The 72,089-nt window shown below is 40.1% G+C and overlaps 1 long non-coding RNA gene across 1 annotated transcript; it reads left to right on the forward strand.

Annotated features, from left to right (window-relative positions):
- The first annotated feature begins 47,064 nt into the window (after positions 1 to 47,064).
- LOC138900746 (uncharacterized) lies at positions 47,065 to 58,638 on the forward strand. The gene is made up of 2 exons (XR_011411988.1): positions 47,065 to 47,157; positions 58,483 to 58,638. It is a non-coding gene; the product is annotated as an uncharacterized lncRNA (long non-coding RNA).
- Positions 58,639 to 72,089: the final 13,451 nt, after the last annotated feature.

Here is a 72,089-nt window from a genome sequence, read left to right on the forward strand (position 1 = left end):
CACAAAAGAACCAGATTTTCTAAGTTTCAAAACACCCGTAGCCTATCCGAAACTCGCCCGAGCCCTCGAGGCTTCAATCCAATTATGCACACAAGTCCAAAAACATCATACAAACTCGCTCGCGCGTTCAAAACACCAAAATAACGCCTAGAACTACGAATCAGACACCGAATCAAAGGAAATTTTCAAGAAGGCTTTAAAACTTTTATTTTCACAACCGAACGTCTGAATCACGTCAAATCAACTCTGTTTCTCACCAAATTCGACAGACAAGTCATAAATATTATTATGGACCTGTACCGAGCTCCGGAACCAAAATACAGATTCGATATCAACAAAACCAAACCTTAGTTAATTCATAAAAACTATTAAACTGCCATATTTTCAATTTTCAACAAAACTTCATAACTCGCGCTAGGGACCTCCGAATTCGATTCCGGGCATACGCACAGGTCCCATATTTCGATACGGACATACTGGGACCGTCAAAATACGGATTCGGGTCCGTTTACTCAAAATGTTGACTGAAGTCAACTCAAATTAATATTTAAGGAAAAAATTCTTATTTTTATTAATTTTTAACATATTAGACTTCCGGAAGAACACCCGGATTGTTCATGCAAATCGAGAAAAGCTACAATGAGGTTTTTGAGACCTCGAAACACAGAATTTGGTTCTAAAATATAAGATAACCTATCGGGTTATCACATATAACAACCTCCCAAGACTGCTAATACTGAGTCACGAACTCTAACTGAATACATGGAATGATCTTGAGGACCGAGTATACAATACTGTTCGAATAAGAAATTAACAGTACAATAAAAATGAAAAGACTCCAAGAGAATGCGACGACCAAGCAGCTCTACCTTAAGTCCTTGCAATCACACTCTAACTTTGTCCGAGTCTGATATCTCCAATACCTGGCTCTGCACAAAAATGTGCAGAAGTATAGTATGAGTACACCACGGTCGGTACCCAGTAAGTATCAAGACTAACCTCAGTGGAGTAGTGACAAGGTACTGTCAAGACACTCACTAGTCTAATAACTTGTGCAATATAGTATACAAAGATAATAGAAAACAAATAGCAATGATAGCATCAATAATCAACTAGTGATGTAAAAATCAAGACAACAAGAACTCCATAATTATTCCTCAATAAATAACGAAGACAAATACAACAAATAATCGAGTCCTTACAAATATACATATTTAGAGTATAATCCTTTCCAATGAATACATTTCAAATATACTTTCTACAAATAAATATCTTTCAAATATAATTCTTTCAAATAAATATCTTTTGAATTTAATTATTTCAAATAATATTTTCAATATAATTCTTTCAAATAAAATTTACCCCGTGACACCTCATTTCATAATCACAAAATACGGGTCTCAGCCCACATTCATATCTTATGTAATACGGGTCTCATCCCACTTTCATATTTTTACGGCACCTCGTGCCCATATTTCTTTCACAACCGCACGGACAACTCATGTTTGAATAATAAAATTATCATATTTTTTCCGGAACCTCGTGCCCATATTTCATATCACATCTGCACGGACAATTCACGTGCCAATAATATAAACCGTCCCGCAATAACCGCAAGCTCACAATTTCAACATGAATCAGACTATTATCAAGTTTACCGAAATAACAAGACAAGTTGCATAAGAGATAAAACAAATACAAGGAAAATCACAACATCACATAAAAATCACCAACACAATAATGTCACGTCATCACGTATCATCCCTAACAATAGCCACCCTTATCTCTCCTATAGCCACCCGTATCACTCCATAATAATAGCCTCCCGTATCACTCCGCCCTGACAATAACAATAGTCACCCTTATCGCTCCTATTGTCACCCTTATCGCTCATATAGCCACCCTTATTACACCACCCAGACAATATCCCAGCACACATAACAATAGTGAAATGCCACCCTTTTTCTTTTTGTTTTTACATTAACCTTAGATTATGTGGAACCCACTTACCTTCATCTTCATACTTCTCCTTCTTCAATCTTTATATTTTTCACCTTTGATGGAAAACAAGAATAATTGCTTTCAATTAATATACATTGTGTTGCTTATACAATCAACTCTAAGCATTTAAACTGCTATGGCAGCCCAAATAGCAAGCTAGCATAGGAAAATTGACATCTCAAATTTTGTGTTATAGTCTCCTTCAACTTAAAAAATTGCAGCTACCATTTCCATCACTGCTATTGCCACCACCATAAGGACTTCATCCACCTCCACCACCGAAAAAAAAAAAGCATACCAAGCAAATTCCTTCAATCCGTCACCCTAATTTCTTCTCCGCTCTCTTCATTGTTACCATAAAGGAGAATTTTACATCTTTCAAAAGTCTCAAGATATTTCAATGAAATAGAAGTTAAAAATAAAGTGAAAATGCTCCAGTTATTAATGAAATCAAATTATTACCATCTCCAGTTTACCTTTTTATGGTAAGAATTCAATTTTATTTGTAAACAATCTCATCACTTCTCCCTAAAATCGCATCAGCCGCCACCTCCCCTCTGGCCCGTAACCCCCTTCAGCCACCATTTCATCACATCCTAAACCCACCATTATAATCGTGTCACGACCCAAAATTCCACCATAGACGTCGTGATAGCACTTAGTCTCTAAGACTAGGTAAACCGATTACAATTTCATTTCGACCAATTATCTTTTGAAACATATAATTTAATACAAGTGTCGAAACCAAAAGCGAAAACAAATATAATGTCAGAATTCCCACCGTCGGAATTGTGATGGCGCCTAACATTTCACCTTCTAGGCAAGCCGACGTTAGAGAATTATTAAGCCAATCGTTATTTGATTCAGTAAATAACAGCAAATAAGCTAAAATAAAATACAGCGAGTGCAGAATAATATAAAAACTTCATTAATTACTACCACCCAGATCTGGAATCACAATTCACGAACTTCTAGGATTTACTACAAGTAAAAATCTGAAAGAAATACAACTGTTTGAACGAAAGAAACAGTAAAGAAAAAAAACAGAAAAGATAAACGGGGACTTCAAGGTCTGCGAACGCCAACAGATCTACCTTGAGTCTCCGCTGAACCAATCCGAGTTGCTACGCCTCTCGATAAGCTGGACCAATACCAAAATCTGCATAGGAAGAGCAGAGTGCAGTATCAGTATAACCGACCCCGTGTACTGGTAAGTGTCGAGCCTAACCTCGACGAAATAGTGACGAGGCTGTGACAAGACACCTACATAACAAACATGTGCAATTTAACAGTATATGTACTATTGGGAGGGGGAACATGCTGAGGGGAATACGAGATACAGAACTACAATAGAATGGTAACTTGAACAGCCAATATACTATGTACCAATAAGAACAAGTAAATAAAGTAAAGAAAAAAATGCAGGGCATCACCCTTCGTTCTTTACTCTCAACCTCACCATAAAATCAATAGAAACGGCACGGCATCACCCTTCGTGCATTAACTCTCATAACATTGCACGACATCACCCTTTGTGCATTAAAACTCAAAATATGGCACAACATCACCCTTCGTGCATTAACACTCACAATATGGCACGACATCACCCTTCATGTATTAACACTCTCCCTTACCATAATGCAATGAACAAATAACAACAGGGAGATAGAATAACAAGTACAAGCCTTACTTCAACATTTGGTTCCACAATATCAACCTCAACATTGGAATCAATACTGAATTATCACCAAAAGATCCGTAAATATGATAAGAACGATCAATTTAACAATACTAGTCTAAACACGGATAATATGAACAAAGGAAGCTATAATGGCAAGAAACCAAGCCCCACCGCATGCTTTAACCCTACTACAATGCATAAGGACTCGTCACCTCACATATACGTTGTTCCCCAACATTTAAACATGTAGCAAATAGACAAAAATTCCTATTCCCTCAAGTCAAGGTTAACCACGACACTTACCTTGCTCTGAAGACCAAACTCAAAGCTCAACCACGGCTTTTCCTTTCAAACAATCCTCCGAAGCAATAGAATCTAGCAATTTAGCAACCAAACGATTAAAATTAAGCCTTAGGAACTACCCACGATTGCAAAGAATTCAATTTAGGCCATTATTGAAAAAGTCAACAAAAGTCAACACCCGGACTCGCTTTGTCAAAACCCGAAGTTCAGATCAAAATACATTTACCCATTCACCCCCGAGCCCGATTATGTAACTAGTTTAGGAATACGACCCCAAATTGAGGTCTAAATCCCCAATTTGCAAAAAACCCCCAATTCTTCCTAAATCCCTAGTTTTCTACAATGAAAGAACAAAGATTAGGACTAGGAATTTAAAGGGTGATGTTAGAAATGGAAGGAAATGAGTTAAACAGTACAAACCTATGAATTGGTGTTGAGTTTTCCCTTTAAAATCGCACCTAGGCCGAGCTCTAATGGAGAGTTTATGAAACATGGGTAAAATCATGTTTTTGAAATGTTTTAAGGTCTGGGCGTCAGGCATTCTTCATGTTCGCGATGTGCAGCAGCCCAGTGGCTTTCGCGTTCGCGAGTCCACCTTCGCGTTCGCAAGGGCTTCTCCCCCTGGCCTTCGCGTTCGCGAGCCAATGCTCACATTCGCGTAGAAGAATGACTGACCCCTCCCCCAGGTCCTTGAAGCTTCGCGTTCGCGAAGGGTAAGGCCTTCATTGCTTCGTATTCGCGACCCAACTACCACGTTCGCGACCCAGCTACCGCGTTCGCGATTAAGAAAGTCACCCTACCCTAGTTTACTCTTAGAAGAAGACACCAGATAACAACTGAGGCACAAAAGAACCAGATTTTCTAAGTTTCAAAACACCAGTAGCCTATCCGAAACTCGCCCGAGCCCTCGGGGCTTCAAACAAATTATGCACTTAAAGTCCAAAAACATCATACAAACTCGCTCGCGTAATCAAAACACCAAAATAATGCCTAGAAATACGAATCGGATACCGAATCAAAGGAAATTTTCAAGAAGACTTTAAAACTTTTATTTTCACAACCGAACGTCTGAATCACGTCTAATCAACTCCGTTTCTCACCAAATTCGGCAGACAAGTCATAAATATTATTGTGGACCTGTACCGGGCTCCGAAACCAAAATATGGACTCGTATCAACAAAACCAAACCTCAGTTATTTCATAAAAACTATTAAACTTCCATATTTTTAATTTTCAACAAAACTTCATAACTTGAGCTAGGAACCTCCGAATTCGATTCCGGGCATACGCCCAGGTCCCATATTTTGATACGGACACACCGGGACAGTCAAAATACGGATTTGGGTCCATTTACTCAAAACGTTGACTGAAGTCAACCCAAATTAATATTTAAGGCAAAAATTCTTATTTTTTTCAGTTTCTAACATATAAGCCTTCCGGAAGAACACCCGGATTGTTCACGCATGTCGAGGAAGGCGACAATGAGGACTTTAAGACCTCGAAACATAGAATTCGATTCTAAAATACAAGATGACCTATCGGGTCATCACATATAACAACCTCCCAAGACTGCTAATATTGAGTCACGAACTTTAACTGAATACATGGAATGATCTTGAGGTCCGAATATACAATACTGTTGGAATAAGAAATTAACAGTACAATAAAAATGGAAAGACTCCAAGGGAATGCGACGACCAAGCATCTCTACCTTAAGTCCTTGCAATCACACTCTAACTTTGTCCGAGTCCGATAAGTCCAATACCTGGCTCTGCACAAAAATGTGCAGAAGTGTAGTATGAGTACACCACGGTCAGTACCCAGTAAGTATCAAGACTAACCTCAGTGGAGTAGTGACAAGGCACAGTCAAGACACTCACTAGTCTAATAACCTATTTAATATAGTATACAAAGATAATAGAAAACAAATAGCAATGATCGCATCAATAATCAACTAGTGATGTAAAAATCAAGACAGCAAGAACTCCATAATTATTGCTCAATAAATAACGAACACAAATACAACAAATAATCAAGTCCTTCAAAATATACATATTTAGAGTATAATCCTTTCCAATGAATATATTTCGAATATACTTTCTTCAAATAAATATCTTTCAAATATAATTCTTTCAAATAAATATCTTTCGAATTTAATTATTTCAAATAATATTTTGAATAAAATTCTTCCAAATAAATATTTTGAATATAATTCTTTCAAATAAAATTCACCCTGTGACACCTCATTTCATAATCACAAAATACGGGGTCTCAGCCCACTTTCATATCTTACGTATCACGGGTCTCAGCTCACTTTCATATTTCCACGGTACCTCGTTCCCATATTTCTTTTACAACCGTACGGACAACTCACGTTTGAATAATAAAATTATCATATTTTCCCCGGCACCTTGTGCCCACATTTCATATCATATCTGTACGGACAATTCACGTGCCAATAATATAAATCATCCCGCAATAACCGCAGGCTCACAATTTCAACATGAATCAAACTATTATCAAGTTTACCGAAATAACAAGATAAGTTGCACAAGAGATAACATAAACACAAGGAAAATCACAAAATCACATAAAAATCACCAACACAATAATCTCACGTCATCACGTATCAATCCCTAACAATAGCCATCATTATCTCTCCTATAGCCACCCGTATCACTCCATAATAATAGCCTCATGTATCACTCTGCCGTGACAATATCAATAGACACCATTATCGCTCCTATATCCACTCTTATCGCTCATATAGCCACCCTTATCACTCCACCCAGACAATATCCCAGCACACATACCATTACTGAAATGCCACCCTTATGCCCACATAATATCAACAGTGGAATGCCACCCTTATATCCTCATAATAATAACTCAAATCACACAACAATTTACACGAAATATTATCACGAAAATATAACAAAATCAATTCATATCACAAATTGCCCAATGGCCACTACCAATTCCAAAGATATAACAAAATTAATTAATTTCACAATAAATAGCCCAAGGTTCCACCCAATGTATATAAAACCTCAAAACAATAATAGAGATGGAAAAATAACTCAACATAGGACGACACCTTCTTTAATCCAAATTTTTGATAAATATACTAACGCATCTTTTTAAACTTATTTAATTAATTATTTGAAGATGGAAAATCCATAATGAAAATGCCAAAAAATATCAAATCAACAAACACACAGAATTCACAGAAAAATCCAAGTGACAGTAACACCAAATTATCATATAAAATATAAATTCGACAAATAAGGAATGGGGCATGACAATTCGAGGATCTACTAAGCTCCAATAATTTTCCAATTTAATACATAAGGGCGTCTACAAATTTTAACTGATATAATTTGCATATATAAACCAAGTACGTACTCGTCACCTTACGTACACGGCTTTAAATCACACAATTTACACATAAGACTCAATGCCTAAGGGGTAATTTCCCCCACTCAAGGTTAGGCAAGATACTTACCTTTTGAAATTATGCCGATATTCCAAAATAGCCTTCTTGCTTGAATTGACCTCCGGACAGCTCAAATCTATCCAAATTAATTTATAACTTCATTAAAATTCACCGAAAATAATTTCGGATAATAAAATGTCAACTTAAAATTTTATTCTAAAAAGTCAATGCGGGGTTGTCTCTCAGAACCCGATAGATATTTTACGAAATTCGAACACCCATTCCGATATGAGTTCAACCACTAATTTTATCAAATTCCGATAACGAATCGACCTCCAAATCCTCAATTTAAGGTATAGAAAATTTGTACCATTTTCAACCCAATTCACTAATTTCATGATAAAAACAACAATAGATTCATGTTATTTAACCAAAATCGAGTTAGGAATTCTTACCCCAATGTTTTCCTTGAAAAACTCTCGAACAATCGCCTCACCCGAGCTTCCTTCATCCAAAAATGGAAGAATGAGACGAAGTCTCATTTTTGGACTTTATTCTCTTGCCCAGGGGTTTGTTCTTCACGTTCGCGACCCTCCCCTCGCATTTGCGATGAACAAATTTCTCAACAACCATTTCCAAACTCTTCCTCGATAGCCTCTAGTAGAATTGTCATAACGTTTTGTACAAAACTCCAAATAACAAATGGTTAACTTTTCTGAAAACTAGACATCAAGGGCTACAACTTTTATGTTTTGAAAATTTGCCAATTCTTTATCGATTGCAAGATATAAGCTTCCAAAGTCATCCCTATGCAATAGAAATTTCTTCTTCGCGATTTCGAAACTCTTCCCAGACAACCTGTAGTGTATCCACCATAACCTTTTGTACACAACTCCAAATTCCTATATAAATTGCTACAACTTTCATTTTTGGGTCATCTCCAAATTCAGTATAAATTGCAAGATATAAGCTTCCGAAGTCGGGTGACGAACAACAGGTTTTCTTTCTTCGCGAACGTGAAGAACAAAATCCTAGAAGTCAAATCCTTCTCTGCGAACGCGAGAGACACCTCGCAAACGCAAAGAACAACACCAGACATCAGAAAATCAGCATCAAAAGTAGCCCAAAATTATCCGACACACACTCGAAACACACCCGAGGCCCCCGGGACCCCAAACAAATAAACCAACAAGTCCTAAAATGCGATACGAATTTAGCCAAAGCCTCAAATCACATCAAACAACATCAAAACTACGAATCACACCTCAAATCAAACTATGAGTTTATGAAATTTCTAAATTCTATAACTCATGCCGAAATATATCAAATCAATCAGGAATGATCCCAAATTTTGCACACAAGTCATAAATGACGTAATGGAGATATTCCAATTTCCAGAATCGAAATTCGACCTCGTTATGAAAAATTCAACCTTCGGTCGAACTTTCCAAAAATCTTTTATTTTCCAATTTTTGCTAGAATGCGTCGAATTGTCCTACGGACTTACAAATCCAAATCCGGACGTATGCCTAAGTCAGAAATTACCATGTGAAGCTATTGAAATCATCAAAATTCCATTCCGGAGTCGTTTTCTCAAAAGTTAATTCTTCGGTTAACTCTGTTTATTTTAGCTTCTAAAATAAGAATTGTTCTTTCAATTTAATTCTGAATCTTCAGAAAAACCAAACTCGACCACACACGCAAGTTCTAACACATATTACGAAGTTGCTCAGGACTTTTAAGTCACTGAACGGAATGTTAATTCTTAAAACAACAAGTAGGGTCGTTACATTCTCCTCCTCTAAAATATAAGTTTGTCCTCGAACATACCAAGAATCTTTCTGAGGACTTTAATTTACTGAATGTATTTACTACACACATACTCGTGGGTGATTCTATGTCACTACAAATTTAACACGGATCCGAAAATGTGTAACGACCCGACTGGTCGTTTTGAGCACTTGCACTTTTCTCGGTAGTTTGAGGGCACGAGTATCCCCGCATGATATATTATGTGATGAATCGATAGGTCATCTTATGTTTTAGAGCCTAATTCTATATTTTGAAGCCTCAAATACCTCATCTTAGCCCTCCACGATTTGCGTGCACAGTCCGGGTGTTTTTCCAGAAAGCTTTTATGTTAAAAGAAACTGAAAAATATGAAATCTTTGCCTTTAAACCCATTGGAGTTGACTTGGTCAATTTTTTGAGCAAATAGACTCAGATCCATATTTTTACGGTTCCGATGGGTCCGTATCGTGATTTGGGATTTAAGCATTTGCCCAAAATCGAATTCGGAAGCCCCTAGCACGAGTTATTGCATTTTGTTGAAATTTGAAACTTTAAAGGCTTAATGAATCTAAAGGTTTGATCGATGTTTGAAATTGTTGATAGCAGGTCCGTATTTTGGGTTCGGAACCCGGTATAGTTTCATTTCTACATTTATGACTTGTCTGTCAAATTTGGTGAGAAACGGAGTTGGTTTGATGTAATTCGGACGTCCGGTTGTTGAAATAGGAGTTTTAAAGTTTTCTTGAAAATTGCTTTTGATTTGGTGCTCAATACGTAGTTTTAGGTGTTATCTTGGTGATTTGGTTACGCGAGCAAATTTGTATAATATTTTTAGACTTATGTGCATATTAGGTTTAGAGCCCCGAGTGCTCGGGTGAGTTTCAGATTGGTTTCTTAATGATTTTACATGATTTTTGCATGCTGGTACTGGTGTCATCGCATTTGTGATGTTTTTGTCGCAAATGCGACAGTCGCAATTGCGAAGAACCCATCGCATTTGCGAAATTTGGGCTGCTGGGGGAGATTCACATTTGCGATGTGGGGTTGTTCGCTTTTGCAATGGACCCTGCCGCTTTTGCGAGATATTGATCTTCGTATTTGCGAAGTTTTGAAAACATTGGGTTCGCATTTGCAATGTTTTGTTCGCATTTGTGGAGGTCGCATTTGCGAACCCCCTGTTGCAAATGCGACATCTGCAGCCTGCTAAATGCTGAGAATTCCGAGACTTAGCTTCATTTTGTTATAGTTTGAACCCTAGCTTCAATGGGAGGCGATTTTGTGAAGGGATTTTCATACAAAATCATTGGGTAAGTACCTCTAATCAATTCTCAACTACATTTCATGATTTTTCATAAGATTTAACATCTAATTCATGAGAATCTATGGACAAATTTGGAGATTTTGTCAAAACTTTGGAAAAAATGAAAATTTAGGATTTAAGAGTCGAATAGGACTCGAATTTGGAAAAAAAAAATATATTTGGACTTGTGAGGCTATGGGTAGTCAAGACCTACCCTTGGACCCAGGTTTTGACCGGGCGGGCCAGGGGTTAACTTTTGTTGACTTTTTAGAAATTGTATAAAAATTACAACTTTATTAATTGAAGTTGTTTTCCATTGCATTGTGTGATGTATTTAAGTCGTCTTTGGCTAGATTGAGCCGAGCGGAGCTGAATTTGTAAAGGAAAAGCTAAATTGAGTATTGAGTTAGCCAAATTGAGGTAATTGTCTTGCGTAACTTTGTTGAGTGAATTTTTCCTACTATTTGACATTTGTTTGCTACATGCGGGGGTGATACATATATGAGGTGACGATCATATATGCATGTGTCAGGGTTAACCGTGCTCGGGGCTAAAATATGTTATAAATTGTGTCTTGTAGAATCATGTGACCTTCTTGCCTCATGCCTTACTTCACTCCAAGATACTAAGAACATAGTATTAAATGTTAGAAACTAAGACTTAGCTTATTATAACTTGATCAAATTTGATGGAATTCTGAGAATACATTGGTGTGTTTAATTCGGTCATCAATATGCATAATCATTAATACATTGCTACGGTCGATATCCTTGAGATACTAGATTCTATACTTGTGTTGTAGATCATTTGTGAGATTTGTTGGAATACTTGAATAATAAGGTTCTTGAGGGTTTATTGAACTATTGTTGGCTTGGAAAGTTGTGATTGGGATTCATTTGGAATATTCATTTAAACACTCTCCTTGACGTTATTTATGCTTCCTACCTTGTTTTTCATTGATATACATATGCTTGGTAAGAATGAGTGTAAAGCACGAAGGGTGATGTCGTGCCTTTGTTTATACATTATCATGTGAGGGAGAGTGTAAAGCACGAATGGTGATGTCGTGCCATATTATTGAGAGTAAAAGTACGAAGGGTGATGCCGTGCCATATTATTGAGAGTAAAAGCATGAAGGGTGATGTCGTGCCATATTATTGAGAGTAAAAGCACGAAGGCTGATGCCGTGCCATATCATTTGTGAGTAAAAAAACGAAGGGTGATGTCGTGCTATGTTATGTGAGTGTGAAGCACGAAGGGTGATGCCGTGCCATTTCATTTATATTATCATGTCTTAAATTATCATGAGTTCATGGCACGATGGGTGTTTCTGTGCAGCTGAGGACGAGGGACATGCATTATGTTGTGATATCTGTAATGACCTGGCTGGTTGTATCGAGAGTTATAGCCCTGTTTTCCCCATTTTTGCTTCTTTTGTGCTTTACAACTGTATTATGTCTTACCGGGTTGGTTGGTTCTTGTCCGGAGTGGTTTGGAATGAATTGAGACACTTAGTCTCTTAATTGGAAGCTTAAGTTGGAAAAGTTGACCGGATGTCGACTTGGGGGAAAACGACCTCGAATTTGAATTTTTATGGTTTTGTTAGCTCTGTTAGGTGATTGTGGACTTAGGAGCGCATACGGAATATGGTTTGAAGGTCCGTAGTAGAATTAGGCTTGAATTGGCGAAAGTTGGAATTTTGACGATTTTGGCTGGTAGTGGAAATTTTGATATCGGGGTTGGATTGGATTTTCGGAAGTTGGAATAGGTTCGTGGTGTAATTTTTTGACTTGTGTGTAAACTTTGAGGTCAATCGGACGTGGTTTGGTAGGTTTCGGCGTCGTTATGGAATTCGGAAGTTTAGAAGTTCGTTAGGCTTGAATCCGGGTGTAATTGGTGTTTTGATATTGTCTTGAGTGTTTCGAAGGTTCTACTAAGTTCGCATGGTGTTATATGACTTGTTGGTATGATTGGTTGAGGTCCCGGAGACTTCGGGGTGATTTCGGGTGGTTAATGGCTTGATGGGAGTTGAAGAATTATAGTTGAAGCTACTGCTACTGGTGTAACCGCACCTGCGGAGTGGGAACCGCAAGTGCGAGCCCGCAGAAGCAAAGGAGGAGCCGCAGATGCGGCTAAGGAGGATCTAGGAAGAGGACGCAGGTGCGATGGCATTCCCGCACCTGCGATGGTCGCAGAAGCGAATTTAGGACCGCAGGTGCGAGTTTGATTCGCAGGTGCAATGCAGTTCCCGCACCCGCGAAAAGCGCAAATACGGTCACTTGATCGCAGGAGCTGAGGCAGAGTTTAGGGATTTTATCGTAGATGCGGCTATGCAGATGCGAAAATGGAGTCGCAGGTGCGAGAAGTCTGGGCAGAACCTATAAATAGAAGACTTCGAGATTTTTCACCATTTTCATCATTTTTGAGCTCGGAGTTTTTGGGATTTTGAGAGGGATTTCGAAGTAATCACTGAGGTAAGTTCCTTGTGCCTATTTATCTTCAATAATGGTGTTTCCCCACTGATTTTGCACCTAATTGGTGAGTGTTTGAGGTGAGATTTGGGAAATTTGGTCGTGGGAATTGAAGAGTGAATTTTGGGGTTTTGGAGGGGCAATTGAGGTCGGATTTTGATAAATTTGGTATGGTTAGACTCGTGAGTAAATGTACTTTCGGCTTTTGGGACTTTCGTCGGGTTTCGATACGTGGTCCCGGGGGAGCCAGGTTGAGCCAATTTCGGATTATGGACTATATGCTAGTAGTTTTCTTGTGGAATTAATCCGTTTAGCCAATATTGATTATCTCGTACTGTTTGTGGCTAGATTCGGGGCATTTGGAGGCCGATTCGAGAGGGAAAGGCATTTCGGAGTAGGATTTCTGCGCGGTTGAGGTAAGTAACAGTCTTAAATCTGGTTTTGAGCGTATGAAACCCCGAGAATTTGTATGATGTGAATATCTGGAGGTGACTCACATGCTAGGTGACGGGCGTGTGAGCATGCACCGTGAGGGATTGTGACTTGGTCCGTCCCGTGCGACTGTAAAGTTGAATAGCCATTGTTATTACTTGTTTTTCCTTGTCTTTGAGCAATTGACTGCCTTTCATGCTAGAAACCATACTTAGGCTATATGATATCACTGTTGGGACCCGCATCGGTCGAATACTTGTTGAATTGACAACTAATTGTTGTCTTGTACTGAGTCATAGTCTTACTTGTGTGTTATATCTCCGTTCCCTCTCATTTCTTGTTGATACTTGTTGTATTCTCTGTTTGGGCTAATTATTATGATATTCTGTGAGACCGAGGGGCTGGAGAGGTTAGTGACTGAGATACGGCCTGAATGTCGAGCTGCGAATCATGAGGTATATTGGATCAAGTTGCACGCCGCAACAATATTGGATCTTGTTGCACGCCGCAACAAAGCCTTCGGGCTATATATATACATTATTGGATCGGGTTACACGCCGCAACAATATTGGATCGGGTTGCACGCCGCAATAATATTGGATCGGGCTGCGCACCACATCAATATAGCATTTGGGCTGAAGAAGCCCCTCCAGAGTATGTACACCCCCAGTGAACGTAGGTACCTATTGAGAGTGTGTATTAAGGGATGAGAGCCGAGAGTATGAGCTGTTGAGATGAGTTGAGTGGCTGCTGCCTTGAGAAGTTGTACTTACTTTTATTTATTGTTGCACTTAGTTGTTATCTATTGTTGTTGTTGTGAAATTTTTGGAAGATTCATATCTGTTTTACTTGAGCTCGAACGGATTTGACTTATATCACCGGATTTGAAAGCATGTTCACTCTTTACTGAAAACTTTTGAAATGATCTGTATTTTTTTAGCTCGTCACTACTTCTCAGTTCCTTATTAAATTTTGTTACTTGATAAGTTGGTCTTACTCATACTACACCCTTCACTTCATGTGCAGATCTAGGTGTGTATAGTTCTGGCGGTTGCTGAGTTCGTGCGCGAGCTGATTATCGGAGACTTACAAGGTAGCTGCCGGCGTTCGCAGTCCTTGTATCTCTTTTCGTATTATCTTTTCTCTCTTGTATTGGTATTTGGCACAGACTATAGTAGACTCTGTTTCTAGATTGGTTGTCAGATGCTCATGACTCGGTGACACCCCAATGTCGGGCTATTTTCCGTACTTATGTTTCATTTGTGTTTTACCCTCGTTTTTTTGAAAAACTTCGGTTATTTTAAAAGTCTTAATTCATTTATGTTAAATTTTGAAAGTGTTTTGGAAAGGTCGGCTTGCCTAGTATCACGATAGGCGCCATCACGACGGGTTAGGTTTTGGATCGTGATAATATCTTTCCTTTGTGTATACATTCATGTCGTTACATTGAGCTGTTAATGTTGTATTTATGGTTCTTATGTGACTTGTCGTTAATGCCCTGTTCTTGTTCTTTATCTTATTTGTTATTGTGTCACTCATGTCTTCTACTTGCTAAACTTGCAAATACCATGCCTACTTCCTGCTGTCATAATTATATCTTTGTCGTATCCATTTTGTTTGCACTTAGTACATGCCTTCTACCGTGTAAGTCGATCATGCTTCTACTTGGTAATGCATAAAGATCATGAGTTCCCCTCTTATTCGTTATATTTGTATTTATTCCTCCACCATGCTAGTTAGTTGAAGTTACATTCCTTTTTCTGATTATTGTCGTCACCTCTATGCTTTCTGCCTAGTCTATTACTGATGCCCTTATATACATTATCGTTCATTATTGCTATTTGCGTACTTCCTACTTTGTCATTACTATTATCGACATTTCTGCCATCCGGTTGGTACTATTGTATGCATTTTTGGTGAGGATGAGATAAATGTATGAAGGGTGTTGCCGTGTAATTGACTTGATATCAGAGTATATTCCTCACGTTATGAAAGTTATGGGGTGAATATTGTGGTTTATTGCTTTCGATCTAAGGAAAAGATTGGTTGAGATATTGGAAACCGTTGAATTGTGATCTCTTCTAGTACTTTGTTATTGTTTTGTACATTCATTTCGTGTACTCTATCCTGTTATATTGTAGTATAGTTCTATTGCTAGATTTCGGTACAGATTTTTATTAGTGAGCATCGTTTTACTAAAAAGTCTCGCCACTACTTCGATGAGGTTAGACAAAGTACTTACTGGGTACATGGGGTCGGTTGTACTCATACTACACTTCTGCACCTTGCATGTAGATGTTTGGAGCGGAGCTGCTGGTGATGTCGGAAGCTGACCCTGAAGATGTTCGTATATTCCGGATATGGCTGCCACTTGTCCTTAGTGGCTTTAGATTTTGTTAATATGTTTATGTAGCTTTCAAACAGATTGTTTAATTATTTGTATCAGCTTTGTAACTCCTAAGTCTTAGAAGCTCATGATTTGTACTACCAGTTCTTGGGTTAATTTGTAAATGTCCAGATAATTCTTCACTATTTTCCTATAATTGCATTTGGATTGTATTGTCTATTAGTTGGCTTACCTAGCGGGTCGAGTTAGGTGCCATCACGACTATTGATGTTTGGGTCGTGACAAATTGGTATCAGAGCACTAGGTTCATATATTCTACGAGTCATGAGCAAGTGTCTAGTAGAGTATTGCGGATAGGTATGATGACGTCCATACCTATCTTCTAGAGGCTGCAGGGCATTTAGCATAAACATCCCATCTTTCTTTCCTTATTGTGCGGCATTGATTCAGCTTAAAGCGTAACTCTTTGAATTCCCTCCACATTTGTATGCGCATGTGAGCGCTCGGTATCGGCTGTGCATTGACGGCTTGTGACTCCATGGATGAGGTACGAGATGTGATTTTTGTGTGCTGATGTTGGGTCAGTCTGGAGGACTTAAGGCCGGGTTTTGACTGCAGCTTAAGCACGGGAATTTCGGTTGTATGTGCATGTGCCTTTGGGCTTATACGTTTGGTAGTGTCCCTATGAGTAGAATTTGTGGTCGGCGAGTGGTTGGATGACTAAATGATGAGTAGGGTGTGACTGCGGACTATGTTCAGATGACCTAAATGTGAAGAGAAGAGTTCACTTGAGGCATAAAAAGGACTGATAGGTGCTTGGTTTTTGTCTCGATGTGGCGCATAGTCCCGAGTTATGAGTGTGTTGGAAGGTTTTCCATGTTGTTTAATTGTGGGGCGAATTTAATTCTCATGCCTTATTGATGAGTTTAGAGTCAGAAAGATTATGTGGTGGCATAGTAGTTGTGGCTAGAATATAAGCTTTATGTTGGATGTTGTCGAGGCTCGCGGTATTTCTATATCATTGTGCTTTATGCATTTCAGTATCAAGAAGACTAAGTGGTGGAGGAAACGGCTTTAGATTCATAGAAGGTCTTTTCAGAGTAGGTGTATCGGTTATGGTACTTTGGGGTGCTAAGAGGGAATGCAATAGCTTATGGGCCTTAGGGCGGTGTGGTTTTTATGCTAGAATCTCTTATGTTGAGCTTTGGGGTAAGGATCATGGTGTTCTCGCAAGGAGGGGTATCAACTTGAGAGTAATTTGGAAGGAACTCGAAGGAAACAGGGCAGTTTGATAGTAATTAGATCAACACGAAAATGGTATGATCAGTTATTTGGGTACTTATGATGTGGTAGGTCTCCACAAGTGTTTTGTGGAAATGCTCATGGGTTTTGGGCAACTGCATGGCTTGGTTGAGTTGGAGGGATTCAGTTCTGATAGCTTGATTATGTGCAAATGGATTCCAAGAACTTCTCGATGCTTTCTATCACGGCTCGAGGTAGATGTTTCCTACTGGTGTGAGGAACATGTTGCGTATTGGGATTTCCTCCTGGATGAGATCAAATAGAAGGTTTCTGACCGATCGGGATTAAGTTTTACACATGCAAGGCCACGGTTCAGTTTTAAAGGGAAGGTTTGAATTCTTAAATAGCATAGATAGTTTCATATGTCTAGATGGATGCTATTATTACTTGGTATTGCCTGAGAAGTGTGTGCATTTTAGAAGACGCATTATGTTTTGACTTACGGATGCATCATTGATATTGGGGTGCTCGCCTAGTTAGTCGACTGCTGCGATTCAAATTTTGTTATATGACACGGAAGAATTATAGAAGTATTCCTCGTGGGATGATTGTATATGAGAGATGTGTTAGATATTTGGGCGGTGGAGTTGGGATCAGGTAGGATGATTCGTGTGTTCTATGGATTTGAAGACTAGGAATTCTCAGAAGCAGATTGTTTCGTGGTTGTGGACTTTTGGAGGGCTATTTGTCCGTTCAGGGATGACCGGAGTTGATTCGGGGGCCCATTATTAGGCCCAATGAGGATGTGTATTCTGTATCGGATCGGATTTGATTGCTCATGTGCAGCTCTTACCACAGGTATATCGTCGAGCGAAATAGATGTTATTTGCGCCTTGGTCTGTGTTATGTGTTCCTCTCTTATGCTATGATGGGTTGTGAGGGTTACATGGTTCTTCGTACGCATATTGTAATTCAGTTTAGGTCTCATGGCGCTATGGGCGAGATGGCCTTCGTGATGTTGATTTGCTTATTGCACCATAGTTGTACTTGTCCTTCTCAGTATTGTGTGTTCCTAATAATTTTTGCCACAGTTATATTTTGTGCACTCTATATGTTTGATATTGATGCACATATGATCAGTGAGCTCGAGTATTATGGCTCGATGGGTACCCTATGTGGATTGATATGAGGGATCGGGTTACACGTTGCAGCGGTACTGTGATGAAATGTAACTCATGATGCTTACTTCGTGTAGTTTTGCTTTCACCTTGTTGAAAATAGTTAATAGGAAAATGCTAAAATTTCCCTGCATACTGAACTTGTTTAGTAGTATTCTTATTTAGCTCTCTTACTGTTATCTGTCATGTCTGAATTATTACTTGTTGGTTCTCAGGACCATGTTCAGTTTGGCTCCATATGATTATTGTTGATACTTGTCGGCAGGGATGCTTGTATTGGTTGAGATGATGTTTATAGACTTGAGAATGGCACTATTGTTTTAGGATGATGAAGGTTTGGGAGAATAATACTAAATACTGCTAAGGATTTGGGCAATGACCCTAGTCAGACAAGTGAGTTTCTTTACTTATTGATTAGATGAGTAGTTAAGAGGTTATGCGTATTTCTCTCATCATCGGCGGGGTATGAAGGTTTTGAACGAGGCTCTAATCGATATGAGGTTTGCTATCGGCATCGGATTTGTTTTTGGGCAGTAATGGTGGTCAGCAGTTCCTGCTGTGAGTGTCTGAGTGATGGGGTATACCGTGTGATTTCATCTTGGGGTTATGGTTATGACCTAATACAACTTGTTCAGGTTTATACAGTGTGTAGATGTGAGATTTGGGTCTTGTAATGAATTTGGGATGTCAGAGATTGGGTTCTAAGGTTTAAGGACCAAAGTTGAAGTAAGGATCTCTAGTTATGTTGCGTTGGCACACTTAAATGGAGAAGGGTGAAGTGGGATCACCCCAGGGTATCTGCATAGAAAGGTTACACCGTGATTGATAGCTTTGGAATGACTCCTGACATGTTCGAGGATGAACGTATGTTTAAGTGGTAGAGGATGTAACGACCCGACCGGTCATTTTGATCACTTGCACTTTTCTCGATAGGTTGAGGGCATGAGTATCCCCGCATGATGTATTATGTGATGAACCGATAGGTCATCTTATATTTTAGAGCCTAATTCTGTGTTTTGAAGCCTCAAATACCTCATCTTATCCCTCCTCGATTTGCGTGCACAGTCCGGGTATTTTTTCGGAAAGGCTTTATGTTAAAACAAACTGAAAAATAAGAAATCTTTGCCTTAAAACCCATTTGAGTTGACTTTGGTCAATATTTTGAGCAAACAGATTTGGATCCGTATTTTGACGATTCTGATGGGTCTGTATCGTGATTTGGGACCTGGGCGTATGCCCGGAATCGAATTCAAAAGTCCCTAGCTCGGGTTATCGTATTTTGTTGAAATTTGAAAGTTTAAAGGCTTAATGCATCTACAAGTTTGATCGATATTTGAAATTATTGATATCGGGTCTGTATTTTGTTTTTCGGAACCCAGTATAGGTTCATTTCTACATTTATGACTTGTCTGTCAAATTTGGAGAGAAACGGAGTTGGTTTGACGTAATTCGGACATCCGATTGTTGAAATAGGATTTTTAATGTTTTCTTGAAAATTTCTTTTGATTTAGTGCTCAATTCATAGTTTTAGGTGTTATCTTGACGATTTGGTCGCGCGAGCAAGTTCGTATAATATTTTTAGACTTGTGTGCATATTTGGTTTAGAGCCCCGAGGGCTCGGGTGAGTTTCAGATTGGTTTCGGAATGTTTTTCCATGATTTTTGAGTGTTGGTACTGGTGTCATCGCATTTGCGATGTTTTTGTCGCAAATGCGACAGTCGCAATTGCGAAGCATCCATCGCATTGGCGAAATTTGGGCTGCTGGGGGAGATTTGCATTTGCGAAGAAACCTTTCGCATTTGCGATGTGGGGTTGTTCGCTTTTGCCATGGACCCTGCCGCTTTTGCAAGATATTAATCTTCGCATTTGCGAAGTTTTGGGTCGCAAATGCGACCTTGACAGGAAAACTTCGGGTTCGCATTTGCAATGTTTTGTTCACATTTGCGGAGGTCGCATTTGCAAACCCCCTTGTCGCAAATGTGGCATCTGCAGCCTGCTAGATGCTGAGAATTCCGAGACTTAGCATCATTTTATTATATTTTGAACCCTAGCTTCGATGGGAGGCGATTTTGTGAAGGTATTTTCATACCAAATCATTGGGTAAGTACCTCTAATCAATGCTCAACTATATTTCATGATTTTTCATAAGATTTAACATCAAATTCATAAGAATCTAGGAAAACATTTGGGGATTTTGTCAAAACTTTGAAAATCTTACCTTATAATCGAGGAACTTAAGATCCTTATAATCTACCTACTACTACGTTGGTTAGTCAGTCCGGATATCTTACCTCTCGGATATAATCAATCTTAAGTAAAAGGGTTACCTCTTTTTTGACGAATTTATTCCTTACTTCAGCAATAGGGCACTTCTTTTGCCTTACTAGAGGTATGTTGGTGTCACACCTCCTTTTTCCCGAGGGATAGAGAGTTTTTTCAATTAGAGTGACATTATTCGAAATGGGATTATTTATTTAATTTAGAGTCGCCACTTGGAATATTTATTATGGTGTCCTAATTCACCGACTTATTTTAAAATTCCAAATCGAGGAAATTGACTCTATTTATGATTCGCGAATACAGAAGACCGGGTAAGGAATTCTGTTAATGCGGGAGAAGGTGTGAGGCACTTCTGGATTCCGCGATTTTACCACGGCCTCTTAACAAATTACACTCGGCTTTATTGTCTTGTTATTACATGTTTTAGAGCTATTGTGCATTTTTGCCCCTTTACTGCTTTTAAAAAAATATATATTTAAGCTATTTTTAACATTTATAGAATTTATTTAAATAAGTTACGATGTCGTACACATGTTATTTCGTATACATCGCAAATCGCTCCGCGTGAAAAACACCCGCAATTTACAACACGTTTATTTTATATTATTTGAAGTTGGGGTCAAATCACGCGAACGTGCACTTGAGTTTGGGATTAAATGTCAAAGTTATGTCACGGGAACATTACCCATAACCATGACGAATTATTTATTAAACGTGCGCCTAGAGCAACTACGCAATTGATTTATTTTTCCTAAACTTTGAGATTATTTGTAAGGCTAGGAATTTATGGAGTAAAGATTGTGGGAAGAATGTAAGATTCACGTTTATACTAAATTAATGAGATTGTCAAGCTATTCCTTTATTTGAAAATAAAACCGAGTTCCTTATCTTAATTCAATCTCCCCACCGCCCTATTAGTTCTTAAATTCAATCAACTTCAATTGTCCAAGTACTGTAAAAATCCATTTGGAAATTAACAATGCTAAACTCTACGTTCGCAACCATACTGAAAGCAAACTAAGGACCAAAGTTAGAGCCACCAGTCTCTCGCACTAATTTCGGAATAGGAAACAAATTTTGCAAAAGATGTGAGCCTTAAAATATCAAGTAAACTTAACTAGATACATGATGAAACATGAAATCAGGCCAATTTCGCACCAAATATGCAGACATCGAGAGATAATGGAGGAAAACATCCAACTTTTACCATACAATGATTCTCTAAGTTCCTAAATAGCATATAGTACTCTGGCCTTAACAAATATTAATCAAATAGAAGCAAATTTCGAATTAAACAGAAGCTAAACATCAGGACCTCATATAACTAAAACAAAATCTTTTAATACATTCAAGCGCGTCTAAAACAGAAGAGAGGTGGCTAGAAATGGACCTTAGTTAAACGAGAACAAAACTCCTAATGCTCGGAAAAGACCGCGGACAGGACTTCGAGCACGCAACCTCGCCTGATCGACTTGAACGAACTCCTAGACCTCGAAATTCGGCTGGACTTCGATTGAGGAAGAAGTGAGCTGTTCATTTTAATGGTAGCTTTGGGGCTGATTTATTTGGAGCTTGTGAGGTATTTTAATGGAGTTTTACATGGCAATAATAGAGGGGGAAAATGGAGGAAGATGAGTTCTAGGATCTTATGTGTTGGGTTCTCCTATTTTAGCTCTTAGAAGAAGCAGATCCGTCCGTCCCCTGCTCTGTTTCTGAGTGTTATGTAGGTGATGGAGGGGGATAGTGGGGATGTGAGTGGTGGACATGAGTGGTGAAAGTGGGAGTGTGAGCAGGGGAAATGGGAAGTGAATGGGGGAGGTGGGAAGTTAGGTATTGGGGAGATGAGAGGGGAAAAGTTCAAGCACGGTCAAAAATTATGTGCTCACAGCATGCCCCTCTTTGCTTGGAAATATGAAGAGTTTTCATGGAAAGACAAAGTGAGTCATGTGTCTAATTTTTTTACCAAACTGTTATTCAAAAGGAAAAGAAATAAAATATAGGGTGCTAGTTTTGGGCAGCCTACATATCTCGGGTTATAAGGGAATCAGGTCGCGCGTAATTCAAGGAGGAAGAATGGAATGGTGGAATGATGAGTTGGAGAGTCGGGTGAGGTTCCGTCGTGCCTTCGGTCCGCAGTCCTGTTATTACATCAAGATAAAAAAAACTAAACAAGCCTATCAACTATCAGTTACAAGATTTATATCTATAAGTCTTCTAAAACTTAATCTTGAGTCTTGACTGGTTCTTCACGCAGACTCTGATATGAACCTTGATGCTTGTTAGCTGCAGGTGCTAGTTCATTCTTCTACGGCTTCTTCTGATCCAAACAGGAAACGCAATGCTCGTGACTTCAGCCATTTCTTGAGTAGTCCACATTCTTCCACCCGCTTCTGCATTTTGGATTCACTCTTTTTTTTTTCTGGATTTACATTTCTTCTTTTGGTCATCTCGAACCCTGTGCCTTGAGGTAAATCCTCCTCAGAAACCAAAACAAATAAACGAACAAAATTTTTCTGCCCCAGTTTTCACTAGAAAATTTCGTGAGTTATTGTAACAAAATTCTAAACTATTTCTTTATTGAAAGGAATAAATGGTCGGGAATGGTGTACCCTCAAAAGATCATGATGATTTCTTTTTTTGGGATAGTGTTCCTTTATTGTCAAAAAGATGTCTCAACTAAGGATTGGTGTACCTTATGTTGGAAAAATGTGGTCAGGGAATAGCATACCCTATATTGGCAATGATATCTGGGAGTGGTGTACCCTGAATTTAAGATCAAATCAACTAAAGAGTGGTGTACCCTATGTTAGAAAACACAACTAGGGATTGGTGTACCCTATACTAGTAAGGAGATCAGGTAGTGGTGTACCATGTATTTAAGTTCACATCAACTAGGGAGTGGAGACCCTATATTGAAAAAGAGACTAGGGAGTAGAGATCCTATGTCTAAAACAAAAATCAACTAGGGAATGGAGACCCTATGTTAGAAAATAGACTAGGGAGTTGAGACCCTATGTCTAAAAAATAAAAATTAACTAGGGAGTGGAGACCCTATGTTGGAAAAGAGACTAGGGAGTGGAGACACTATGTCTAAAATAAAATCAACTAGGGAGTGGATACCCTATGTTGGAAAAGTAGATTAGGAAGTGGAGACCCTATGTCTAAAATAAAATAAATTAGGGAGTGGTGACCCTATGTCTAAAATAAAATCAACTAGAGAGTAGAGACCCTATGTTGGAAAAGAGATTAGGAAATGGAGACCCTATGTCTAAAATAAAATCAATTAGGGAGTGGAGAGCCTATGTTGGAAAAGAGACTAGGGAGTGGATACCCTATGTCTAAAATAAAATCAACTAGGGATTGGAGAACCTATGTTGGAAAAGCGACTAGGGAGTGGAGACCCTATGTCTAAAATAAAATCAATAGGGATGGAGACCCTATTTTGGAAAAGTGACTAGGGAGTGGAGACCATATGTCTAAAATAAAATCAACTAGGGAGTGGAGACCCTATATCTAAAATAAAATCAACTAGGGAGTGGAGACCCTATGGTAGAAAAAAGACTAGGGAGTGGAGACCATACGTCTAAAATAAAATCAACTAGGGAGTGGAGACCCTACGTTGGAAAAGAGACTAGAGAGTGAAGACCCTATGTCTAAAATAAAATCAATTATGGAGTGAAGACCATATGTTGGAAAAGCGACTAGGGAGTGGAGACCCTATGTCTAAAATAAATCAACAAGGGAGTAGAGAGCCTAAGTTGAAAAAGCGACTAGAGAGTGGAGACCCTATGTCTAAAATAAAATCGACTAGATAGTGGAGAACATATGCTCAAAAAGAGACTAGAGAGTGTAGACCCTACATCTAAAATAAAATCAACTAGGGAGTGGACCCTATGTTGGAAAAGCGATTAGGGAGTGGAGACTCTATGTCGGAAAAAAAGCGACAAGAGAGTGGAGACCCTATGTCTAATATAAAATCAACTAGGGAGTGGAGACCCTATGTTGGAAAAGTGACTAGGGAGTGGAGAGACCCTATGTGTGATGACCCAAAATGTCATCTTTAAATTTAATTATTAATTCTATATTCTACGACCTCGAAAAGCACTATTTATCATTACTCGACTTGCGTGTGCAGTCCGTAAAAATTTTCCGGAAAGGTTTTAGGTGAAAAATGAATTAAAATGTGAATTAGAGCTTTAAAACTCAACTGAGTTGACTTTGGCCAACATTTTGAGCAAACGGACTCGGATCAGTGTTTTGATAATTTTGGTAGGTCCGTATCGTAATTTGGGACTTAGGCGTATGACCGGAATCAAATTCCGAGGTCCCTAGCCCGAGATATGGAATTTTGATAAAAAATTAAAAGTTTAAGTTTAAATAGTAATCGGATGTCAAATTATATGCAAACGATCCCGGAATAGAATTTTGATGATTCCAACAGCTCCGTATGGTGATTTTGGACTTAGGAGCATGATCGGAATTTTATTTGGAAGTCCGTAGTAGAATTAGGCTTGAAATGTCGAAAGTTGAATTTTTGGGAAGTTTGACCGAGGGGTTGACTTTTTGATATCGGGGTCGAAATCCGATTCTGAAAATTTTCATAACTCAGCTATGTCATTTATGACTTGTGTGCAAAATTTGAAGTCATTCCGAATTGATTTGATGTGTTTCGACACAAGATATAGAATTTAAAAGTTCAAAGTTCATTGATTTTGATTTGAGGTGCGATTCATCGTTTTGATTTTGTTTGATGTAGTTTGAAGGCTCGACTAAGTTTGTATGGTATTTTGGGGCATGTTGGAATAATTGGTTTAGGTACCGAGGGTCTCAGGTGGATTTCGGAAGGTAAACGGAATGGATTTCGGACAAAGAGTGCTGGAAATTTCTGTTGCAGAAATTCCGTGCGTGGAGCCAACTTTGGAAGCTTATATCTCGCAATTCATAAGGAATCAGAAAAGATGCAAAACATAAAAGTTGTAGTCATATGATTATAGGTTCCATAAAGTTAAACTATGCATTATTTGGATATTTGTACAGAAAGTTATGACGGATTGAATGAAGGCTGGTAGAGCAGTTTCGCCAGAAATTTGGCCAGAAATTCTGATGCATGCAGCCGACTTTGGGAGCTTATATCGCGCAATGCATAAGGAACCAGAATAATTGCAAAACACGAAAGTTGTAGTCAGTGGATTTTAGTTTCCAGAAAGGTAAACCATTTATCATTTGGACATCTGTACATAAAGGTATGATCAATTGAAATAAGACTCGTAGAGCTATTTCTGGTAGACTTTTAGTGACGAAAAATGGACTTTTAGTGACGGATTGGCAGAAACTTAAGGACCAAAAATGCTCATTTGATTCATTTCGTTTTGGATTTTTGGAGCACGGTTCTTGGGCGATTTTTGGGCGATTTTCACGAAAAAACATTGGGGTAAGTGTTCTTTATCCTATATTGATTATATTTCATGATTCCATACTCATTTACATCATGAATCTGTGAATTTATGGAAGAAAAATCAAGATTTTTGCAAAATCTTCCAAAAACGAAGATTTAAGATTTGGAGGTCGAGTTGTTATCGAATTTTGGTAAAATTGGTATGGGTGGACTCGTAATTGAATGGGTTGTCGGATTTTATAAGTTTCACCGGATTCCGAGATGTGGGCCCCACGGACAAATTTTGAGCTAATTTCGGATTTTAATGAAAATGTAATATTTTCTTATGAAATTGATTACTATAATTTTTGTTGACTGTATCGAATTAATTATGACTAGATACGAGTCGATCGGAGTCGAAAAATTAAGGAAAAAGCATAATACTTGGTTAAATTAGAGCAAGTCGAGGTAAGTGACTTGTCTAACCTTGTGTGGGGAAAAATTCCCCTAGGATTGGTATTGATGTGATTATTGAAATGTGTTGAAAATCATGTGCACGAGGGGACGAGTGTGTACACGGACTAAATTGTGAAAGATTATATTTTTAAATTGTGTAGATCACTGTTGCGCATTTATTAAATTATTTTATCTTGTTATATTCTTCATCATTGATCTGAGATATATACTTCAAATTTGTTTGATCTTTTCTTACTAATTGTTTTACCTGTTTAGTTGAAACTTGGTTTCTTTTATTCTGTGCATTATTTGAAGGTTGATTTTCTTTAAATTAAATATTATTAATATGAAGTATTTGACATTTTTAAACTTGATATTGAAGCAACGTAGTAAAGATTTTGAAATATTATTTTCCTAAATTATTTACTCCTGAATATTTTTATACTCATTGTGAGGGAGCCGTGAGCTCTTTATTGTGGAAAAATATTATTGTTGAATTATTTTGACATGAGCCGTGAGCTCTTTTTATTGATGAATTATTTTGACATGAGCCGTGAGCTCTTTATTGTGGAAAACTATTATTGATGATTTATTTTGGCATCAGCCGTGAGTTCTTTATTGTGGAAAAATATTGTTGTTGAATTATTTTGACATGAGCCGTGAGCTCTTTATTGTGAAAAACTATTATTGATGATTTATTTTGGCATGAGCCGTGAGCTCTTTATTGTGAAAAAATATTTTTGTTGAATTATTTTGGCAAGTTAAATTATTTGAGCACTTGAGGTGCAAATTTTGATATATTGTGATATTGATACGCATGCGGTGGTATAAGGTCTGGGTGTTGAAACGCATGCCGTAAGATAAGGGTGGCTTGATACGCGTGGCTAGTAGGGGTGACTACTAGAAGTCATGCAGTGTGATAAGGGTGGCTAAAACGCGGGATGCTATTTCTGGAAAAATATTTTCTTTAAATAAATTGTGAAGGCTCCCGCGGTGATATAAGAAAATGAGATATTGTAAATTTATTTATGATTTGGGACTACGAAGCGGTACCTCGGGAGTGCCCTTGTTGATATTGATTTATGGCCATAGTTGCTTTCGATTAATTGTTGTGATTTTCATAAAGTTGAAGGAAATTCTGTTTTGATTCCACGAGATATTATTTGTAATTATTTGATGTCATTAGATGTGACATACCATTTGATTCATTTCCAATGTCATTTTATTTTACAACATTGATAAACATTTTACCATGCCATTATTATATTCCAGTAGGGCCTCACCTAACCTCGTCATTACTCTACCGAGGTTAGGCTTGGCACTTACTGGGTACCGCTGTGGTGTACTCATACTACGCTTTTGCACATCTTTTTGTGCAGATCCAGGTACATTTTACCAGCCTAGACGTCAGTGAGTTACTTGCGCACGGAGACTTCGAGGTATATCTGCCAGCGTTCGCAGACTCCGGAGTCCCCTTCTATCATTTTATGTTGCTTCCTTATATTTTATTTAGACCTTGACATATAGAGACATGGAGAATAAATTCTTAGAAGCTTGTGACTTATTTCTACCGGGTTTTGGGAGTTGAAATTGTTTGAATTGTAGTTTATTTATTTTAGATATTTATTATTATTTCGCATTGATTGGCTTACCTAGTCTTAGAGACTAGGTGCCATCACGATATCCTACGGAGGAAATTTGGGGTCGTGACAAGTTGGTATCAGAGCACTAGGTTCATAGGTGTTATGAGTCATAAGCAGGTTTAGTAGAGTCTTGCGGATCGGTACGGAGACGTCTGTACTTATCTTCGGGAGGCTATGGAACTGTTAGGAAAATATTCACTTCCTTGATTCCTTATCGTGCGACATTGATTTAGCGTGAAACATATATCTCATATTCCTTTGTATCCACTCGTGTATGACATTGTGCACTCAATATCAGTTGTGTATCGATGGTTCGTGATGCCGCAGATGGACTACGAGGGAGCCAGAGATGCTCAAACATTTCCTTAACGTGTGGTTCCGACTGAAGATGTGGGCGTATTGAGAGATCACCTAGTGAATCATGTGCGGGGTGCAACGGACATTGGCGTCTGGTTGATTTATACAAGCTGTGAAGATTATTATTGTGGATTATTGGACGTTGTGACCTATGACTTCGCGCTGAGTAGGGGGAGTCCACTACCAATTGGTGGATTGCGGGGTCATGTATTATATCAGTTTTGGCCTAAAATGTATATATGTGGTACTGAAAGTTCCCTAAAATTTACACATGTTTAAGACTTGAGATTTTGTAGAGGATAAGGTTGGGAATTGCGGTATGTCCGCCTCCTTAATAATCCTATACTTTAATAGCAAAGGAGTTATAGAAAGAACTCTAAATTTGTAGAAGGTCTACTCAGCGTGGACGTCACTGTTGCGGATTTTGGAGTGCTTCGGAGTAAGTATAGTTGTTGACGAGATTCTGGACTATGTGGTTCGTGCCAAGATTTGTCTGTATGGAGCTCTACTTTTGTGATCATTATGTATAAATAAGGGTAAGGGTTATCCCAAAGAAGAGTCGAAGAGTATGTTAAAAAATGGGTCAGCTCAACAATGTTAAGTCAGCATAACAAAAGAAGAAATTTGCCTTGGGAGAGATAATTCACCACCGGTGTGGTAAGCCTATGAAGAGGGCAGGCCAGCCAATGCAACACCGCCCACTTGGCTTAGTTCTCAGAAACACTTTTGAAAGAGTTTGTTTCCTGGACTCTCCGTAATGCGTGGTGCATAGGGTTTGAACGGTTGCGTCATGTCACCATTGACTATGTCAGAATATGCCATCAAGTTTAATAAGTTAGCCCGTCATACTCCTACTTCTCTTCCTACAGCCAGAGGGCGAGTCCACAGACTCATTAAAGAACTCAATTATGATCGTAAAATTTTGTACGACTCGGGAGCTATAAGTTAATACTTCATTTCTGCTAGTTGTACAAATTGCCAAGATATTAGAACGTGTTCGGGGTAAGGAAAAAGGAAACTGAGGAGACCAAGACGTCTCGAGGTTCTAGGGGATTCAGTAGATTCTACTCTACAAGTATAAATCATTATGGCAGGGGCTCAGGCAGTGATCCAGCCCAGTCTGCACATCAGATTACTCGGAGTGCTCCAGTAAGTTCTTTTAATGTACCACCGACATGAGTTCCTACAATGGTTATTCCAGTTATCTGGCATAGACTCAATATGAGCAGCCTAACCTACAAAGGAGTTGTTATGAATACGGTGATACTAGGCATATCATGAGAAAAATTGTCAAAAACTTGGGAGAGACTTATTTCATCAAAGCACTCAGGCTACGTGCCCCATTGCAGTTACTACACCACCCACACGACCAGTTAGGGGTGGGTGAAGGTCATATGAGTAAAAAGCGTCCTAGAGGTGGAGACCCAGCCGTTGTTATATTTGTTTTACGGTATGGCGAAGGTCGCTACATCAGATGGTGTCGTTAAAGGTACGACCTCGATTTAATATAAAGGAATAATTTCCTTAAGTTGATTCGATTCTCAATATCGAAATGAGTCTTCCTATTGTACTCCAATTATGAGTGAGCTTCATAATTCTATAATTTACTTATGTGTTTACCCCTGTTGGGAGATTTTATCAAGATAACTACGCCTATCATTTCGTGTTGGTCACTAATAAGAGTTGCGAGGCTAAATGTGCCTTTTTGTTACTCATTTCGGTAAATTTTGATGTAAATTCCGAATAATTAATTACAAATTATGAATTATATGCCCTACCGGTGTGGGGTTCATTATGTGTTGTGATTTGGTGTAACCGAAATTATTTAAAAGGAGAAAATAGAAATTTGCAATTGGCACGATGTGCATATTACTTGTGATTCAGAACTGAGGACGAGATCCTCACATTTTTATATAAATTGATATGTTTAAACCGGGCTACGAGCTGCGGTGGAAGTTATAAAAGGACGAGATCCTTGTGAGGAAAATTCTTGTGTTTAAGTTCTCCCTTGTGACATTAAATTTGTACTATAGTACTAATAGGGAGTCATGCCTGTTAGGCTTATTTGAAAATTCTTATATGAAATTCTCTGTGCATAGTTGTCAAATTCGTGTGGTAATTATTAATTTTTAACCTACGAGGTAGGTGCCCGCCTAGGTGGCGTTAAATGTGACTCGTTAATTTGGGTAAATAATTTTGAGGTCTTCATGCCTCGTGTCTCATTATCAGTATTGTGAAAGTTTGAAATGAGATTTTCGTTAACATGAAGTTAATTGATGATTCGGTAATTGATTATGAACAACTATTAAGACCAGATTCACCCAAAAGGGTGCTCCATTCAGATGGACAGAGGAATGTGAGGAAAGCTTCCAAAAGCTCAAGACAGCTTTGACTACAGCCCCAGTATTAGTATTACCTATAGGTACAGGATCTTATACTGTGTATTGTGACGCGTCACGTATTGGTCTCGGCACAGTGTTGATGTAAGACGGTAGGGTGATTGCTTACGCATCCAGATAGTTAAAGGTGCATGAAAAGAATTATCCTGTACATGACCTGGAGTTAGCAGCTATTGTTCATGCCTTAAAATTTTGGCGGCATTATTTGTACGGTGTCCATTGTGAAATCTACACTGATCACCGGAGTCTACAGCATCTGTTTAAACAGAAGGATCTTAATTTGAGTCAACGGAGATGGTTAGAGTTGCTTAAGGATTATGGTATCACCATTCTCTATCATCCGGGGAAGGCCAATGTGGTGGCCGATGCCTTGAGTCGTAAGGCGGAGAGTTTGGGTAGCTTAGCATATTTACCGGTAGCAGAGAGGCCTTTAGCCATGGATGTTCAGGCCTTGGCCAACCAGTTTGTTAGACTGGATGTTTTCGAGCCGAGTCGGATTTTGGCTTGCGTGGTTTTCCAGTCTTCACTTTATGATCGTATCAGGGAACGTCAGTATGATGACCCTCATCTTCTTGTCCTTAAGGACACAGTTCAGCATGGCGATACCAAGGAAGTCACTATTGGATATGAAGATGTATTACGGATGTAGGGTAGGCTATGTGTGCCTAATGTAGATGGTTTTTGTGAATTGATTCTCCAGGAGGCTGATAATTCGCGGTACTCCATACATCCGGGTGCTACGAAGATGTAGCAGGACTTGAGGCAATATTATTGGTGGAGGAAGATGAAGAAAGACATAGTGGAGTATGTAGCTCGGTGCCTATATTGTCAGCAGGTGAAATATGAGCATCAACGACCGGGTGGATTGCTTCAGAAGTTGGAAATTCCAGAATGGAAATGGGAGCAAATCACTATGGATTTCGTTGTTGGGCTCCCACGGACTCGAAGGAAGTTCGATGTAGTTGGGTGATTATGGATAGATTGACCAAGTCAGCTCATTTCATTCTTGTGATTACTACTTACTCTTCAGAGCAACTAGCTCAGGTATATATTCACGAGATTGTCAGACTTCACGGTGAACCGGTATCTATCATCTCTGACTGGGGTACACAGTTTACCTCACAGTTTTGGAGGGCTGTACATTAAGAGTTGGGTACTCGTGTGGATAAGAGTACAACATTTCACCCTCAGATGGATGGGCAATCCGAACACACTATTCAGATATTAGAGGATATGTTTCGTGCGTGTGTGATAGATTTTGGGGGTGCTTGGGATCAGTTCTTACTACTTGCAGAGTTTGCTTACAACAATAGTTGCCAGTCAAGCATTCAGATGGCTCCGTACGAGGACTTGTATGGTAGGTGGTGCCAGTCCCCAGTGGGTTGGTTCGAACCGGGCGAGGCTAGGCTATTGGGTACAGAGTTGGTTAAGGATGCCTTGGAAAAGGTTAAGTTGATTCAGGATTGACTTCGTACAGCCCAATCTAGACAGAAAAGTTATGCGAATCGGAAGGTTCATGATGTTGCATTCATGGTTGGAGAGCGGGTATTGCTCCGGGTTTCGCCTATGAAGGGTGTGATGAGGTTCGGGAAGAAGGACAATTTGAGCCCTAGGTATATTGGGCCTTTAGAGATTCTTGAAAGAGTTGGAGAGGTGGCTTACAGACTTGCGCTACCACCTAGTCTCTCTGCAGTTCATCCGGTATTCCATGTTTCTATGCTTCAAAAATATCACGGGGATCCGTCTCATGTGTTAGACTTCAGTTCGGTTCAGTTGGACAAGGATCTATCTTATATTGAGGAACCAGTGGCTATTTTAGATAGTCAGGTTCGAAAGCTGAGGTCAAAGAATATTGCTTCCATGAAGGTTCAGTGGAGAGGTCATCCGGTCGAGAAGGCGACTTGGGAGACCGAGCATGATATGCGCATATGTTATCCACACTTATTCACCAGCTTAGGTACTTTTTCTAACTCCGTTCAAGGACGAACGTTTGTTTTAGAGGTGGAGAATGTGATGACTCAAAATGTGATCTTTAAATTTAATGATTAATTCTGTGTTCTAAGACCTCGAAAAGCACTATTTATCATTACTCGACTTGCGTGTGCAGTCCGTAAAAATCTTCCGGAAAGTTTTTAGGTGAAAAATAAATTAAAATGTGAATTAGAGCTTTAAAACTCAACTGAGATGACTTTGATCAACATTTTGAGCAAACAGACTCGGATCAGAGTTTTGATAATTTTGGTAGGTCCGTATCGTGATTTGGGACTTAGGCGTATGACCGGAATCAAATTTCGAGGTCCCTAGCCCGAGATATGAAATTTTGATGAAAAAGTAAAAGTTTAAGTTTAAATAGTGATCGGATGTCAAATTATGTGCAAACAATCCCGGAATAGAATTTTGATGATTCCAATAGCTCCGTATGGTGATTTTGGACTTAGGAGCGTGATCGGAATTTTATTTGGAAGTCCGTAGTAGAATTAGGCTTGAAATGCCGAAAGTTGAATTTTTGGGAAGTTTGACCGAGGGGTTGACTTTTTGATATCGGGGTCGAAATCCGATTCTGAAAATTTTCATAACTCAGTTATGTCATTTATGACTTGTGTGCAAAATTTGAATTCATTCCGAATTGATTTGATGTGTTTCGACGCAAGATATAGAATTTAAAAGTTCAAAGTTCATTGATTTTGATTTGAGGTGCGATTCATCGTTTTGATGTTGTTTGATGTAGTTTGAAGGCTCGACTAAGTTCGTATGGTATTTTGAGACATGTTGGAATAATTGGTTAAGGTACCGAGGGTCTCGGGTGGATTTCGGAAGGTAAACGGAATGGATTTCGGACAAAGAGTGCTGGAAATTTCTGTTGCAGAAATTTCTGTTGCAGAAATTCCGTGCGTGGAGCCAACTTTGGAAGCTTATATCTCGCAATTCATAAGGAATCAGAAAATGTGCAAAACATGACAGTTGTAGTCGTATGATTATAGGTTCCAGAAAGTTAAACTATGCATTATTTGAATATTGGTACAGAAAGTTATGACGGATTGAATGAAGGCTGGTAGAGCAGTTTCGCCAGAAATTTGGCCAGAAATTCTGATGCATGCAGCCGACTTTGGGAGCTTATATCGCGCAATGCATAAGGAATCAGAATAATTGCAAAACACGAAAGTTGTAGTCAGTGGATTTTAGTTTCCAGAAAGTTAAACCATTTATCATTTGGACATCTGTACATAAAGGTATGATCAATTGAAATAAGACTCATAGAGCTATTTCTGGTAGACTTTTAGTGACGAAAAATGGACTTTTAGTGACGGATTGGCAGAAACTTAAGGACCAAAAATGCTCATTTCATTCATTTTGTTTTGGATTTTTGGAGCATGGTTCTTGGGCGATTTTGGGCGATTTTGGGCGATTTTCACGAAAAAACATTGGGGTAAGTGTTCCTTATCCTATATTGATTATATTTCATGATTCCATACTCATTTACATCATGAATCCGTGAATTTATGGAAGAAAAATCAAGATTTTTGCAAAATCTTTCAAAAACGAAAATTAAAGATTTGGAGGTCGAGTTGTTATCGGATTTTGGTAAAATTGGTATGGGGGGACTCATAATTGAATGGGTTATCGGATTTTATAAGTTTCGTCGGATTCCGAGATGTGGGCCCCACGGGCAAATTTTGAGCTAATTTCAGATTTTAATGAAAATGTAATATTTTCTTATGAAATTGATTACTATAATTTTTGTTGACTGTATCGAATTAATTATGACTAGATACGAGTCGATCGGAGTCGGAAAAATCGAGGAAAAAGCATAATACTTGGTTAAATTGGAGCAAGTCGAGGTAAGTGACTTGTCTAACCTTGTGTGGGGGAAAATTCCCCTAGGATTGGTATTGATGTGGTTATTGAAATGTGTTGAAAATCGTGTGCACGAGATGACGAGTGTGTACACGGACTAAATTGTGAAAGATTATATTTTTAAATTGTGTAGATCAATGTTGCGCATTTATTAAATTATTTTATCTTGTTATATTCTTCATCACTGATCTGAGATATATACTTCAAGTTTGTTTGATCTTTTCTTACTAATTATTTTACATGTTTAGTTGAAACTTGGTTTCTTTTATTCTGTGCATTATTTGAAGGTTGATTTTTTTAAAATTAAATATTATTAATATGAAGTATTTGACATTTTTAAACTTGATATTGAAGCAACGTAGTAAAGATTTTGAAATATTATTTTCCTAAATTATTTACTCCTGAATATTTTTATACTCATTGTGAGGGAGCCGTGAGCTCTTTATTGTGAAAAATATTATTGTTGAATTATTTTGACATGAGCCGTGAGCTCTTTATTATGAAAAAATATTATTGATGAATTATTTTGACATGAGCTGTGAGCTCTTTATTGTGGAAAACTATTATTGATGATTTATTTTGGCATGAGCCGTGAATTCTTTATTGTGGAAAAATATTGTTGTTGAATTATTTTGACATGAGCCGTGAGCTCTTTATTGTGGAAAACTATTATTGATAATTTATTTTGGCATGAGCCGTGAGCTCTTTATTGTGGAAAAATATTGTTGTTGAATTATTTTGGCAAGTTAAATTATTTGAGCACTTGAGGTGCAAATTGTGATATATTGTGATATTGATACGCATGCGGTGGTATAAGGTCTAGGCGTTGAAACGCATGCGGTGAGATAAGGGTGGCTTGATACGCGCGGCTAGTAGGGGTGACTACTAGAAGTCATGCGGTGTGATAAGGGTGGCTAAAACGCGGGATGCTATTTCGGGAAAAATATTTTCTTTAAATAAATTGTGAAGGCTCCCGCGGTGATATAAGGAAATGAGATATTGTGAATTTATTTATGATTTGGGACTACGAGGCGGTACCTCGGGAGTGCCCTTGTTGATATTGATTTATGGCCATAGTTGCTTTCGATTAATTGTTGTGATTTTCATAAAGTTGAAGGAAATTCTGTTTTGATTCCACGAGATATTATTTGTAATTATTTGATGTCATTAGATGTGACATACTATTTGATTCATTTCCAATGTAATTTTATTTTACTACATTGATAAATATTTTACCATGCCATTATTATATTCCAGTAGGGCCTCACCTGACCTCGTCATTACTCTACCGAGGTTAGGCTTGGCACTTACTGGGTACCGCTGTGGTGTACTCATACTACGCTTCTGCACATCTTTTTGTGCAGATCCAGGTACATTTTACCAGCCTAGACGTCAGTGAGTTACGTGCGCACGGAGACTTCGAGGTATATCTGCCAGCATCCGCAGACTCCGAAGTCCCCTTCTATCATTTTATGTTGCTTCCTTATATTTTATTTAGACCTTGACATATAGAGACATTGAGAATAAATTCTTAGAAGCTTGTGACTTATTTCTACCGGATTTTGGGAGTTGAAATTGTTTGAATTATAGTTTATTTATTTCAGATATTTATTATTATTCCGCATTGATAGGCTTACCTAGTCTTAGAGACTAGGTGCCATTACGACATCCTACGGAGGAAATTTGGGGTCGTGACACTATGTCTAAAATAAAATCAACTAGGGAGTGGAGACCTAAGGAGCGCAAAACACACACTTAAATATGCTCCTAGTCGAATATAGTAAAATATAATATTGTATCCACATAGATTGGAGTTACACAATATTATTGTTATTTGTAGTTAGATTGCTATCCAAGATGATCAACAGTTGAGAATTATGTGAATTAAAACTAAAATTAACTAAGAATCTAGAGCTAATTGACTAATGACAATCAAACAAAAGTAGCAAGAAAGATATCAATGGGAGAAAATAGGGGTTGATTGGATAGGTGCAAGATAATTGTCTACAATTTAGCTCTAGTTAATTCACTCCTAATGTTCAAGTGAGTCTCTTAAATTCACTCAATTATTAGTTCAAACGTTTGGTAGAAACTCCTCTCCCGATTAAGTCTCAACCTCACAATATGAACCAATTTTCGCTCGGTGAAGATATGCACGAATTCGTAGTGGATTGGTCTTTAGGAGAACCTCTTTCGATTATCCTCATAACTAGGTCTAAACAATAATTCAACTAGCCTCTTTCGATTACTAAGAAGAATCAATGAATTCAACCAACAAGATAATGCGAAAACATCACAAGTTATGCCTTTCTGGATTACATGAACATGTGAATATAGATGCAATAATTAAAATACCCAAAACGATTCACTACAAAGAAAACTAGAGTTAATATCCACAAACAAATATCAATTCACCAAGTCCATTAATCCCTAAAGATAACTACTCCATATATATGGAGTAATTCATCACAAATATAAAGAAAAGCTTAAAACGATCCAAACTCTTGTCTTGAGTGAGGATTGAATGATGAATCCCTTGTGCTTTTTCTTCTCCCTCATGTCCTTAGCTTCCTTAGGTCTAAATAATGTCAAAAGTCTTCAAAATACCATTTTTTCATGTCTATATACCAAGTAGGCTTGGGCCCAAAAAAATACACCTTCTCCTACACAAAAAAGGCCACTTTTCCGGAGTTGGACGTGCACGGCCGCACTCCTGGAAGTGTGCCCGCGCACTTTGCCGCGCACTTTTCACACTGTTCTGCCCCATATGCGCGGTCAATGCACGGCCGCGCACTTGCCGTGCACTTTTCACCCTATTATGTTGGGAATTTGAAAATATGTAAACCATGAAAGTTGTATCCCTTTGAATTCGCTTTCAAACAATTTATTATGAAGCGCAAATGGAGGTCCGAGTGAAGCATTATGTGCATTTTACTGGACATTGTGCAGTATGCCTGCTCGATTCTCCGTTTGTTCTAAACTATCATCCGTTGATCCCCGAACACGATCCCGGCTTAATTCCTTGGGCTTTTACTCAGACTTTAAAGCTCAAAATCACTTGAATTCATTTCATAACATCTACATAGTTCGGAATCACTCCTACAAGGCATAAAACACTCAATTAGTGCAAAACACTAGCGATTAAAGCTCAAAATCAACTAAAGTGCAGTAAATTAGAATGTAATAATCGACTAAATATGAGATTATAGACTACCATCAACACCCCACACTTAAACAATTACTCTTCCTCGAGCAATCAAACCACACTTTATATAGACACAACCTTACTAAGCAACTCTCCTAACACATCACACCAAGAATATTTAAAATAGACTAAGCACAATAGTGTAACATCTTCACCTCAAGAATTGACTCACAAGCACCACTCATTATTCACAACTTACTCACTTAATCTAACATACAGATCAAGAATTACCTTTCCTTCATGTATCAAGTTCCCTCACACAACAAAAGAGAGTAGTTCCACAAACAATAAAATTTAAGAACAATGAGAAACTCAAGATAGAAAGAATTCACTCACTCTCAGAAACGACATTCATGTGCCACAAAAGATTCACCATAGGCTTGCCCGTAGTGTACTACTCTACTAATTGAGCTCATTCAGTCAAGAATCAAGTAGGACTTTTAACTGGTTGTAATGTAGGCTGCGAGACGGGTAGGATACAATTAGTTATAAGAGTGACTATACCTCCCTAAGTACTTTAATACATACACTTTAACATTCAAAACCCACACTTATGTCAAACCATACTCCACCTTGACATCAACATGCATTAACTCCCCAAATTATTTAAGCACCATTATATTAAGAGTTACCACTTATCAATGAATCTCGTTCACAACAATACAACTATTGTTTTTTCTTTTCTTGTTCAATTCAAGTGGCTCTTACTTTTTTAACAAAAAAATAATGCACCTTTCTCCTTATTTCATTAGTTCCCTCAAAAGCCAAACCAACCACCCCACACTTCAACTTTTACAAAGATCATAACCAATTTAAGTGCCCATAAGAGGTACACGATTCAAACAGATAGTCAATTAAAACAACTGGGTAAGGCTTGTAATGTGGTTGCCAAAAAAACATGATTACAAGCTCAAAGGGGTTAACTAAGATACATCACAATTAGGTGGATAATAACATATAATTGGCTCAACAAAGAAATGCCTATATCACTTCCAAGACTGAAGAAAACTACTATTTTGCTTTGTAAACCCACGGGGCAAGTTCTAGACATCAAATACAATGCACAGAATAACACAAGATCTCACACACATATGGCACATAACTCACTCAGGATTGGACTCATCAAGACACTCTAGTCTAAGCAATTAAGCAAAATTAAGATCATACGATTTAAGGTACTTAGACAAGAGTCAAAAACTAAGCCTACGCGTCACAACTAAAGCATTCACTATTCTCAAGGCATAACCAAGTCAAGAGATATTTCTTCCATTTCAATTCATAGCACAAGGTTTCCTACTACTAATAAAATAAAAATTAACTACACCCGGTTCAAATAAAATCATTGGAAAAGAACTGCAGCACAAAGAAATACAAAGGGGGAATTAATACACTAACTACAAAAGAAATTTTTTTTATCTTTTTCTTTTAACTTAATTCCCTCAAGAAATCCGTCGAATGATATCCATCGTCGGGAAAAATGGAAAATTTTAAAAATTTTTATGGATTTGTTTTTCTAACTACTAAAACAACAAAAACTAACACATATACATACAACATACAATTATCCCCCCACCCCACACTTTAAGCTGTGGCATGTCCCCATGTCACACAATTAAAAAGCATAAGGTAAAGGAAACTTCCCTGAATTTTCTTCTTTTGCGAGAACTTATGAACTCCACCCCTAATTCTGAGTTCATTCCTCATTTTCGCTCCTTGGGATTCTTTATGGAGCTCATTAAACCCAATTCTTCTGAGCATACCTGCAAGACCCGCTCTTTTCTTTCTTTCTTGTCCTCATCTTGATCGGTGAATTGCTCGTTCATGATGATCCTTAACTTGTTTATGAATTCTTTCACAAGATCAATCCATACATATTCATGTAAATACCCAAAAATAAAATCCACATGATCAAGGTTAGAATAAGAAAACAAAGAAGAAAGGTCAAGTGAATATTCCTCGGGTATGTCCAAGACTATTTGTTTCTCATTCTCTTCTACCAAATGTTGCAAATGTGGAAAGGTGGATGGGGGTTTGAACTCTTCTCCCGTTGCTTCACACTCAACCACAACCTTATTTTCAATCATCTATGTTGAATCAGAGTCATCTTGAACAGTGAAAAGCTCTCTTTGTGGATGCTCATCCTCTTGGGTAGGCTCATTCTCACAGGGTATCTCCTCCATATATTCACCATCACAACGCAATGAGCTTTCTAAAAGTGTATTTATTATTTGACTTTCTTTCATTGTTAGGTTGTTCATGGCTTCATCATCTTGTGTAAATCTCTCTACCGTCTTATTTATGAACTTATACACAATCTCTTTCAAACAATCATTCTCCCCCTGAAGTGGTTGTCTCATTTCGCTTCCATTCCAGTTATAATAAGGGTATTTATCCCAACCAGAGTCAAGATTGTGCCCATATGAATCCTCATACCTGTACAGACTAGAAACAGAGTGAGACTGTTCAAAATACAAACCATAGGAGGAATACATATCTGCTTGACAGTCAACCCATAGATGATTTCCACCGCATTTAAAACATATATTAGACTACTAATAATATTCAGCTGCTAACTCTTCAACCATTTTTTTAGGCTGGTTGTACTCTATCTTCACAATATTTAGAGGTTAATATCTATAGCATCTTCTCTAACTTTTTAGGTACTACAAAACAAATCTTGAAAAGAAGTTAACTAATAAAGAAAATAAAATAGAAAAGAAAAGAGAAAAGAAAAACTAAAACCTAATTCCTAAATTAGCACTACAAACTATTTCAAACACTATTGATTGCCAATCCCCGGCAATGACGCCAAAATTTTACTAGCGCAAAATCGGTGTACAAAACGTAGGCTCTCTAGTCAATGATAGTATAGTATTAAATCGTCTCCACGGGGATTGGTTTCAATAATGTTCTATTAATTCTTTAGCTCCACTCTATCCAGGATAAGAAACCTTTTGATTTATGTTATTATTGACTACAAATAAACTAAGATTATCAGCTGTAAGAAACTGATGATACCCGAATAATTAGTAACAATAATGGAATATCAGTGCGAGAGGTAAGGGCGATGACAAGATATGTGATCAACTATTGTCCTGGGTAACTCTATGCTAAATTCAATCTTAACTTCTATTGATTCTTTCGATTTCAACAGATGATTAGTCTATTTCAGGGATTCCAATTCTTCTTCCGAATAAATTTTATCCCTTTAGCTAACCTAATAACAGGTCCTATGAATATATGCACTAAAATAGTGAATGAATCATCTTTCGAAGAACACCTCTCGGTTATTCTCCTGAACTGGGTAAATCGATAACTCCTTAAGCTCTTTCGATTACCTAGAAGAGGCATAAAATCAACCCAATTAAGATGGTAGAAAGAAAATAGCAGCAGACTTCTCTTTCGATTAAAGTAAAACTACAATAAACCTTGCAATTCAATTAATAAATCATTCAGTAAAGTCGAGCAATTAACATAGAGTAAAACCCAAAATAATAGTCAATTCACAACATCTATCAACAACCCTGAGGAGAATTACACCATAACGAAGAAAATACTCATAGCAAGAGTATTAGAAGAACAAGGAGACATTACAATTCCCAAATTCAAACAAACTTTTGTATTGAGTAAATTGGATCAAGTATCTTGCTTTCTCGTTGCTTCCGTGCTTCTTCTCCCTCCAAAGTTGCTTCCATGCTACTTCTCCCTCCAAAGTTGCTTCCATGCTTCTTCTCTATAGTGGTGAGTATTCCCTCCTATCATACGGGTGAACCGGGTTCGATCTCTGGTAACGGCTCCAAAATTTGACGAGCGCAAAACACACACTTAAATATGCTCACTGGTAGAATATAGTAAAATATAATATCGTATCCACAGGGATTGGAGTTAAACAATATTATTATAGTTTGTAGTTAGATTGCTATCCAAGATGATCAATAGTTGAGAATTATGTGAATTAAAATTAAAATTAACTAAGAATCTAGAGCTAATTGACTAATGACAATCAAACAAAAGTAGTAAGGAAGATATCAATGGGAGAAAATATGGGTTCATTGGATAGGTGCAAGATAATTATTTGCGATTTAACTCTAGTTAATTCACTCCTAATATTCAAGTGAGTCTCTCGTATTCACTCAATTATTAGTTTAAATATTTGGTAGAAACTCCTCTCTCAATTAAGTCTCAACCTCACAATATGAACCAATTTCTGCTTGGTGAAGATATGCACGAATTCGTAGTGGATTGGTCTTTAGGAGAACCTCTTTCGATTATCCTCCTAACTAGGTCTAAACAATAATTCAACTAGACTCTTTCGATTACTAAGAAGAATCAATGAATTCAACCAATAAGATAATGCAAAAATATCATAATTTATGCCTCTCTCGATTACATGAACATGTGAATATAGATGCAACAATTAAAACATCTAAAACGATTAACTACATAGAAAACTAGAGTTAAGATCCACAAACAAATATCATTACACCAAATCCATCAATCCCTAAAGAGAACTACTCCATAGATATGGAGTAATTCATCACAAATATAAAGAAAAGCATAAAACGATCCAAACTCTTGTCTTGAGTGAGGATTGAATGATGAATCCATTGTGATTTTGCTTCTCCCTCTTCTCCTTAGATTCCTTAGGTCTAAATTATGTCAAAAGTCTTCAAAATACTATTTTTCCATGTCTATATACCAAGTAGGGTCGGGCCCAAACAAATACACCTTCCCCAACGCAAAAAATGACACTTTTCCAGAGTTGGACATGCATGGACAAGCACCTGGAAGTGTGCCCGCGCACTTGACCGCACACTTTTCACACTGTTCTTCCCCATATGCACGGTCAGTGCGCGGCCGCGCAATTGCCGCGCACTTTTCACCCAGTTATTTTGGGAATATGAAAAACCGTAAACCATAAATGTTGTATCACTTTGAATTAGCTTTCCAACAATATATTGTGGAGCCCAAACGGAGTTCCGAGTGAAGCGTTATGTGCATTTTACTAGACACTGTGCAGTATGCCTGTTCGATTCTTCGTTCGTTCTAAACTATCATCCATTGATCCCCGAACACTATCCTGGCTTAATTCCTTTGGCTTTTACTCAGACTTCAAAGCTCCAAATCACTTGAATTCATTCCATTACATCTACATAGCTTAAAATCACTCCTACAAGGCATAAAACACACAATTAGTGCGAAATACTAGCGATTAAAGATCAAACCCAACTAAAGTGCAGTAATAATCGACTAAAACATGAGATTATAGCCTACCATCAACAAGGGAGTGGAGACCCTATGTTGGAAAAATGACTAGGGAGTGGAGACCCTTTGTCTAAAATAAAATCAACTAGGGAGCGGAGACACTATGTCTAAAATAAAATCAATTAGGGAGTGGAGACCTTATGTTGAAAATGCGACTAGGGAGTGGAGACCCTATGTCTAAAATAAAATCAGCTATGGAGTGGAGACCCTATGTTAGAAAAGTGACTAGGGAATGGAGACCCTATGTCTAAATAAAAATCAACTAGGGAGTGGAGACCCTATGTTGGAAAAGCGACTAGGGAGTGGAGACCCTATGTCTAAAATAAAATCAACTAGGGAGTGGAGAGCCTATGTTGGCAAAAACACTACGGAGTGGAGACTCTTTGTCTAAAATAAAATCAACTAGGGAGCGGAGACACTATGGCTAAAATAAAATCAACTAGGGAGTGGAGCCCCTATGTTGAAAAAGCGACTAGGGAGTGGAGACCCTACGTTGGAAAAGTGACTAGGGAGTGGAGACCCTATGTCTAAATAAAAACCAACTAGGGAGTGGAGACTCTATGTATAAAATAAAATCAACTAGGGAGTGGATAGCCAATGTTGGCAAAACGACTAGGGAGTGCAGACCCTATGTCTAAAGTAAAATCAACTAGCGAGTGAAGACTCTATGTTGGAAAAGCGACTAGGGCGTGGAGACCCTATGTCTAAATAAAATCAAATAGGGAATGGAGACCCTATGTTGGAAAAATGACTAGAGAGTGGAGACCCTATGTCTAAAGTAAAATCAACTAGGGATTGGAGACCATATGTTGAAAAAGAGACTAGGGAGTGGAGACCCTATATCTAAAATAAAATCATCTAGGGAGTGGAAACCTTATGCTTGAAAAGCGACTAGGGAGTAGAGACCCTATGTCTAAAATAAATTCAACTAGGGAGTGTAGACCATTAGAAAAGCGAGTAGAGAGTGGAGACCCTATGTCTAAAGTAAAATCAAATAGGGAGTGGAGACCTTATGTTGGAAAAGCGACTAGGGAGTGGAGACCCTATGTCTAAAATAAAATCAGCTGGGGAGTGGAGACCCTATGTTGGAAAAGCAACTAGGGAGTGGAGACCATATGTCTAAAATAAAAATAACTAGGGAGTGGAGACCCTATGTTGGAAAATGCAGCTAGGGATTGGAGACCCTATACTACCATGATTTTGAATTTTCTTTCTTTTTTTTAGCAAATCCACTAGGCAAGGTGCCTAGGGCTAGTTTTATTAATAATAAAAAGAAAAAGAACCACATAGGAAGAGTACAAATAACGGGGACAATAGCTCCAGTAGTGTTGCCTCTATGCCTTGGCTATATAATCACTCCTTTGCGCCTTACATTGCCTTCTGATGGCAGCCTCATGTAAAGGATCATGGTGTAGCTGCCGGCAAAGTCTCACGAGGGCTTATAATTTCATAGCCGTTTGGATATCTTCCCAAAGGCATAGGACATGAGCAATCAACTACTGGGCTAAACTTTACCTTACTAATCCTATTGAGGCATAAAATAGCCTCACTTACTAGCAAGCATGTAAAAAGTAAGAACTAGAGAGCACTAAATATTCTATGATCATCACAAAGTCTATAACATACTCTATGATGATATTACAAATGACTATGCTAATAAGATGATAAAATAGAAAGATGTAGAAATAAGAGTGTTGCCCTTTCTTCTCTAATCTTGTGAAATCATGAACTTGTAGAACCTTGTCTTCATCATCAACCCTCTTCAAAATGTCTTCTTCATGCTTTCTTTTTGGAACGGTTGGACTTTGTCGATGTAGTTGGGACAACCTGTTTTTGTTTGGCAACTCTCATTAGAAGTCGCCTAATGTTCGGTTCTTCATTCACCTTGCCGTCCCAACTCTTTTTCCTTGTATGAGACTTCTTACTTTTTCTGCTATGCATAGGTGATAAATCACCTTTTCTTGCTGCCTCTGCCCGGCATTGATTTAAAATTTCATCTTCCTCTCCATCTTCATATATATCTCTGCCCACATTCACTGGATTTGGCATGTCGTGAATAATATCTTGTGTCATCAAGGCATTTCCATCGTGTGTGTTTGCCAAAGTTGCCTTGTTTTGTTGTCGTTCTATGCCTTGCATCTTGTTCCCGATTTTACTCACACGACCAGTGCTAAAAGCAGTAGGTATTAACGAATTTACATGTTTGGAACTTACCATCGCGTCCAGTAGTTTTCTGTCCTCCAAGCTAATAACTGGTACCTTTAAATTCTGCTGCTGCTGTCCAGGTTTTGGCGCTGAAATTACTGCATCTGGAGAGCTTGCAATTTGTTGCTGCTGTCTAGGACTTGATGTTGTTGCTGCATATTGATCATCCACACAAATAGCACCTGGAGTGATCGCAATAATCTGCTGCTGCCCAGTCGACTTTGCTGCTGCATTTTCCATCAAAATAGCACCTGTTGTGCTTGTTCTAACATGTTTCTGCTGCCCAGAATTTGTTGATGTTATTGCATTTTGATTATTAAAATAATTACCAGCTGTATTGTTTGTAAGAAGCTGCTGCTGCCCAACCATCTTAGTACCAACTGTATTGTTTGTGCCAAACTGCTGCTGTTACTCTATGATTGAAGGTATCACTGCATTTTGATCTCTTGTGGCAGCAACTGGAGAGTTTCTGGGAATAAAAACTGGAGCATTCAGGTTCAATTTGGTTTTGTGACTTGCTGCTGGTGCACCATCTGATTTTGGCAGTGCTGGTGAAACAACATCTTTATCTGCACTATCTGGATCAGCAACATCACTCGAATCCTCAGCAACTTCATCACCCCAGTCCTCATCTTCATCCTCCTCCCGTTGGTCAGCCCAAAGTTTGGACTTACTAACCATCTCCCTCACATTTTCTAGTATAATTTCGTTGTTATTTCCAGTGGACACCATCAACTGCTCAGACTCACCTTCATATTCACCAAACGATTCCACTGACTGTGATGGTACTTCAAACACAGAAGTGTTTAGAGTCACCAATGGTTGCTTTACCATATTGGCATTCAAAACCATTGCATTCTGGGCTTCCTTGATGATTTTCTCAATGTGAGGACTAGAAAATTGCAATGTAGGTGCATTGGAACTGTTAGCTTGGTTGCCCGTTAGTTCAGCCACCAAATATTTCTTTGAGTGATTTCTTCAAACACCCAAATTCTTAAACAAATTGTCACTGCCTTGACCTCCTCTTTCACTGCTGGAAACTTGAACTAGTTGTTTGGTCATCACATCATCATTTAAACTTGTTGCATCACCTCCAGCATCCCCATCAACTGCAAGAATGTCGAAAGTATTTGGGTTGGAACCAATGTTAGTGTCATTTCGTCGAACACCTTGGTTCTGCTGTCTTGGTGATCCCCCCTTCTTGCCAGATGATTTTCTCGAAGTTACCACGTTCCAAACTTCTTTCATTTTGCTGGTATTAACACCCTTAGCATCCTCCACTGTATCGCCAGTTCCAGCTTCCATTAATCTCCCTTATACCCATCGTTTATAACCCCTAAATTCTGGGCAGCAACATCTCTATCAGAGGTCTATTTGGCAATCGTTAGCTGCTCACCTCCAGCTGGTGCTCGAGTGTGTTTAGCCTCAATACCAACCTTACCACCTGAAGAAACAGCCCCAACATCAAGCTTATCCTTTCCCACCGTAATTAGATCTCAAGCTGCCCTATCAATTGTTCCATTCACATGTTGTGCACTAACAGAAGCATGATCAGCAGCATCTTGCAATGCATCAGGAGATTTTTTATTCTCATTACCCTTTGCATCTGTAGCAGTAGCAGAATCTACTGCCCCTACACCTATCTTATCTTGCCCCACTGAATTTCGATCACCAGGTACCATACTATTTTTTGCTCGATCAGCAGCAGCCTGCATTGCACCAGCAGTAGCTAGATACATTCTTGCAAAAATAGTAGAGGCAGGAACATCTCTGGAAGGTTTAGGTGGCCCCTTGTCCAACTTTAATACATCCTCTAAAGACACAACTGCATCTGTATCATGTGGTGCTGCTGTATTTTCAATCACACCAGCAGCAGTACTCATAACCCCTTCACGATCATGTCCTGCATTAGCCATACCATTTTGAACTTCATTAGGTTGTGTATACGGTCGAAATAGATTTCAGCCTTGGCATGTCCGGTATGGTTCGAAGGGTGATGTATCGAAGTAAAATCCCGAAGGGGGATGAACTAACCTCGAACCCGGGGAGGCCGGCCCGTGTCGAGATCGATATCATAATCAAACTCGAACAAGAATCGAACCATGACGCAGGGTAGACCTATCGTGCTGATAATCCAAAGACCAACCAGGCTGACCTGGAATCAATTCGAGGGCTCGAACCAGGATCGGGATCGAACCAAGATCACAAGTTCGAGCCAAAATCAAGCTCGAACCAAAATCGAGGATTCTAAGCGAGATCGAGCTCGCAGACGAAAGCCGTTGCAATCCCACTAGAGGGAATCTTGGAAGAAATTATGGAAAAGCTGACTTATCATGGGTCTCCCACTGAATGTTTATTTTGTTATGCTTGGACCCGAATTCCTCCACTATAAAAGGGCTTGGTTATCATTTCTGTAACATAGGTTCTTCTAAGACTTACATTGTAATAAAAGTATTATATTCTTCTACAGTAAAGAATCGCTCTTCCAGTTTCTTAGATTGATTCTATTTGTCGAATCCTAAGGTTCACTATTCTTGATAACCTTATCTAGATTGCATTCTCTCCAATCTACATTTACATTTTATTTATCCTTGCATTTTGTATCAAGTTACGCCAAATATCCTCGGAACTGCGTATAAATTCAACTCTATCTATTTTTCGGGTAAACAGTTTGGCGCCCACCGTGGGGCCGAGGATAACAGTGGTCATTTGATACAAATCTGAAAAAACACGCCATTGTGCTTTGCATTTATTTCCGAAAACATCTTGAATTTAGGGTCAGCTACGAATAACCACCGATCGAATGGCTTCGCCGATCGATTACGAAGCCGGCCTTCAAGACGAAACCAACAACTTGGCACCCGAGGCTCGAATCGAAGTACCCGAAATTCGAGCCGAAATACCACTGGATGTCAATTCACAAATAGCTTTGGAGGCAAACCAGCATTCCGAACCGGAAAGAAGCATTCAGAGCGGTACTCGATCCGTAGCCCGAGACACCCAAAACCCAGGGGAAATCGGGGCCAGCTTACGTATGATCTTCGAGATGCTGCAAGCCCAACAAGTAGTGATAGCTCAGCTACAGAGCCAAACTCGCACACAAAGCAGGCCGGTCTCCAATCCACTTCGAGAAGTCACCCCCAGAACAGAGCCTGCCATAGTGAAATCTAACGAGCAAGAATCGAGGACTACTCCCGGAATTACTAAATTGCTCGAAGAACTCACAAAACGAGTCGAAGCCAACGACAAGAGGGTGGAAACGTACAATGCCAGGGTCGACCAAATCCAGGGGGCTCCACAAATGATAAAGGGGCTTGATTCGAAAATATTCATACAAAAGCCTTTTCCGTCGAGTGCGGCACTGAAGCCAATCCCCAAAAAATTATGTATGCCCGAAATTCCCAAATATAACGGTACGACCGATCCTAACGAACATGTCACCTCTTACACATGTGCTATAAAAGGAAACAATTTGGAAGACAATGCTATCGAATCCGTGCTGTTGAATTCGTAAAGGCACATGCTGGTTCCATAAAGGTTGCAACGAGGAAATCAGGCCTCTTCAAAGTAAAGCAAAGGCAGGGTGAGATGTTGAGGGAATTCGTATCCCGATTTCAAATGGAACGCATGGAATTACCCCCGGTCACAGACGACTGGGCCGTACAAGCCTTCACCCAAGGGTTGAACGAGCTATGTTCGACAGCATCACATCGGCTGAAACAAAATTTGATTGAGTATCCAGCGGTAACTTGGGCAGATGTGCACAACCGATATCAATCAAAAATTAGGGTCGAGGATGATCAGTCCCGTACGGACCCATTCATCGGAACAGGACAGTTATTAATCAAAAGCAGATCGACAGAGAACAAAGGTCGAACAGAGACCAATATCGACCATACGTCGCAGATTGTGTGAACAACGGTTCAGCACGCAACGCAGTTCGGAACAATTGAAGGATTGATCAAGGACAAAATTATCAAGGTCTTATGAGTAAGAGCGGCTTCGATAAATATGCCGATCCTATAGAAGCACCTCGATTATCAGAATATAACTTCAGCATTGGTGCATCCGCTCTCGTGTCGGCCATTGGACGAATCAAAGACACTAAATGGCCTCGACCAATGCAGACCGATCCTGCCCGAAGAAATCCCAATCAAACGTGCGAATATCATGGTACCCATGGCCATAGAACAGAAGATTGCAAGCAACTAAGAGAGGAAATAGCTCGCTTATTTAACAAAGGGCACCTTCGGGAGTTTTTGAGTGATAGGGAAAAGAGCCATTTTAGAAGTAGGGATCTCAGCAAGCAAAATGAGCAAGAAGAACTGCAACATGTCATTCACATGATCATCGGCGGCATCGATACCCCTCGGGGACCAATGCTTAAATGCACTAAAACATCGATGGTGAGGGAAAAGTGATCTCGGACTAAAGATTATGCACCCATGGGGACTCTGTCCTTTGATGATGAAGATGCAGAGGGGGTCATCCAACCTCACGACGACGCACTGGTAATATCCGTACTCATGAATAAAACTAAAATTAAGCGTGTGTTAATCGATCCAAGTAGCTCGGCCAACATCATCCGATTGAAGGTAGTGGAGCCGCTCCCCCTAAGGATCAGATCGCACCCGCAACTCTAGTCGTAAACGTGTTCAATATGGCATGCGAAACCACCAAAGGTGAGATAGTCCTACCAATAAACATGGCCGAAACCATCCAGGAAACAAAGTTTCACGTGATCGAAGGCGATATGAGATATAACGCCCTTTTCGGAAGGCCATGGATCCACAACATGAGAGCTGTGCCTTCGACCCTACACCAGGCCCTCAAATTCCCGACGTCGGGAGGTGTCAAAACGGTGTACGGAGAACAACTAGCCGTGAAAGAAATATTCGCCGTCGACGAAGCTAAACCAGTGTCCTCACTTTTGCCGATAAAAGGATCGGGCCCGGAAGGAGAACGTGACACCAAATAGCAATCACAGACATCGGCTTCAACCCAGCTAGACAACAAGAAAATCGAAGAGGATGGTGATCAAAGGGTCCCTCAATCTTTCGTGATTCCCGATGACTCCGACGCCACAAAATCGACGATCGAGGAGCTAGAGCAAGTCATATTAATCGAGCACCAGCCCGAGCGAAAGTTATACTTGGGAACGGGGTTGAGCCCTGAACTCAGGAAGAAACTCGTTCAATTTATTATCGATAACATCGATTGTTTTGCCTGGTCCCATTTACATATAACAAGGATCCCGCCAGACATAACGACGCATCAGCTAAGTTTGGACCCCAGGTTCATACCGGTGAAGCAGAAGAGAAGACCCCAGTCCGATAGCACGCACGCATTCATAAAGGACGAGATAACCAAGCTTTTCAAAGTAGGGTCCATTCGGGAGGTAAAATATCCCGAATGGTTAGCCAACGTAGTTGTAGTCCCTAAAAAAGGGGACAAACTTAGAATGTGCGTGGACTATAAGGATTTGAACAAAGCATGCCCCAAAGATTCCTTTCCGCTGCCCAATATCGATCGCATGATCGATGCCACGGCCGGCCACGAGATCCTCACTTTTCTCGATGTCTATTCCGGGTATAATCAAATCCAGATGAACCCGGAGGACCAGGAAAAGACTTCATTTGTCACCAAATATGGAACGTATTGTTATAATGTGATGCCCTTCGGGCTAAACAACGCAGGGGCTACTTACCAACGCCTAGTAAATAAAATATTCGAAGAACAAATAGGAAAATCAATGGAAGTTTATATTGATGACATGTTAGTTAAGTCCCTGCGTGCAGAGGACCATTTAATTCATTTGCAGGAAACGTTCGAGATTTTAAGGAAATACAACATGAAGCTCAACCCCGAGAAATGTGCTTTCGGGGTCGGTTCGGGCAAGTTCCTCGGCTTCATGGTGTCACATCGGGGAATAGAGATTAACCCCGATAAAATCAAGGACATCGAAGACATCGTCGTTGTGGACAGCGTGAAGGCCATACAAAGGCTAACGGGTCGGATTTCCGCCTTAAGCTAGTTCATCTCAAGGTCATCTGATCGAAGTCATAAATTTTTCTCTCTGCTAAAAAAGAAGAACGATTTTTCTTGGACCCCGGAGTGCCAACAAGCATTAGAAGAACTAAAGCGATATCTATCAAGCGCACCACTACTTCACACTCCAAAAATAGATGAGAAACTTTGTTTGTACTTGGCAGTATCGGAAGTCATCGTAAGCGGTGTCCTAGTTCAAGAAGAGCAAGGTACGCAATTCCCCGTTTATTATACGAGTTGAACCATAGGAGAGGCAAAAATTAGATATCCGCTCCTAGAAAAATTGGCACTTGCACTAATAAGCGCCTCAAGAAAGTTAAGGTCGTACTTTCAATGTCATCCCATATGTGCATTGTCCACTTACCCGCTTCGTAATATTTAACACAAACCCGAGTTATCAGGCCAACTAGCCAAATGGGCCGTCAAACTCAGTGGTTATGACATCTAATATCAACCCCTCACGGCCATCAAGTATCAAATTGTAGCAGACTTCGTGGCCGATTTCACACCAGCCCTCGTACCCGAAGTCGAAAAGGAACTGTTGAAATCAGGTACATCATCAGGGGTATGGATCCTTTTTACGGACGGGGCTTCGAACGTAAAAGGGTCCGGGTTGGGCATAGTTTTGAAACCACCCATGGGTAGCACTATTAGGCAATCTATTAAAACTATCAGGTTGACTAACAACGAGGCCGAGTATGAAGCCATGATTGTAGGTCTCGAGCTAGCTAGAAACTTGGGAGCAGAAGTCATTAAAGCCAACTGTGACTCCTTGCTGGTGGTGAGTCAAGTGAACAAAACCTTCGAAGTTCGAGAAGGTAGGATGCAAAGGTATTTAGATAAACTGCTTATCACTTTGCGCCATTTCAAACAATTGACTTTACGGCATGTACTACGGGAACAGAATAATGAGGCCGATGCGCTTGCGAATTTGGGGTCGTCGGTCGAGGTAGATGATACGGGCTCGTGGAATGTTGTTCAACGTTCGAGATCGGTGATCGAAGAAGGTCACACCAAAATAAATTCTACAAGCATAACCTAGGATTGGAGAAATAAGTATATTGAATACTTGAAGAGCGGAAAACTCCCATCGGACCCTAAGAATTCCAGAACCATACGGACTAAAGCTGCTCGATTTACGTTGGCTTCAGACGGAACGCTATACCGCAGAACATTCGATGGACCGTTGGCAGTATGCTTGGGTCCGGGAGATACCGATTATATCCTATGAGAAGTGCACGAGGGTACTTGTGGGAATCACTCTGGAGCCAATACATTAGTCCGAAAAATAATCAGAGCAGGGTATTATTGTATCGATATGGGCAAAGATACGAAGGAATTTGTTCGTAAATGTGACAAATGCCAAAGGTTCGCACCGATGATCCACCAGCCCGGAGAGCAACTCCACTCAGTCCTATCCCCATGGCCATTTATGAAATGGGGAATGGATATCGTCGGCCCTCTGCCATTGACCCCATGTAAAGCCAGATTCATTTTGTTTATGACTGACTATTTTTCTAAATGGGTTGAAATGCAGGCGTTCGAGAAAATAAGAGAGAAAGAAGTTATAGACTTTATTTGGGATCATATCATATGCCGGTTCGGGATACCCGCCGAAATAGTATGTGACAATGGAAAACAATTCGTTGGCGGCAAAGTAACAAGATTTCTCGAAGACCACAAGATAAGAAGGATACTGTCGACGCCATACCACCCCAGTAGGAATGGGCAGGCCGAATCAACAAACAAAACTGTCATTCAAAACTTAAAGAAGAGGTTGAATGATGCTAAAGGGAGATGGAGAGAAATCCTGCCCGAAGTCCTTTGGGCATATCGGACAACGTCAAAATCCAGTATGGGGGCAACCCCGTTCTCCTTAGTATATGGATCCAAAGCACTGATACCAATCGAGGTTGGTGAACCCAGTGCCAGATTTCAATTCGCGATGGAAGAATCAAATAACGAAGCTATGAATACAAGCCTCGAACTATCGTACAAAAGACGAGAAGCTACTCTCGTCCGAATGGCCGCCCAAAAGCAGCGAATCGAAAGATATTATAATCGAAGAACCAAGCTCCGCCATTTCAAGCATGGGGACTTAGTATTTAGAAAAATTACCATCAATACCCGAAATCAGAATGAAGGGAAGCTAGGACCGAATTGGGAATGACCATATCAGGTACTCCAGGACATTGGAAAGGGGTCGTACAGGATCGGCGTTATAAATGGCAAACAGCTATCAAGCAGCTGGAATGTATCACATCTAAAACTGTAATATTGTTAAGGTACAACCTTTCCATATTCGTGTATACCTCGAAACTGACCCCTGCAAAAGTCCAAACAAGGGGTGGATCTCTCACTAGAAGGCACGCGTTGCACTCTATTTCCCTTAGACCGATTTTATCCCAAATGTGTTTTTCGGCAAGGTTTTTAATGAAGCAACCATTGGTCGTGCAGCATTTATGACAATATCCGAGGTCCCACAAGAAAGTTATTTCACAGCAACAGGGTCCCAATAGGAAAAACTGTAAAGAGCCAAATGGTTGAAGCGAACCATGCTCATATAGATTGGCCCGGACCCAGGCGTGTAATAACGTGCGAAGAAAGTTCTCTTTTTTCGGCATCTTATATCCTATGAAGATTCCTCTATTTTGAGACTTATTGTGCAATCAGAATTAAGATACATTTCGACCATTAATCCTACGGGCTACATTACTTCGAGTTCGAATCATTCACTCGACCATTAAGCCTACGGGCTACATTACTTCGAGTTCGAATCATTCACTCGACCAAGCCTATGGGCTACATTACTTCGAGTTCAAATCATTCACTCGACCAAGCCTACGGGCTATTTTTATTTTGAGTTCGAGCAAACACTCACTAGACCATTAATCCTACGGGCTACATTACTTCGAGTTTGAATCATTCACTTGACCAAGCCTACAGGCTATTTTTATTTCGAGTTCAAATCATTCACTCGACCAAGCCTACGAGCTATTTTTATTTTGAGTTCGAGCAAACACTCACTCGACTGTTAAGCCTACGAGCTACATTAATTCGAGTTCGGATCATTCACTCGACTAAGCCTACGGGCTACATTAATTCGAGTTCGAATCATTCACTCGACCAAGCCTACGGGCTATTTTTATTTCGAGTTCGAGCAAACACTCACTCGACCGTTAAGCCTACGGGCTACATTAATTTGAGTTCGAATTATTCACTCGACTAAGCCTATGAGCTACATTAATTCAAGTTCGAATCATTCACTCAACTAAGCCTGCGGTCTACATTAGTTCGAGTTCGAATCATTCACTCGACTAAGCCTACGGGCTACATTTTTGAGTCCGAGCAAACACTCGCTCGACCATTACGCCCACGGTCTATATTTCTTCAAGATCGATTCATTGACACTAATAAGACTAAAGGGCTACATTGCCCCAAGTTTGAGTAAACGCTCTCTCGGTTACAGACGGGAAACAAAAATAGAAGCAAATCGGCGAAAGGGGAGATATGTCTATACACAAATTTATCTGCATGGGTGATTACAACATAAAAACTAAGAACTAAATTTCTCGACCGGGAGAAGTCTCTTCTTTATCAGGTTCCCCCCCTCCCCCGTTTTCAGATCCGCTCTTGCTCCCATCGTCATCGTCATCACCATCAGAAACCAGAGCTTCAGCATCAGCTTTGAGTTCTTTTGCCCTTTTATCTGTTCCGCGAGATCGAAGCCGCGAGCATGAATCTCCTCGAGAGTTTCCCTTATGGATCGGCACTTAGCAAGTTCGGCGACCCAATGCGCTCAACTATCGGTGGATTCGGCTGCCTCTCTTGCCTGGACTTGGGCAACTTCAGCATCGGCCTGATAGATGGCCACGAGCGCATCTGCATCGGCCTTTGCCTTTTTAATATCTGATTCGGCCTTGGCAAGTACAGAGGCCAACCAAGCCTCAAGCTCCTCAATTCTTCTTGCTTGAACCAGGCCTTTTTCCTTCATTTTCTGAAGTTGGGTTTCGGACGACAATAACTGGGCTCGAGCAGTCTCTTTTTCTATAGCAAAGCGGTCCATACCTTCTTTCCACCGCAAGGACTCCATCCTTATCACGTCAACCTTCTCATGAAGCTTCCCGATCATCTCGATTTTTTGCTGCAGCTGTGAGGCCGAAATGTTAGCTATCGTTCCGGTATTAAGCCCATAGGCTTTCAAAAGCATCATTACCTACTCAGACAAATCATTCCGATCTCGATAAGCCTTGGCCAGCTCAGCACGGAGGTCTTTTATTTCCTCTTCTCTCTGCCCTAAGGAAAGTCTAAAGGAGTTTCTCTCCTTAGTAGCGCAGTGCAGGTCGGCCGCGTATCGATGCAGCTCATTCTGGGAACGAGAACAGTGTTCTCGATGGACTGCCGCTACCTATAAAGAAACAAGAAGCGAAGTTAACGAAAAATGAACATAAAGACAGTACCGACAAAATAATTTTAAAGGCTCACCTTATTCAAAGCCTGCCGCAATCCGTGAAAAAGATCTGATTCATCACCGGCACCAGCAACGTCCTCGATACCAGTAAACAGGTCACAAAATGGATCTTCTTCATCTTGAGGCATGTCTAGATCGAGGTCTCCCAGAGCTTGAGCTTCCCGAATCACCCCTGCGGAAAATGCGAGAAAGGTAGGCGAATCCTCGATCATTGCTGCCCCAAATGACTCGCTTGGAGTGTTCCCCTCGGCTCGGAAGGGTTCGAGGGGCTCTTTGATTGCAACCCCTGACGGTTGACTCCGATGAGAGGCTTCTTCGACATCTGATAGTTCGGGGACCCTACCTGAATCTTTCTCCGGTATATCCTCAATTCGAGGCAGAGCATCATCGATCCAGCCGGCGATGAGGCATCGGTGGCTCTCTTCGTTCGGACCGCCAGCGCGGACTCATTGTCTTCTTATTCTTCTTCATCTTCATCCCTTAGACACAAAACGGATTCCACGGTCAAAGGAATGACATTCTTATTCGGCTTACGAGCCGTCCTCTTCTTCGGTTTTGGATATTCGGGAATTGAGGCTCTCTTTCTTTTATTTTCCTTCACCGGCTTTGGGACCGAGGTCGAAACATCCTCCTCATTGGACAAATGCCTCAAGATCGCGTCTTTACCCAAACCTGCATATGGGAAACCTTATGAAAAATATTTTGAGAAACGCCTCGTTCGGATCATCAGAGTCCGAGAAATGAGCTTACCGTGATTTTTGGCCTCCCACCGACCCTTTGACAAATCACGCCATGAGCGCTCGGCGTATGTGGAGGTCGAAACAAGAGCCCGTACCCAGCTCTTGAGATCGGAAAACGCTCCGGGCATCCAGGGAACTGCTACATCGCAAAAGGAGGAGTGTCGATAAGAGAATAAATGGAAGAACAAAATAGAAGCAACATCAAGATCACACTTACGTTTCATATTCTACTCCTCGGGAAAGGGCATATTTTCAGTCGAGATCAGATCCGAAGTCCTTACTCGAACAAACCTGCCCATCCAACCCCGGTCCGTGTCTTCGTCAATACTCGAGAACAGAGCCTTGGTAGCCCGACGCTGGAGTTTTATTAACCCTCCTCAAAAAAGTCAAGGACGGTACAGCCGGATAAGATGATCGAGGGTGAACGACATCCCCTCGATTTTGCTCACAAAATATTGGATCAGGATAACGATCCACCACAAAGAAGGATGGACCTGGCCTAGGGTTACCTGATATTGTCGAAAAAAGTCAATAATGGCGGAATCGAGGGGACCCAAAGTGAAAGGGTAAGTATATACGTTCAAAAACCCTTCACGTAAGAAGTGATATCTTTGTCAGGGGTAGGTATTATTACTTCTTTTTCACCCCAATTGCAATACTTCTTTAACAGATCAAGGTGCTTCTCGGTTATTGAACACATGTACCTCGATACCGGCTCGCACCGGCCAAAGACCGATGAACCTTTATCAACCTTAAAATCTGAAGTAAGGACGCACGCCCCGGAACACACTCCTCAGGCCGTGGTTCTGTCGGTGCCTCATCGGCGACACACTGTGAAGATGAAGCCTTCTCTTTCTGAGGAATGGTTTACGATGTTTTCGCCATTTTTGAATTCAATAGTAAGGAGTAGAAGAAAGTGACAGGGATTTGGTAGATATGAAGAGGGGTTTTTTCGGAAAGAAATCACAGATTTACTGGTAAGTTGTAGAGTACGAAGAAGAACTTGGGAAATTTCGGAAGATAGAAGAAGTAAAAATGGTGAAAGATAAAAGTAAGGGTTATTTATAGGTTCAAACGATGACGGTTCAGTATCAGCAGTGGCCGACCACTGCCTGACATGCATTAAATACCTTGAAAGACTAAACCGACGGGACAGCTACCAGATGCGTCATGGTCGAACCCGATAGAAATGACAAGATATAATCTGATCGAGCTGTTAAAAATCACATCATTTCTCGCCATATTCTTTTTGAGAAACGAGGGGACTATCTGTATACGGTCAAAACAGATTTCAGCCTTGGCATGTTTGGTATGGTTCGAAGGGTGATGTATCGAAGTAAGATCCTGAAGGGGGGATGAACTAACCTCGAACCCGGGGAGGCCGGTCCGTGTCAGGATCGATATCATAATCAAACTCGAACAAGAATCGAACTATGACGCAGGGTAGACCTATCGTGCTGATAATCCAAAGACCAATCAACGCTGACCTAGAATCAATTCGAGGGCTCGAACCAGAATCGGGATCGAACCAAGATCACAAGTTCGAGCCGAAATCAAGTTTGAACCAAAATCGAGGATTCTAAGCGAGATCGAGCTCGCAGACAAAAGCCGTTACAATTCCACTAGCGGGAATCTTGGCAGAAATTATGGAAAAGCTGACTTATCATGGGTCTCCTACTGAATGTTTATTTTATTATGGTTGGAGCCGAATCCCTCCACTATAAAAGGGCTTGGTTATCATTTCTGTAGCACAGTTTCTTCTAAAACTTACATTGTAATAAAAGTATTATATTCTTCTACAGTAAAGAATCGCTCTTCCAGTTTCTTAGATTGATTTTATTTGTCGAATCCTAAGGTTCACTGTTCTTGATAACCTTATCTAGATTGCATTCTCTTCAATCTACATTTATATTTTATTTATCCTTGCGTTTTGTATCAAGTTATGCCACATATCCTCGGAACTGTGTATAAATTCAACTCTATCCATTTTTCGGGTAAACAGGTTGCATCTTCAGTACCTGCTGCTGCCCATTACTGGTGTCTTTTGCTGCTGTTTCCATAACACTTTGGCCAGCTCTTTTAGCATTCAAATAATCCCAAGCATCCCCTTGTAACTTCTCAGTATTGGTCACCTCCACGACCGGCAGATTACTGCCAATTGTTACTTCCTCTGCCATCACCTCCTTTCCTGCTTGTTCCTTCATCACTCGACAAACTTTTTCATCATGTCCTTGATGCTTGCAATAAGTGCAATATTTAGGAAGATTATCATACACCACTTCCTGGTAATGCACGATAGTTTTACCTGAAATTCTGTCCACAATAAGTAGCTTAACCTTTTTAGGATGTTTGTCCAAAAGATCACATATAACCTTCACCCTCACTGCACTAGGTCTTGTTCTTTCTTGTGTTGACTTGTCCACAGTAAGAGATTTACCCATAGCTGAAGCTATATACCTTAACGACCTCTTCGCAAAAAAATTAGGCGGCAAACCTGGAAAAGAGATCCACACCACTGCCATGGACGTTTCCTCTATTGGGTTGAATCCCAATGTCCATGGAAAAGTTTTGAAAAAAAATTCATCACCTTTTTCCTTGACATATCCAGTTGATCTTGATAAGAACTGAACATAATTGTTGTAGAGATCAAATCTAACCAACAGATGATGATACTCCAGCAGTCCAATATTGCAGCGACCTTGAACATCGAATTGCGACGAAAACAGTTTTCTAAATTCCTGTAGCTCAGGTTTTCCGTATGAAAACTTCATTACAACTACTTCATGAAGTCCTTCTTATCTTGTAAACTCATTAACCTCATCCATGGTAAATTATATAGTTGGTTCTCCATGTTCAAACGATACTGGATATAGCTCGAACTTTGACGATTTTGCGGCAGATTGTTTTATTAGGAGCTGCGATGCATATGACTGCTTTGGATTATGATTAGGATGTGTTTTGCTATTGTTTTGAATGGACTCTACCACAGCTTGGATCTGAGGAGAGACGATGGTAGCCATGGCAGCTGCTATAGCACTACAGTAACTGTGACACTAATCATCAGATTTGTAGCAATTGGGTACGATTTTGAGGATGAAACCAATTGGGGATTGTGCGCAAAGAGTAGGATCTTTTTTTGAGGCCAATCTTGTGATTTTCCACCGCCGGATGGTGGAGTTATTGCCCTTGAACAGTGGCAGCACTACTGTGCATGCCAGTCCTAGAGAGAGGAGAGAGCAATTTTGGGGGGTTTTGGTTGTTTTTTCTTTCTTTTCTTTAGTTTTTATCATTTTAATGGTTTTTCTTCATTTTTTTAATTATTCTTTTAAGAGAATGAGTAAATGTGGGTAAGAATTAGAAGAAGACTTCCTCTTGGAGTTCTTGCTGCTGCAGAGCTATTTCTAGCTCCCGCACAATTATTTCTCCTTCTTCTTCTTCTTCTTCTTTTTGGTTGCATCTGCTTCTTGCAAGGTTGCTTTTGGGTTGCACATGTTCCTATTTTTCAAACAAATAACAATTGTTAGTTTGAAATGGTGGTTGGTTCTGCGGCCTTGAGTGTTTCAGTTGCTTGATCTTGGCCGGCTTCTCTGATGATAATTTCACCTGCAACTGCTAGTTTCTTGAATATTGATTGCATTTCTGGCCCCGAAGAACCTTTGGCTTTTCCTAACTTTGCCATGATGGTCGGTCACGTGGGACTTAACCTTTTCCAACTTTATTTTGCCTTTGTAGGGCTTTGACTTCTTTCTTCCAATTTTAATTTTAGAGCATTGGGGATCCTTTAGCTTTTCAAACTTTGCCAAGATGGTTAGCCACTTGGGACATAACCTTTTCAACTTCCTTGTAGGTACTTTCAATTTGATGTCCTCCTTTCGAGAGTTTTTTATTTCAAAGCATTAGCCACCATGGCCAATCGGGGTTGACTTGATGCCCCTGCTGAGGCTGGGTGCCTTTTTTACATATTATCTAGTATCAAGCGAGATCCATGTAAATCAGTCTTGCCATCCCTTCTTTGCCTTAGTTTTGGAACAAAGTTAGACCGAAAGTTATTCAAAGAAAAACAAACAATGGAATGGAAAATGAATTAGACGAGTGGTATCCCTTCTGGGGAAAGGAAAAAAGGACTTATCTGGAGTACTTGCGGACTTCAATGAACATGGAATGCCTTTTCGACTGGATGCATGATCTGTGTAAACCGTCCGGCTCTCAGAAAGTTATCACAACTTTTGCCTCGAAACCAAGAAACCTTGCCCAGGACTGTCAATACCAATGGATGCGAATATTATCTCTTCGATCAGTAGTGTCCTTTGCGGGTTTTCACCAGTTGACCTCTCTCATTTCTCTTCTCATCATCGCCTTATAGTGCCCTTTGCAGGTTTTCACTAACAAGACTCTCATTTTTATTTCCTCTGCTCCTCATCGCCCTATGGTGCTCATAGGGTTTTCACCAATAAGACTCTCTCATTTTATTTCTCTCATTTTGGTGGCATCAGATCCAAGTGACTATATCTTCCAATTCTTGAAAATTCTTGTTGATTGATCGGAAAGACTTGAAAAGGATTTGGGTAAAAAGGATTTGGATTGAATTACAACTTTGGAACCTTTCAGGCGAAACCATCGCCAAACTATTGTAACATCTGCCCTAGTTTCAACTTTTGGGGAAATGAGGATTTTTATTTTGGTGTGACTGAACCCTAGAGAGAGGTTGCCTACGTATCCTTTCGGAATAAAGTCAAACATAGTTCAAGTAATCTTGTTTTGGATTTTCTTTTGTTCTTCTTTTCTTCGTTTTTTTTTTTTTTTTAAAAAAAATAATAACTTCCAGGTCCCAAAGAGGGCAATCAAAGAAAGGGAACCGGCTCAACGGGTTTGCAGAGGGTTGGTAGTGTTTGGATATCAGGAAAGAAAGCCTTTATCATCCCAATTGGAGCATGTTAAAGCTGTGAAAATGGGTCAAACGTAGTACCTTTTAACTGCATCTGCATTGACAGCTATCTCGGGGTCATTTTCCTCGATGTCTCCCAAATACAATGCTCTTTTCGACAATAATCTTCTTATATTGTACAGACCTTTCCAATTTGGAGCAAATTTTCCTTTGGCTTCTTTATGATGCGGGAGAATATGTCTTAGAACGAGTTATCCCACTTCAAATTTTCTGGGCCGCACTTTCTTGTTGTAGGCACGGGCCATTCTTTATTGGTACAACTGTCTGTGGCAAACTGCGGCCATCCGCTTTTCATCAATCATAGTCAACTGTTCTAATCAGGTTTTGACCCATTCATCATCCTCGATCTCGGCTTCAACAATGATCCGAAGAGAGGGAATCTCAACTTCTGTAGGTATTATGGCTTCAGTGTCGTAAACCAATAAGTAGGGTGTGGCCCCAACTGATGTGAGCACGGTTGTACGATATTCCAATAGCGCAAATGGCAACTTTTCATGCCATTGTCTTGAACCCTGAATCATTTTCTTGAGGATCATCTTGATGTTCTTGTTTGCAACTTCAATGACACCATTAGCGTTGGGCCGATAAGGGGTAGAATTACTATGCATAATTTTAAATTGTTCTCATACTTCCCTCATCGAGTGGCTGTTCAAATTTGCAGCATTGTCTATAATGATAGTTTTAGGAATACCAAAACAACAAATAATGTTGGAATGCACGAAGTTCACCACTGTTTTCTTGGTGACGGCTTTGACCCACTTTGTGAAATAATCAATGGCGACCAAGATGAATCTATGCCCATTTGAAGCTTTTGGCTCGATTGGCCCAATAACATCCATGCCCCAAGCAACGAACGGTCAAATTGCTGACATAGGATGTAACTCTAAAGGTGGTGCGTGAATCAGGTCACCGTGTATCTGGCACTGATGGCACTTCTGGACAAAACTGAAACAATCCTTTTCCATGGTCATCTAATAATAACCTGCTTGGAGGATTTTCTTTGCAAGGACATTATCGTTCACGTGAGGCCCACATACTCTCGAATGCACTTCATTCATGATCCTTTTGGCTTCTCGGGAATCTACGCACCTCAAGAGGTTCAGATTTGGAGTTCTTTTGTATAGGACCTCTCCACTTCATTCGTGATCTTTGTATAGTTCTCTTTTGATCCCCACTGGCCTGCTCGGGATATTCTTTTGTTTTCATAAACATTTTGATATCATTATACCATGGCTGAACATCTGGCTCCATTTCAATTGCGTTACAATAACCATGCCTTTCTCGAACTTAGATTTCCAACAGGTCAATATGAATATTACCCGGGTACGGCAGCATTGAGGCCAAAGCAGCTAGTGAATCAGCTAGTTCATTGTGGAATCGGGGAATATACCTGAACTTGACGGACTTGAACCGTTTGCTAAGATCTTTCACATGTTGCTTGTACGGGATGAGTTTGATGTCTTGAGTTTCCCATTCACCCTGGGCTTGCCGAATGATTAAATCAGAATCCCCCATGATTAATAATTCCTCTACATCCAGATCAACTGCCATATTCATGCCCATGATGCAGGCTTCAACTTGGCAGTGTTGTTTGTATAGAAGAACCAAAGTTGGGTTGTGGCCGGATAGTGTTTACATGTGGGTGAAATCAGAATTGCTCCGATCCCGACACCTTGTGGATTTACAGCCCCATTGAAGAACATTTTCCAAACATTGGTGTCCTCTAGGACTACTTTAAAAGAATTTACTTCCTCGTTCAAAAAGTTGGTGCTTAGGGGTTGATATTCATCATCGATCGGGTTCTCAGCTAGATGATCCGCCAGGGCATGATCTTTCATTGCTGTGTGAGTGACATAAACAATGTCAAATACGGTGAGCAGGAACTGCCATTTTTCTAATATTCCCGTGGGCATCGGCTTCTGGAATATGTACTTCAAGGGATCCATCCTGGTTATGAGATATGTTGTGTAAGCCAGCAAATAATGTTTGAGCTTTTGGTCAACCCAAGTTAAGACGCAACAAGTTCTTTCTAACAAAGTGTATTTGGCTTCATAACTGGTGAACTTCTTGCTCAAATAGTATATGGCTTGTTCTCTCTTCCCGGTCACATCGTGTTTCCCCAGGACAGAGCCGAAAGAATTTTTCAAGACTGTCAGGTACAAGAACAAAAGTCTCTCTGGCTCGGGTGGAACCAATATTGGCAGATTTGACAGATATTCTTTGATCTTATCAAAAGCTTCTTGACACTCATCTGTCCGTTTGATTGTTGCGTCTTTCTTTAATAGTTCGAAGATGTGCTCACAAGTGGTAGTAAACTGAGCAATGAATCTGTTGATGTAATTCAATCTCCCTAGAAGACGCATGACCTCTTTCTTGTTCTTCGGAGGTGGCAAATCCCGAATAGACTTTATCTTTGTTGGATCTAACTCGATACCCCTCCGACTGACTATAAACCCCAGAAGTTTCCCAGACGGAACTCCGAATGCACATTTAGCTGGGTTTAATTTCAAATCATACATGCACAGACGCTCAAGGAATTTCCTCAGATCTCGCACATGGCCTTCTTGCGTTCTGTATTTTATGATCACATTATTCACATATACCTCAATTTCCTAGTGTATCGTGTCATGTAAGATGGAAGTCATAGGTCTCATGTAGGTTGACCCGGCGGTTTTCAGACCAAATGGCATGACCCTATAACAGTAAGTGCCCCAAGGTGTGGTGAAAGCCATCTTTTGTGCATCTTCTTCATCCATCAGAACCTGGTGATAACCAGCATAACAATCCCTGAAAGACTGTATCTCATGTTTCGCACAATTATCGACAAAAATGTGGATGTTTGGCAATGGAAAGTTGTCTTTGGGACTCACTTTTTTCAGATCCCAGTAATCAACATACACTCGGGTGTTTCCATCCTTCTTCGGCCCTAGAACCACATTAGCCAACCACGTGGTGTATCGGACAACTCGAATCACACTAGCTTTCAGTTATTTGGTGACTTCTTCCTTGATCTTATCACTGATATCCGTTTTGAACTTTCTTCGCTTTTGTTGAACGAGTGAATAACCAGGATAGGTCGGCAACTTATGTACCACCAAATCAACGCTTAGGCCTGGCATATCATCATAGGACCATGCAAACACGTCTTTGAATTCAAACAAAAGTTGGATCAAGGCATCCCTAGTTCTTTCATCAGCGTGAATGCTTATCATGGTTTCTCGGATCTCTTCTGGACTGCCCAAGTTAACTGGCTTGGTTTCATTTAAGTTTGGCTTAGGCTTATTCTCAAATTGTTCCAATTCTCGATTTATTTCCCTAAAAGCCTCATCATTATCATATTCTAGTTCTTGATTCATTATTTCACAGTTAGACAACATTTTAGGATCTGGGCATGAAGTCCGCAAGCATGTCATGTTATTTAAGTCCGCATTATTAGAACTGAAAAGGAAAAGATAAGAAAAATAGCAAAATCAGAACAAAAGAAAAAGAGACATCTATGGATGATGAAATATTGATTCCATTTCATTGAATTGAAGATATGAGGGTTTACATCAAAATCAAAAGACAATAAAGTAAAACATTCGAGTTACACCCTGAATAACTCGTAATGTAGAAGAGATGGCAAGACTTGACTTCTAGGACTCCCGTCTGACAGGGACTGGGGTAGCTTTCCAATTTTGGAGCTTGAAATCTTGCCCCATATACTGCACCTTGGCATTGCTCGTGCTTTCCCCTAGCTGGACCATGTGGGACTCATATGGCATTTATTTCATGGCTTCATAAATATCATCGATTTCTTCGGCCGTGAAGGACTCTTCTTCTTCTTCCTCATATTTTGGTTTGACAAATGATTGAGTGAGATGTGGAACGAGATGGGATAGGAACCACTCTTTTTCTTTGCACTTATCAACCCATTTTTTGTCGGTCTCTGTAGCTCGGAAGCCCACGCCGAAAAACTTCTCATTGGCGATTGAAGTAATAGGGTTAGTAATGCCCTACACAGATACCCCGAGCCCCTTTCCGGGCTTGTACCCATGTCTAATCATTTGGGTGGCGACCATGATAGAAGCATTAGACAAGCAAGGTTGAGGTAATAGGGCCCCTTCTTCACATTGGCTGGCGACCACAATTTCGAAAACTTGGTATACCATATGCTCGCTGGCTTCCGTAGCTTCAAGACACGGGACGGAAGGGTCCCGGTAAATGGATTGCTCGTCTTCTCCATGGACAACAATTTCTTGATTTTCATATTCAAACTTGACCATTTGGTGGAGAGTGGAGGAACAGATCCGGCAACATGAATCCATGGTCTACCCAAAAGGAAATTGTATGAGGTTTCCATGTCCAAAACCTGGAAGGTCACCTCAAAATCCACGGGGACAATAGTCAGAATCAGGTCAATTTCTCCTGTGGTGTCTCTTTTGAACGCATCAAAAGCCCGCACACAGATGTTGTTAGCCCGAATTCTTTCTGTTTTAATCTCCAATCTTTGGAGTGTTGATAGAGGGAAAATATTGACCCCAGAACCACCATCTAACATTACTCTCTTCACATAATAGCCCTCATATTTGATAGTCAAGTAGAAGGCTTTGTTGTGGGCGGCTCCCTCTGGGGGCAAATCATCGCGGCTAAAAGAAATCCTATTGACCTCATAGAATCTTTATGGCATTCTCTCCAATTGTTCAACAGAAGTATCAATCGGGACATATGTTTCATTTAATGTTTTTAGGAGCACCTTCTAGTGTTCATCCGAACACAGCAGCAGAGATAAGAGTGTGACATGGGAAGGAGTCTTCTGGAGTTGGTCAACTATTGCATATTCTGAAGTTTTCATCTTTCTGAAGAACTCTTCTACTTCCTCATTGCTTACAGGCTTCTTGGATGGCAACCGTTGATCCCTATTCAATTTGGACTTCTTTAGCTCTTCTGGGCTATGGTACTTCCCACACTGATTCACCTCTCCCGTGACCTCTTAGTTCCAGGGGAATGCAGTGGGATCTTTCATAGGACTTTATGGTGTGTGGATGATAATCACGGGCTCAATCAGCCTTGGTGAAATTATCGGCCCCGCGCCACATAAGTCCCTTTTGGCATATACAATCTTGGCACATTCAACGTAGTCTTCCTTTCCTCGAATTTCTCGGGAGTGTTCAGGATGAGCTATTCTTTTCTCAGTGCCTTAGGAACATAGAGAACAACGTTCTTAGCAGGTGCTGCCCCAGTCTGTGTTTCAACAAATCGAGGAACCGGAGTGACTTTCTTCTCGGTTTTGGCCTGTTTCACCGCCGCTTTGGGTCTTGCCTCATAATCGGTGATGGAAATGATGGATTTTAATGCTGGATCAAACTCCTCATCATCACAAATCATTCCAATGATCGGCCCATTATTGTGAGTCAGTAATGGATTGTTAGTCACATTCGGGATCTCTTCGTCCCTTAACACAATTCCTTTTACTTCTATCAAGCTTTCAACCGCTCTTTTGAGGGTCCAACAGTCTTCTGTATAATGGACTTCTACTCCTGAATGGTAAGCACATCTGGTTCCAGCCCTATATGATGGGGACTCAGGATTCTGGCAGTTGGGAGGCACGGGTTGCAGTAGACCCCGTTGGATTAACTTTTGAAGGAAATTGGAATAATTCACCAATAGGGGTGAAATTGGTTCTCCTGGGAGGCTCACAAGGGCGTGGATTATGTTGGTGTGTGTTTTGTAGTGGAAGGGGATTATACTGATCTTGGTAGGGATGGTTATTTCTGGGAGGTGGAGCTCGGGCTTGGTTGTAATGTTGTTGTGGCCGTGCGTAAGGTTGGGCATTCTTCACCGCATAGTAAGTCAGTGCCATGACATAGGATGCATCTTGGTATGGATAATAGTGTTGTGGGGTTCTTGGCGGCATGTAAGAGTGATCGAATGATCGGCGGGGCCGTTCTGGATGGCTTTGGAGGTAGCTTTCAAAGTAGCTTGACTCAATATTTGGCAAGTTTTCAGACCGTTCTCTACCATTTCTCCAATTTTGGTTGCCTCGGCAAACGGTTTGCCCATGGAAGACATCATATTCTGAAAATAATCGGCCTCTTAGGCCTACAAGAAGACTGTAACCATTTCGGTCTCTTCCATGGTCGGTTTTACTCTTGAGACCTACTCGCGCCATTTGATAGCATACTCGCGGAAACTTTCCGCGGTTTTCTTCTTCAAGTTAGATAGGGAGTTTCTGTCTGGAGTTATGTCGACATTGTACTAGAACTATCTAACAAAATCTCGGGCTAAATTATCCCATATGTGCCAGTGGGAGATTTCCTGATCCATATACCATTCTGAAGCGATTCATGTCAGGCTTTCTTTGAAATAGGCCATCAATAACTCTTTTTTCCCACCAGCCCCTCGTAGCTGATTGCAGTATCTTTTTAGATGAGCAATTGGATCTCCGTGCCCATCATACTTCTCAAACTTTGGCATTTTGAAGCCGGCAAGTAAATGAACATTTGGGAACATGCACAAGTCTGAATAGGAAACACGTTTTGGCCACTCAGGCCTTGCATGTTTTTTAAGCTTTGTTCTAAGTTTCTCATTTTTCAAGCCATTTCTTCCTGCTCGGGGTTCCTAACTGCTCATTCTTGTTCAATTGTGAACTCGTATTGTGGATGTGGAGCGTATGAGTCTGGAGTAACATAAGTTATGTTCGGGTGGAATTACGGGCACAGGAAGGTGAATATTGAAGACTCAAAGCATGGCCTGAGCATGGTTGGCTGTGCCATGGTGAAAACAGGTGGTGCAGAGAATAACGTTGATGGTGCACCGGAGAACGGTGCCTGGGGGAGGACCACAGAAGGCATACAAATGAAGGATGATGTAGAAGGGTATCCAAATGGGACAAATGGGTTAGTCATGGGGGTGTTGGTGGTTCCAATGTCCTCGGGACCAGCTCGGGGAACCCGGGAATTGCGCTTGACGGTTCCCTACCGTTGGACCAGGTGTCCCACATTTCCAACATGCGGAGACGCAACATTTTGTTCTCTTCGGCAGTTGCTGACTCGGGTTGTGAAATAGGAAGCTCAGGGCAATCCTTAGTGTTAACAAGGCGGAGATTGCTTTCTGAATCCATTGGGACTCTTCCTTTTGATCTTGTAAAGTAGTGGTCAGAAGCCAGAGTACTGTCAAAACCAATCACTTGAACAAGACCAACTAATTTTGCACGCACAACACCCTTGTCAGTTCTGAGACATTTAACAGATAGGGAATCGCACATTGGGGATGCAATGCACCTGAACAGTTAAACGTTTCTAAAATATTTTTGCAACGACTGCGTGTTTCATCCCGGCTTTTGCTATCTCTTTTCTCATTCTGTATCTCTTTTCTTTCATTTATTTTTCATATCTTGATTTCTTTTTCTTTCTCTTTTTGTTATTTTTTGCTCTTTGTTTTTCTCTGTTATTTTGTCACTCTTTTCTTTCTTTCTTTTTTATTCTCTATTTTTTCACTTACTTTAATTAATGGCAATGATCAAATCTGATAGGTATTGCCTACGTATCATGATGCCGCATGAATTAGACTATTACATAGTTCAGGGAAATAAATGCAAAAATGAAAGAAAAGAAAATTTTGGGGGGTTTTCAATATTTCATTAATAAAATCTTTCTGGTTTTTTTTATTACATAAACTCGAAGACACTGATAACTGAAAAGGAAAACATACAGACTCAAAACAAAACAACAGACAGACTTGACATGGATGACAAGACAATATACTCGATAAGGGTAAAATACAGACTCAAAAACCGAAAAATCAAGAACAAAGATGAGGATCAAATGTTATTCCGGGAGCCCGAGTGGCTTCAGTTGGTCTCGGTGCAAGCCTTTTTGTAAGCTCTTCCTGAAGGAGCTCGAGGTCGGCCATGATCTGGTGAACGAAAGATAGTACCGAGTGGAAGAACATAGCTCGAGTCATATTTTCACACTCTTGGCATTTCATTGCCGCATACTCAGTTATTTTCTTGATTATGACCTTGATAGCGCCTTTCTCTTGGAGCAATCGCCCAATTTGTTGTGCACGAGCTTCCAGTACATGCATGGTTGTGTTGTTTTGGTCTTGCAAATTCTGCATGCTCTCTTCTAATAGGTAAATCAGTACATAGCAATGTTCTCTTTATGTTTTGAAGTCCTTTGTCTGCTGAACCATTTCATTTTCGAGGGTGGCCAACGTTTTTCTTAAAATCGTGACTTCTCTATCATATCTTTGCTTTAATTGGTGGGCTGACCTTGCATGTTCTTCTGCCCTTTTTGCCAACTTTGCTCGAGCTTTTGCCAAGTCTTCCTCGGCCTTTGTCAGATCGGCCACATAATCATGCACTTTTCGCCTCAAGTTGCTTATGATTTTTTTGTCCCTCTCACTTCTCACCGGCGTTTCGGTGTCTATTTTTATTTTTCGGATCTAAGCTCGGAGGGTTTCGTTTTCCCGAGATAACCTTTTCTTATCTCATTCATCCTCAACAGCTTGCAACCCACTATCAAATTTGATGGTTCTGACTTGATGTTCTAGCTTGCTGATGGTGGTCCGGTATTCTTGCTCTTTGGCTAACCAGACCCACTGTTCCTGCCCCGTCAGTGAATTGTTGGACATGGGGCCTTTTGGCGGGTTGTTATAGCTCTTGATCGACACGGGATCTCTTGACATACCATGCTGTGTAATTAGACTCTGCCTCACCAGATGAGAAATCCCGCACCTGAGTTTGTGGCTCCATAAACCTACATTGATGCCAAACCTGGCGAACCTTTTCTTCCGGGAATGCAGCCCATAGGCGTAGCTTAATAACCTGAGCACTCAGATCTTTATCACGAGGGATTGATTGATACCTTCCCAATTTGCGTAGAACCCGATGTGGAGCATATGGCTGAATACTTCGAAGACCTATCAATAAGAGAAAGCACACTTTGGCGGACATGTAGATAACTTCATTAACCGGGAGCCAATTGAAAGTCCACTCAATTTGTTTTGCGGTTAAAGAACCCAGATATGTGAACCATGCTTCAATACCCTCCGGCAACTCATAGTCGTTTACCCTGTTTTCATACTCTTCGATGCAACTGAGTCCGGTCAATCAGTAGTTCATGTACCTTGGGCGACAACAGAGATGTTCCACTAGCCACATTTGCAAAAGCAGATTACAATCCTCAAAGAATTTTGTACTGGCTCGACAGGCAGTTAGAGATCGATAGATCTCTGCGAGAATCATCGGCACAAGAGTACCGTTGGACTTATTGACCATAAAGTCAGTTATTCCTGCAAGTCCCAACTCTATGTGTTCGTCACTCATCAGGCATATCAGAGTGCCCAGGAATGCCACTATGAAGGCTAAATCCATGCGTGCTTCTCACTTGTTTTTCTTTTCTTGGTGACTCAAACCAGTGTCTAGAGCCTCAAATCCGTGTGGGTCCCCATACCGGCTATACAAGAAGTGGAATGTACAGAAACCTTCGGCCAAATTTTAATTTTTAACTTGCCGATTGATGCTTAGAAGGTCGAAAAATTTATGAGGGATCACAGTTCTGGGTGCTACTGGATATTGGTGCCTAAGACTCCCGTCAAAACTAGTGTAACCTATTATCTCCTCCGGTGTAGAGGTCAATTCAAAGTATGAGAAGTGAAAAACGTTATGTGCGGAGTCCCAGAATGATATCAGTGCCTTAATTAGATCAACCCTAGGCTTACTCTTCAGAAAATCGGTGAGCTCACCTAATGCCTTAGTCACAGAATGCTTGCTGACCTACCCCGGGTCATTCCACCACATGTGGAGTCTTAGTGGAATATCGTCTATGACCCAAAAAGTAAATTCTCAACGGTGCTCATTCTGCACGCAAATTGAGGACAAGTGATCAAAAACGATACATTTTCTTTTCAAAAACACAAAGTAGTTAATTTCAAAAATTCAGTTCAATAAACTCAGTAACAAAACAGGGGTTGTTTTTGCAAACATGGTCCGAGGCTATTTTGACAAGAACGGCCCCAGGTGGTGACCATGTTTCAAAATAGTTCTTATTTTGGTCAATTTTGCAAAAATGAGGCCCGACCTGATAGGGGTTGCCTACGTATCTCACATCCGGTGAGAATCAAACCCGCATAGCTCAGTAAGTGTTGATACAACAGAAAAACATGACCTTTTGAAAACATTTTGCTGATTTTGAAATGACCCCTTGTTTCAAATTTTCGGTAGAGTTTCGGGATTTTCAAATACCTAGATTTTAGAACCAGATAAATTTTCTCTCCTCACTCTTGGTTTTTCTTGATTTTCTTTTCCTATTGTAGAAGTCGATCAACGTGCAAGCCGAAACAAACAAATACACAAGTAGCACGTAAAATGCATCAAGATGGTCTTTTAAATTGGATAGACCTGTCCTAGACGGACCCAACCCCTGTGTTGAGTCCCCAAAGTCAAATGTACTTGATGCAAACAAACATTTTTACTAGGGATCCGGCATGAGGCTATGTTATTCTAGGTTCAAATCCAGGGTGTGTTGTTGTAGACCTGGCTTACCCGAGCGGACAACTCGAGCCGGGGGGGAGGGGGCAGCGTACCGGGAATACAGAAGCTTTACCTGCTTTACAACTTGTCCGATCCTCGTTCTAAAATTAAGGGTATGACTCTAACAGAAAAGAAGTCACGTGATGCG

This window comes from Nicotiana tomentosiformis, chromosome 11, assembly GCF_000390325.3.
Source record: "Nicotiana tomentosiformis chromosome 11, ASM39032v3, whole genome shotgun sequence".
NCBI classification, from domain to species: domain Eukaryota; kingdom Viridiplantae; phylum Streptophyta; class Magnoliopsida; order Solanales; family Solanaceae; genus Nicotiana; species Nicotiana tomentosiformis.